We start from the raw sequence: 53,287 nt of genomic DNA on the forward strand, positions 1-53,287 counted from the left end.
ACCGACAAACAAACATACGTGAGATGGATAAGAAATACGATGCTTCTTTCCTCCATCCGGGAACCCGATGAGAAAGCCCACCCGGCTCCTTCCCCGCCGCAACAGAAGAACAGGACTCTTCCCCCCCTACCATTATATATATCCATCTCACTCCCTTCTTCCACTCAAATTCAAATTCTTCTCCTTCCCATCTTTGAATTTCTCTCTCATCACTCTCCCCATCGATGGCATCTCGAGAGGAATCTTCAACCTTAGATCTCATCAGGCAACATCTCCTTAACGACTTTACCTCCATGGAGAGCTTCGTCTCCAGTCTCAATCTCTGTTCCTCTGACAACTCCCAAAACCAATCCACAGGAATTTCGGACCTCAAAAATGGTGGAATCTTTGATTACTTGCTACCCAAAGAAGAACCCATCACCTGTTCTTCCAACTCTTCCAATTCTTCCGATTCTACCAACCAAACCAAGCCTAAACCTTCCAACTTAAGCCACCGCCGGCCATCCATAAACGTTGCAATACCTCCGACAAGAACAACCTTCGGCGAAAATTCACAGCCGGCGCCCATATTGGCGGCGACTAAAAGTAGCCTGAATAACGTTTCGGATGATTCTGCCGAGAGTAAGCATTACAGGGGCGTCCGGCGCCGGCCCTGGGGGAAGTTCGCTGCTGAGATACGCGACCCCAACAGAAAAGGCTCGCGGGTGTGGCTCGGGACCTTCGATACCGCCATAGAAGCGGCGAGAGCTTACGACCGAGCTGCGTTCAAGCTGCGTGGCAGCAAAGCCATTCTGAATTTTCCTCTGGAGGTTGCTGGGAATTCCCTGGAGTATGATACTCCTGCACTGAGTCATCTCGGTAGGAAAAGAAGCAGAGAGATCGAGAGTGAGAAGGAAGAGAGGAAAATTCAAGCTGTGGAGAGTAAGGTGTTGAAGGTGGAGTCTGCGGAAGCAGTTCAGATTCAGAAGGTAAAGTCGTCGGAGATTGCTTTACCGGCGGCTGGTCCTTTGACGCCGTCAAGTTGGACAGGGGTATGGGATTGTGATGTTAAGGGAATTTTCAGCGTGCCTCCATTGTCGCCGTTATCTCCATATCCTTCAATGGGGTATTCTCCGCTTATGGTTATATGAGACTACAGCATACTCAATTGGAGGTGGTTGACGGAGTTCACTAAATTCGGAAACTTTGCCGGAAATCATTGGAAAATATATATATATATGGTGTGTACTAAATGTAAATACTAGAGAGTAAAGAGGTTGTTTTGGATATTGTGATGTTGAATTTGTTTATTCATTCATCTCTTTAATTTATAAATTAGTGAAGTACTAAGAAGCTAAATAAATATACTTAAAAAATTTATAAACTGAAGTGACTGACTCGTGAACGTTAACTTGAAAAAGTTTTTAGGTTCATTTGTTTGGCGCTCTATCATTCCTCTATAAATTAAGCGAAATGTTTTTTTCTCACCGGCTTGTATTCTGTTGTTTGATTTCTTTTTCTCATTTTAGTTCAAAATATATTGCTGATTTCTTGAATTCGGTTTTTGAAATTCAAAAGATTTCATTTTGTCTCGATCTTTTCCATAAAAGCAATATAAACCTTTGAATTATCATTTTTTTCTTTCTTTCTTTTCTTCTCAGTTCTCACTGATAACATGAGGAGGAACACGTGGTGCCACTAAGTAATAAACAATATTATCGTGCCAATAATTTTATTATAAATATTTTAGTTTAGTTTGTTGACGTAGTGGCAAGAATCAAAGGTTGAATTCTTTCTTGAAACAGGAGTTGATCCAATGGATCAGGACTGCCACGTCAATAAAATATGATTAGAGTATAGTATATAACATTTTTCTTTTATTTTAGTACATATAACAACTCAATTAGAGTCACTTAAGAAAAAATAAACTCAACCATAATCAATAAATCCTCAAATTCTCAAAGAATTGAACTTAAAATCCAGTCAAATTCGTCCGAAATCAAAGGCCAAAACAAAAGCATTAGGTTTTATTTGGTAGCAGGGAGCTTGATTTGGAGAAAATCAAGCGGTGCCGAACTTGATATCGGACAAGTTTGAGGCTTAAATCGAAAGGACAAGGCCGAATCGATAGGAAAAAGCAAGTTTATAGAAAACATGTTTAATATAAGCGACAATAATTGGGAAACTAGGATGCAGATTTTTTATTTTTTTGTTAATTGAATGAGGATTAATAGATATTATGTAAGTTTAACATTTAGGATATGCGGAACTCAAAACTCTTGAAAATTTTAAATCAACTGTGGTACTCGAAACTTCGAATGACTCGACCCGCATAATTAGGACAAGGCTTGGTAGGGTTTAAAGTGAAAGATAAACCAATCTGTTCCAAATTAGAAATTGGGTTCAAGTAAAAGCCCTTGTATGAGAAAAGTCCACCTTGTTGTGCACATGTGATATGATATGATAAACTTTGAGATGGCCCCATCATTTGCTTACATTATTCAAACAGTAGAGATGACAATCGATCATTTGGCTTACATTTTCTTGCACGCAAGAAGATTGAGTTTGTTATGATCGCCTATACGTTAAGGAATTGTTGGTTTTGTCCATATATTAAACTTCCCTATGAGATGAAATCAGAAAAGAGAAAAAAAAATTAAAATAAATATAGCCGTTACGTGTGGAGACCATATTGCATATCAACAAGCTTTCAAAGTCCGATCGTTAAAAAAGTTCAAGACCATGGCAGGATCAAGCTCAATGGCTAAACCTACACAAGGTCCAAGACTAACAGCAAGATGTACCTTTATCTCCATGGAATGCACCATAAGTTATCTCCTCTTTAGCCTAGGATTTCAAGCACTCTCCTGTATATACTCTCACACTTTTACCTTGTATCGATTTAATTTTACTAGCTTTCCTCTCCCTTTTGATTGATTTGGACGTCAAAGTGTCTCTGCCTCTGGTTTCTTGGTTGTCGGCCTTCTGATGACTCATCCCTTATTTTGCAGACAGAGCTTCTCCATAAAAACGGCTTGAAATCACCATGGATCTTCCTTTTTTTTTTTTTTTTTTCCAATCAAATAAGGAAAACAGGTTACAAAGGATCATACTAAGAAAAAAGGGTGGCCAACCCAACAACTAAGCCCAAATAAAAAATGCAGTACAAATACAGTAACAATAACAGACAGTACACTATGGATATTCCTTGCATCAACATCGTGCATTCAAGGGGTAGTGGGGTAGTAGAGTATGTAATGTAAATAGTGTTGTAAAATTAAATGGATGGTGCAAAAATTCTTATTGATGCTAAATAATATTAATCCAAACAATTAACAATAAGATAAATATAATACAATAAATAAAAAATAGAGCAAGGAAAAATCTCACAAAGCTATAGAATCACGCAAGAGCGTTGTCCTTAAAGGTTGATTTCGTGCCTCCCGGAGTGTATAACTCGGTGCGATCGGATTTCTTGACACGCAACCTCCCAGGATTAGACTATAGCGTCTACCTTCGTTAAGAACGCACTTTCAAGTAACGAAGATCAAATGAACAACCCTTTCTCAAGTTGAAGAGGATGAAAAATTGAGTAGCATGTAAAACATAAAATAGACATAACATACTATAACTTCAAGATCTTAACTATCATGAATTTCACAATAAATTGATAAAAGAAAACATACCAGAATCCATTACTTCTTTAATTCTTCTTTAAAAGCCTAAACACCAGAAATCGGTTTCTCTCACTTGACCCACTTAAGGTACACGAAGATGATGAAAATTGCGTACATTTATAGGGCAGAGAGAGGACCGGTTTCCTTTATTCCTTTATAACTCAACTTCCCATCAAAGTAATAGTTAATTTAATAGGAAACCACTTCTCTTAATTAATTAACCAACAGTTTATTAAGGATTAGGATTAAATAATCTCATAACTTAAGAAGCCTAATAAATACTCATATGTGCCATGTCATGTGGGACATTAAATTCTTACATTCTCCCACTTGGCCCATATGACTAATATTGTTTTAGACTCAATGAGGTTAACGTTAGGTGCGCAAAAATCTAATCCATCCTTACTTTAATTTGGTCATCATAAATACCACAATCAAATAACCTACTAGTGTGAGTCATGGCGGTTGTACATCAAAAGGCGACATAGTCCCTTCCATGTACCACAACACTAGCAACCTGTTCAATCATGGTTCATAAATGAGAAGTGTCTAAAAATGGTCCACAAAAATGTCTTTTTTCAAAGACTATCCCTGTTGTCATTCATCCAATCTTATATGTACGTACAAAATGGAAAACAGGAAAATCAGAAACATATTTAATGAGATCTCAAAAATGTCTAATAACATAAACAAACATTATGCAATCCATAAACATTATGGGCACAACGGGTTACAATTAAGACCCATTCTGTTAACGTGTTCCTTAAATGTCTTTGGTGGTAACCCTTTTGTTAATGGATCTGCAATCATGAGCTCTGTATTAATATGTTCTATAGACACTCTTTGTTTCTGAACTTCCTCCTTAACGACAAAATATTTAATCTCCATATGTTTAGCACCATTAGAATATCTGTCGTTCCTGGAGAAAAACACAGCTGCAGAATTATCACAATAAATTTTCAGCGGCTTGGCAATAGTGTCGACAATTCCAAGTCCTGAAATAAAGTTCCGCAACCATAAGCCATGAATAGTGGCCTCAAAGCATGCCACAAATTCAGCTTCCATTGTGGATGAAGCAATGATGGTCTGTTTTGCACTTTTCCATGAGATTGCTCCTCCAGCTAACAAAAATAGATAACCAAAAGTTGATTTTCTACTATCAACACATCCGGCAAAGTCTGAATCGGAGTAGCCAATCACCTCTAAGTGATTAGATCTCTTAAAAGTGAGCATGTAATCTTTTGTTCCTCGTAAGTACCTCATCACTTTCTTTGCAGCTTTCCAATGATCCATTCCAGGATTGCTTTGGTATCTGCCCAGCATACCAACTGCAAAACTGATGTCTGGCCTAGTGCATGTCTGTGCATACATCAAGCTTCCTACCGCTGAAGCATAAGGAATTCTTTCCATTTGTTTACGTTCCCATTCATTCTGTGGACATTGCATGAGACTAAACTTATCCCCTTTTTGAATTGGAGCAACACTAGCTGAACAGTTCTCCATGCCAAATCTCTCTAAAACTCTTTCAATATATTGTTTTTGAGACAACCCTAACAATCCACGTGATCGATCTCGGAATATTTCTATTCCTATCACATAGGTTGCCTCACCCATATCTTTCATTTCAAAGTTCTTAGAGAGAAATTCCTTGGTTTCGTGCAATAAACCAAGATCACTACTAGCAAGCAATATGTCGTCAACATATAGAATTAGGAACATAAACTTGCTCCCACTAACCTTCAAGTATATACACCGATCAACAGTGTTTTCCTTAAAACCGAAGGAAGTAATGGTATCATTGAACTTAAGATACCATTGTCTGGAAGCTTGTTTAAGTCCATATATTGACTTATTTAATTTGCAAACCATGTGCTCTTTTTCCTTTATTAAGAAACCTTCAGGTTGGTCCATATAGACTTCCTCCTCTAAACTCCCATTCAAAAATGCAGTTTTCACGTCCATTTGATGCAACTCTAAATCATAATGAGCTACCAAAGCCATAATGATTCTAAGTGAGTCCTTCTTAGACACAGGAGAGAATGTCTCCTTATAATCAATGCCTCCTTTCTGAGTAAAACCTTTGGCCACAAGCCTGGCTTTATATCGTTCAATATTGCCATGTGAGTCGCACTTGGTCTTGAAGACCCATTTACACCCGACTGTCTTAAATCCTTCAGGCAATTCAACGAGATCCCAGACTTTATTTTGGTCCATTGATTTCAACTCATCATTCATGGCATCAATCCATTTAACAGAATCATTACTTTCAATGGCTTGTGAAAATGAAACCGGATCCTTACTTGTCCCTATATCAAAATCAGATTCTTGTAAATAAACAACATAATCACCTGAAATAGCGGATCTTCGTTCTCTTTGAGACCTTCTTAATGCTATTCCTTGTGATTCTTCTATAATTGGTTCATTGGTGATAATCTCATCATGGAGTGATTGATCAATAACTTGTTGTTCAACATTGTCAAATGATTGTACAACTATAGGAACAACAGCTTCTTTAGAAGTTATGGGTAGTGGGACTTTTACCCTAACTTCTTGAATAACCACATTTTGTGATTTATCACTCCCACTGATTTCACCATTCTCAAGGAATCTGGCATTACCGGTTTCAACAATTTTTGTACTATGTGTAGGACAGTAAAACCTATACCCTTTGGATTTTTCTGGATAACCAATAAAGTAACCACTAATGGTTTTCAAATCCAATTTCTTTTCATGTGGATTGTAAATTCTAGCCTCCGCAGGACAACCCCAAACATGCAGGTGTCTTAAACTTGGTTTCCTTCCAGTCCACAGTTCAAAAGGAGTATTTGGAACTGCTTTAGAAGGGACTCTATTCAATAAATATACAGCGGTCTTAAGGGCTTCCATCCACAATGAAATGGGTAAAGAGGAATTACTTAACATACTCCTAACCATATCCATTAGAGTACGATTACGCCTTTCAGCTACTCCATTCTGCTGAGGCATACCTGGCATAGTGTATTGTGCACAAATGCCATGCTTTTCAAGGAGTTTAGCAAATGGGCCAGGGCATTGACCCAATCCATCATACCTTCCATAATACTCGCCACCTCTGTCTGATCTGACAACTTTCACTTTTCTATCTAATTGTCTTTCAACCTCAGTAATGTATACCTCCAAAGCATTTACTGCTTGAGATTTTTCATGCAACAAATAGATATAACAATAACGTGAAAAATCATCAATAAAGGTGATAAAATATTTTTCTCTACTAAAAGATGGTGAGTCAAAAGGTCCACAAATGTCTGTATGGACAATTTCAAGAAGTCCTCCACTTCTTGTAGCACCTTTCTTTGTGTGTTTGGTTTGTTTTCCCTTAATACAATCCACACACACACCAAAATCAGAAAAATCTAGATTCGAAGAATCTCATCTTTTACTAATCTTTCTAATCTTTCTCTGGATATATGACCCAGTCTTTTGTGCCACAAGATGGAAGAATTTTCATTAATCAGGCTACGTTTAGTTCCAACATTATGATGCAGAGTTAGAAGGCTTTCAGCAAAATGGCTATTAAGATTCAATTTATAAAGACCATCACATAGATTCCCTGAACCAACAAAAGAGGTGTTTTTAAATAAATTGAATCTTTTATTGCGGAATGTAAAGGAATAACCATCAAGATCAAGTTTAGATAAAGAAACCAAATTTCGAGAAATAAAAGGAACATAAAGAGTCTGAAACAAATCTAGATAACAACCAGTATCTAGAAACAAACGAAAGGTTCCGATGGCAACAACTTGAACTTTAACCCCATTTCCCATGACTATGAAATTTTCATTTGGGTTTAAATTCTGGATTGTAAGGAAGCCCTGCATCGAATTAGAAACATGAACAGTAGAACCTGAGTCAATCCACCAAGTATTGGAAGGAACAACAGTAAGATTTGATTCGAAACATACGCAAGCTAAAGGCTTACCTTTCTTTTCGAACCATGCCTTACGTTTGAGGCAATCTTTCTGAACATGCCCAAACTTTCTGCAGAAATGGCACTTAACACTGTTTAGTCCCTTTTGATGAACCTCAATTACTTGAGGAGGTCCATTAACTTTAGGTGACTCTATCTTTTTGCCCTTCTTAGGCTTCTTCCACTTCTTTTTGGCTCCATGACTTACAAGATGAACAGAATGATATCCTTGTTGCTTAAGCCTTGCCTCTTCTTGAACAAGCATACTGGCCAATTCATTTACATTCCACTTATCTTTAATAGTGTTGTAATGAATTTGAAATGGCCCATATTGAGAAGGCAAGGAATTCAAGATAAATTGCACAAGAAAAAATTCATCCACATTCATCCCAAGAGCCTTTAATTTAGCAGCTCGATTTGTCATTTCAAGGATATGCTCATGCATCCCACGTGTACCATCAAATTTCATGGTGGTAAGTTCAGCCATCAATGTCCCAGCAAGAGACTTGTCAGCTGAACGAAAACGTTCTTCCACAGTTGTAAAGAATTCTTTAGCACTATCACATTTAGGAAGTGTTGACTTAATATTATTCGCTATGCTCATTCGCATAAACATAATGCTCAATCTGTTCGATCTTTCCCAAGACATGTATAATGCCTCTTCTTCCGCACTGCTTGAATCAGTAATAGCAGGCGGTTTCTCAGTCCGGAGTGCCAAATCAAGATCCAGAACACCAAGGTGAAACTGAACTTGTTCAGACCAGTCGGAGAAATTTGTTCCATTAAGAATCGGAACAGATGAAGCATGCGAATGTAGCGAAATAGGAACTGACACTGCAATAAAATAAATGTTCACTATATTAATGCTATGAGTTATAAAAAATAAAATAATATTTTAAGTAGTACTACCGCAATTCACCTTTGGGTGGAAATTACGATATACTAAAAATATATATATGATCATTATGGTGATTCCCTTTCACCTATAGGAATAATTAATAATGCATCCGTAATTCGATAGGTCCGTTACCTTTGGGTATCCGGTTCCAACTCTCAATTAAGGATGCACATTAATTATCCTATCTTAGTTTATCAATCACTTGAAAGGTGGTGCACCTTTGGGCCTATCCAAAATATTCATGTGATTAGAAAAACCGTCAAAAATTTGCAATGCCATTATCTTAATACCTTGGATATGGGTATTAAGTTTCTAACATACGACTTGAAATCTATGTATCCTTTTAGTTGGGTCACTTTGGTGATCACCAAACTATTTCATAATATAGATCTCAATTCGAAATAATGACAATGCAAACCGAATAGTCATAATATGCCTTTTTAACATTGATTCACATAAATATTCATGTTTATAGATAACAAAAGTAATACATGAAATAAAATAATCAATCTCTTAAAGACAACATTTACTGTCATAACATTAATTCAATTCTTTAAAGCAACAGTAAATTTGGAGCAATGAATTTTGCGAATAGCAAATATATTTACATAAAACTTTTGCATTTGTCAATATTTATAATTTGCATTAAATGATATTTCTAAACTGTGCACTAAGAGTTTTGCATAATAAAAGAAAGAACTCGATTAATCATATAGAAATAAAGACATACATGTGTACACAATAAACATTGAGAAGGTTTATCGTTCATACGTACACAATAAAGACTGAACTAGCCTTTATTGCACATAACATCCACGAGTTCATGCTTTTAATGGTGCATATGTTTTGTAATTATGCACTTTATGCCAAACTCAGAATCATATATGCCAAACACGTACCAAAATGGCTTCTGAATATATTAGCAAAATGACATAAACCGTAACAGCAAAATATTTATTTTATACCATAATAATACAAACAATTAATAGCAAGTGCAATTCGTGTAGTAAGGTCCCAATTCTTTATTGTCCACGCAATAACTCTTTTAGAAATCATAACCTAAAAGAGATCACCAATATACCTATATGTTGGGACGTTTCATGAAGAGTATCATTAATCAGTCACATGTCATAAATCATAATTACGAAATAGGTGTACATGACATGCATAAATAAAGATAGATTCCAAATTCAATGTACTATAATTATAGAAACCTCAATTTAGCATCTAGTCGTTTTAGTTTTGCATACACAAGTGACAAATACAAAAACATCACATTGGCATATGCAAAAATAAATTACGATAGATACGGATTTAATTAAGAGGTTAACTATTAATATTTAACATATTTCTTAATGGAAAATCATGAAAGTTACAACTAAGGCTCTGATACCACATGTAAAACATAAAATAGACATAACATACTATAACTTCAAGATCTTAACTATCATGAATTTCACAATAAATTGATAAAAGAAAACATACCAGAATCCATTGCTTCTTTAATTCTTCTTTAAAAGCCTAAACACCAGAAATCGGTTTCTCTCACTTGACCCACTTAAGGTACACGAAGATGATGGAAATTGCGTACATTTATAGGGTAGAGAGAGGACCGGTTTCCTTTATTCCTTTATAACTCAACTTCCCATCAAAGTAAGAGTTAATTCAATAGGAAACCACTTCTCTTAATTAATTAACCAACAGTTTATTAAGGATTAGGATTAAATAATCTCATAACTTAAGGAGTCTAATAAATACTCATATGTGCCATGTCATGTGGGACATTAAATTCTTACAGCAAATAACTCTAATTTTTCTCTTTGGTAACAAAGAAAAAATTCTGGAGCATGAAAATGAAATCTCACTAAAAGTAATATTTTTTGATGATATATTTTTTGTCAAATGAAGACTTGCTTATATAGACATGGGGAAACTTTTTTCTTTTAAAACACATTATTATGCAATCTATGTATTAAAGAACAAACGGTCATGAGATTAATGTATAAAACCAACGGTCAACATATTTAAGATAAACGGTCAACAAATCATCAAACGGTCAAAAAGGCTTGAAGACAAATGGGTTATAATCTAAGAAAACCAATGGTAAAGAATTAAAGCCAACAGCTAAAAGAATTGTAAATATTGAAGACAAATGCTTTTAACAAAAGAAAACCAACGGGTAAAGGGATTAAAACCAACAGTTAAAAACTTGTAAAAGGTTTTATTACCCAACGGTCAAAACTCATGAATATATTTTATGTTGAATGGTCAAAAATTAATAGGTAAATAAAATCAATATTTGTAACATTACAACAATCCCCCACATGTTACAAATATTAGAATAGAAGGAGATTAAAAGCATGCATCGATGTGGTACCTGAAAGTTTTAACCACAACTAGGATAAATAAGTAGGAACTTAATGAACTGTGGTAGAGTTAGACTCTTTTAACCAAATTCATAAAGTAAGCAAACTTATCACCCACATAACTTTCTCCAAAAGAAAATTAATAAATAAATAAGAATTAACAAAAAATAAAAAATTGGGTTGTTCAGCGGGTTGGCGCCTTATACAGGCCATGCGCCCCTGGGTTTCATGAGTGCTCTAGAGACCTACCCAAGTCTCATAGGAAGCGGCACCACCTCCACACTCACATAGATGGTATCCATCAAGAGTGTGTGCAGGTACACCCCATCCCAACAGGTAGGGACTATGGAACCATTAAGAGTTTTAAACTCATCCTTAATCACCCTGCATCTTTGTACTGTCTTACACCATAGGGATGGACTCATCAACAATCTTATCAACAAGATAGTGAAATAACATAGAATGACAGTACCACACCATGATCACTTGTGACTTCGTTTCCCATTAAACCTCATTCATGGGATCTCCAATCACAGAGGTTGGGTATCCATCACAGTGTCATCATTTTGGTATCAGTCCTATCCCCCTCGATGTTTCACTCACCAGCCTTCTTGCTAGTGGCTTGGTCAAAGGATCTGCCAAATTCCTTTCTGACCTCACAAAATCCATGGATATTACACCGGTCTCAATAAGCTGCCTCACAATATTGTGCCTTAATCGGATATGTCGACTTTTCCCATTATAGATCTTGCTCTTGGCTCGAGCTATGGCAGCCTGGCAATCACAATGAATACAAACAGGTGGAACTGGGTTAGCATATAAAGGCAAATCAATCAAAAGGCTCCTTAGCCATTCAGCTTCAGTTCCAGCCTTCTCCAAGGCAACTAACTCTGCCTCCATTGTGGATCTTGCTATGCAAGTTTGTTTGGAGGACTTCCAAGATATAGCTCCTCCTGCTAATGTGAACACATAGCCACTGGTAGGCTTTAGTTCATCTAAATCAGAAATCCAGTTAGCATCACAATATCCTTCTAATATAGCAGGAAAACCATAATATGACAAACCATAATTAATTGTGCCCTTTAAATATCTCAACAATCTAGAGATTGCATCCCAATGCTCAATACTAGGATTATGAGTATATCTACTCAATCTACTGACAACATATGCAATATCAGGGCGTGTACAGTTTGTCAAGAACATTAAACTACCAATGATTTGTGCATATTTCTCTTGTGAAACACTATCACCATGATTCTTAACCAAATGTATTTTAGAATCATATGGTGTAGACATAGGTGAATAATCAAAGTGCTCAAATCTTTTTAGCATCTTTTCAACATAATGTGACTGAGATAAAGTAATACAATTATTATCTCTAAGAACTTTAATGCCCAATATAACATTAGCTTCACCCATGTCTTTCATATCAAAATTAGATGAAAGAAATCTTTTAGCTTCATGCACAACATTCATGTTGGTTCCAAAAATAAGCAAATCATCAACATATAAACAAATAATGACACCTTCATTATTACTAAACTTGCTATAAATGCATTTATCTTCACCATTAATAGAATAAGCATTAGACAACATCACTTTGTCAAATTTTTCATGCCATTGTTTAGGAGCTTGTTTTAATCCATACAAAGATTTCACCAATTTACAAACTTTGTGTTCTTGACCGGGGATTACAAGTCCCTCGGGTTGCTCCATATAAATTTCTTCTTCTAAATCACCATTTAAAAAGGCAGTCTTGACATCCATTTGATGTACCACAAGTTTATAAATAGAAGCAATAGCAAACAATATTCTAATAGATGCAATTCTAGTAACCGGAGAATAAGTGTCAAAATAATCAATATTTTGCTTTTGCTTGTAGCCTTTAGCCACCAAGCGTGCCTTGTATTTATCTATTGTACCATCTGGTTTGAGTTTCTTCTTGAACACCTACTTACAACCAATTGGTTTGGTCTTAGGAGGTAACTCAACAAGTTCCCATGTATGGTTAGACATAATTGAATCTAATTCATTATTAATAGCTTCTAACCAAAAAGGTGCATCAATAGATTTGATTGCTTCATTATAACATATCGGATCATCATCAACAATATAAGTAATAAAATCATTTCCGAAATTTCTTTCCGTTCTAGCTCGCTTGCTCCTCCTCAATTCTTGCACATCATCAACAATTTCATTAGAAGTAAAAGAAGGTTCATGCAATAATTTTTCCTTATTTTTCAAAGGAAACACATTCTCAAAGAAAATAGCATTTTCAGATTCAATAATAGTATTGTAATCTAAAACATCACTCTTAATAACAAGAAATCTATAACATGAACTATTGCAAGCATAACCAATAAAAACACAATCACAAGTTCTAGAGCCAAGTTTCCTCTTTTTAGGCTCGGGTAGCATAACCTTTGCCAAACACCCCCACACTTTGAGGTATTTCAAACTAGGCTTACGACCTTCCCAAAGTTCGTAAGGAGTTTTACCGGTTTTCTTATGAGGCACTTTATTTTGAATGTGACAAGCCGAAAGAATGGCTTCCCCCCACATGTTAGTGGGTAGCCCAGAACTAACAAGCATAGCATTCATCATTTCTTTCAAAGTTCTATTCTTTCTTTCGGCTACTCCATTAGATTCCGGTGAATAAGGAGGTGTAACTTCATGTATTATGCCATTTTGTTCACAAAATTCCTTAAAAGGATTAGACTCATATTCACCACCCCTATCGGTCCTTAGTCTTTTAATCCTTTTATTCTTTTGATTTTCAATTTCAATTTCAATTTTGTATTTTATGAACATTTCTAAGGCTTCATCTTTGGATCTTAATAAATAAAGTTTAGTAAATCTAGAGTAATCATCAACAAATATCACATAATATTTTTTACCACCTCTAGTCATTGTGTGCTTTAAATCACCCAAATCACTATGTATTAACCCAAGAAGTTCAGTTTCTCTTGTAATAGATTTACAAGGTTTTTTAGTGATTTTAGTCTCAGCACATACTTCACATTTATCCATATTGGTTTTACTTAGTGAATTAATAATTCCAGTTTCTTTCATTTTCTTGATGTACCCAAGATTTACATGTCCAAGTCTACCATGCCAAATATAAATAGAATCAACCAAGTAAGCACAAGAAGATGAATTTTCATTAATAATATTAGCAACATTTAATACAAAAAGACCTTGATCTTCATAGCCTTTACCAACAAATGCATCATGCTTAGTTAAGGTAACAATGCCACCATCAAATAAAACCTTAAGTCCTGCCTTACCAAGCAAGTGTACCGAAACAAGATTGTGTCGGAAATGAGGAACATGTAGAACATCGGAGAGTGAAAGGGTTTTACCCGAAGTCAGCTTTAAGAGAGCTTTCCCTTTGCCTACCACAGGCACAGATCTATTGTCTCCAACAATTACCCGCTCAGTATTTTCCTTTATTGGTGTGTAGGAGGATAAGTCTTCTTTATTTCCACAAATGTGCCTAGTAGATGCGGAATCAATCACCCATCCTTTTACTTCCGTGGTCATGTTAGCTTCAGATACGACAGCTGCAATGATCTCTTTCACTTCCGTCACATTTGCCTTGTTTTTTGATATTGATCCTTTGTAGTTGTTGGTGGTCCTCTGCTTACATGCCGCTGCATAATGACCTGATTTGCCACAAGCAAAACAAATGACCTTTTTCTTTTGTATTAGAGAATGAGATGTGTTGAATCTTTTCTTATCATTCCAAAGTTTTCTTTTGGGCTTATGGTCAAATTTCTTGTAGTGTTGTGGAGGCCTAATAGATCTCTCTTCTACTAAATTAGCTTTGGAAATAATTTCCTTAGCTTTGTTAACCTTTTCCAAAGACCTATTCCTTTCTTCTATTTTAATATGCACTATGGTTTGTTGAAGACTCATGAAAGTCTTCTTTTGTTTGAAATGGAGTTTATACTCCTTCCAAGAGTCGGGTAATTTTTCAACAAGACACTGGGTCATAAAACTTTCGGGTAGACCATTACCCTCTTTGGTTAATTCAGCAACTATGTTATGAAACTCATGAATTTGAGAAGTAATACTCTTTTCATCAGTCATTTGAAAATGTAAGAAATTGCTTGCAGCAAATTTCTTAGTACCCTCATCCTCAATCACATATCTACCAACTAATTCATCCCATAAATCTCTAGCAATAGTAAAATGGCAATAAACATCAAACAATTCATTAGATAAAGAATTTAATATAGTATTCACACATAATGTATTAGCCATTTCCCAATCTCTTAATTCTTTGGATTGTTCTTCAGATTCCTCATCCGGTCTAGGCTCAGTTAGAACACTAGAAATTTTTGTAAAATCTAAAACTGCAAGAACCTTTTGTTGCCAACGTTTAAAATTATTTCCATCAAAAGATTCAATTTTTGTAGCATCTGGAAGAACTTTAGCAGCAGCAAGAATTTGTGCATCCATAATCAACCTTTAAGATTGTTGTAAAATTAAATGGATGGTGCAAAAATTCTTATTGATGCTAAATAATATTAATCCAAACAATTAACAATAAGATAAATATAATACAATAAATAAAAAAATAGAGCAAGGAAAAATCTCACAAAGCTATAGAATCACACAAGAGCGTTGTCCTTAAAGGTTGATTTCGTGCCTCCCGGAGTGTATAACTCGGTGCGATCGGATCTCTTGACACGCAACCTCCCAGGATTAGACTATAGCGTCTACCTTCGTTAAGAACGCACTTTCAAGTAACGAAGATCAAATGAACAACCCTTTCTCAAATTGAAGAGGATGAAAAATTGAGTAGCAAATAACTCTAATTTTTCTCTTTGGTAACAAAGAAAAAATTCTGGAGCATGAAAATGAAATCTCACTAAAAAGTAATATTTTTTGATGATATATTTTTTGTCAAAGTTGAAGACTTGCTTATATAGACATGGGGAAACTTTTTTCTTTTAAAACACATTATTATGCAATCTATGTATTAAAGAACAAATGGTCATGAGATCAATGTATAAAACCAACGGTCAACATATTTAAGATAAACGGTCAACAAATCATCAAACGGTCAAAAAGGCTTGAAGACAAATGGGTTATAATCTAAGAAAACCAATGGTAAAGAATTAAAGCCAACAGCTAAAAGAATTGTAAATATTGAAGACAAATGCTTTTAACAAAAGAAAACCAACGGGTAAAGGAATTAAAACCAACAGTTAAAAACTTGTAAAAGGTTTTATTACCCAACGGTCAAAACTCATGAATATATTTTATGTTGAATGGTCAAAAATTAATAGGTAAATAAAATCAATATTTGTAACATTACAAATATTGATTTTTGTAATGTTAGAGGGGCCTATATTTTATCTATTTCTCTAATCGCTAACCGGCGGTTAGCGGTTGCGGTTAGTGAAATCTACTAACCGCCACTAACTGTAATGATGGGTATTTTTTTTTTCCTATTCAATCTCGACTGTTGGTTGTTTTAAAAGCTTAGATGATCTTATTATGTTTTTTTAATGATTTTCTTTTTATGACCTTCCTTTTGTATTAATACTGGTTGGACTAGAAATATTAACTGAAGAAGCAAATTCTAATACTATTTGTAATGGGAAAATTAATTTTGAGTTATTCATTCTATATTTTTTTTGGTAGGGTCATTATGAGATTATAAATCTACTCTCAAACCCTTTCACAATAATAATAATAATAATAATAATAAATCTACCGTTAAACAAAAAATTATTAAAAAAGTTTGGGCTATCCCCGCCACTAACTGTAATGATTTTGGGGTGGCCCACTCAAAGATGAAAATCACACAATTATAAAAGAGAAGTGATTTTTGTAAGAGGAAAATGCCCTTGTTTGTATAGGCCCCTCTAACTTTTAGGCCGTTTTGTTTTCCTTCTTGTTCTTGGTATATATATAAATTGGCACTTATGGAAGAAAAAAAAAGGTCAAACAAGCAACAAATTACCGATAAACAAATCAAGTTTTTACTTTTGCTTTCGCAGATGTAAAACCAGAATTTTATTTAATTAATACTTTAACAATTTTTCTTACATATGTGCTCAAACACTCTTCCTTAATAACTGAGATCCTATGTATCTTGTAACATCAAGATTCTTATTTTTTGCTCCATCCAATGGACTATCTATTTGGTTCCATCAAGATCAATTCTTTTTCTTTAAAAAATTCTTTAATGGTTATAGAAGAACTTCATTTACCACCTTTAACCTTTCATCTATTTTATAATCATACTCTTAAACTTTTAAAAATGCAAATTTAAGGTAACCACCATCTTTTAAAAGTTTGCAATATCAACAATTCCGTCCAAATTCAGTGTTAAATCAAACCATTGATGAATCTGGACGGAAATATTTTGAAATTTTCACTTCGGTCTATATTTTGTTAAAGCTAAATTTGGTCCAACTGGTCTAAACTAGTCAAATTATAGTAACATGAAATAGGAAGCGATGAAGGAGAACAATTTGTGATGAACCAACATTCAAAATTTGGTGAAATATTTACAAGAAAAGTAGGCAGGGGATCAATTAGGGCCCCAACAGCTCAAGTACATGACTTTTCTTAAAGATTCTTCAGACTGCTTCAGCTTCTCATGATCTTTCACTTTACTGGATATAGCAGAAGAAGACTGAGCGGCGAGCTTCTTGGCCTGACAGTAGGATCTGATGTTGTTCTTCGCATGCTGCTGAAGTGATCTCAAAGGATGGTTCCACCGACAAATCCCTTGGTCTTTCAAGGCCTCCACTGCCCCAATACTTGCTGCCACCATCCATGCTCTGCTTGTTGAACTCATACTTCTCTTTTTCACTTTGAATTGGAATTGGGAAGTTTAGTAGATATATTTGGAGTTTCTCGTTTTGATGGTGTTGGATTTGATGAAGGGTCTTCCTTATATATATACATAACAAGTGCGCGTGTGAAGAAAAGATGGTGGTTTTGGCAGCAGTTTGGGAGAGAGGCCATGGTATTCGGTTTCCAAATACCACCTGCGTAGATCATATACTGCGGCTATGAACCAGGACGCCTCGAGAGAGACAGGATTGGTAAATACATAAAGAATGGCGTGTGGGGTTGGGTTTGATCGTGATTTCTTTGTTGTTTGATGGAGGGGTAGTCTTGAGATTATGGTTGCTCTGCTTTTGAATTTAGGAGCATTTTTTACGTTTCCAATGTACCAAATTTGTCACAATCGTAGTTAGTCTTTATTTTGTTTTTTCAAGAATGATGTGGTTTTTAATATTATCATTTGATTAAAATTTAATAATGTTTAATCACAAGCTTAATAGTGATTTTAAGAGTTATGTTATTTTTAAAAGAATATAAGAGAAATTTGTAATATTACTCAACAATTGTCGCCAGTTTATGAGCATTTTTCACTTGTTAATTGTTAAATTAGTGCCTCCGGTTGGATATTGTGATAAATAAATTTTGGGCACAAATTTCTTATAAATTTTGGAGATAAATGCAAAATTAGTCTATATAGTTGGCCTAAATTACAAATTATTCCATGTGGTATAAAAAATAATTTATAAGTCCATGTAATTGGCCTAAATTACAAATCACTCTTTGTAGTATAAAAAATAATTTATAGGTCTTTAGGGTATGCCAAAATAACAGTTTATTTCTAAAATCAATTTTCATTAAGTAACTTAATAAAATCTGTTACTTTGTCACTTTATACCCAATTAAAAACGCGACACGTATTATTATTAATTTCTTACTTTCGAAAAATGACGACTAGGATTTTTCACATAATACTATGATGCCAACTAAGATTATATATTAATCATCACTCCACGTCATAGTGTTATAGTGTTATAGTAAATTAACATAATTTCCTCAGTCACTTCATAGAATGCGATCGTCAAATTCTCGCAAAATACTCTCAAATCGTGGCGAGGAAGATGAAAATGAAGGAGGGTTACGAACGGAGTAAAATTTTGGGGATAAAATATAATATGTTAATTTACTGAAGCAGTATGACATGGAGTGAGGGCTGGTGTGTAATCTTAGTTGGTGTCCTAAAATGATGTTAAAAATCTTAGTTGTCATTTTTTGAAGTTAGAAATTCATAATAACACGTGTCACATTTTTATTGGGTATGACATAACAAAGTAATGAATTCTGTTAAGTTACTTAACGAAAATTGATTTTAGGTAGTAAAAACTGTTATTTTGGCCTATCCTAAAGATTTATAAATTATTTTTTATATCACAGGTATTGATTTGTAATTTAGGCGAACTACAAAGACCTATAAATTATTTGTTAAACCACAATGAATGATTTGTAATTTAGATCAACCACATTGACCAATTTTACATTTATCCCTAAATTTTGGACATAAATTTCTTGCAAACTAGCATCTATAAGCTTCATGTGTAATGTCTCAATAACATGTTGGAATTACATTTTTTTTAATGAGAACTGCTAGGGAGCCAAACAAATGAACAAAAAAAAAAAATTCAAACTAACGTGGCAGACCGTGAGTGGCAGACAAGGAAGAGAGAATTGCATTTTTTTTAATTAAAAAACCCTTTTCACGTCAGTTTAAATTTTTTTCTAAATTCATTTGTTTGACTTCCTATCACTTCGCTTTTTTAATTGTGTGATTTTCATGTTTGAGTGGGCCACCCCAAAATCATTACAGTTAGTGGCGGGGATAGCCCAAACTTTTTTAATAATTTTTTGTTTAATGGTAGATTTATTATTGTTTTTTTTTTTTTTTGAAAGGGTTTGAGAGTAGATTTATAATCTCATAATGACCCTACCAAAAAATGGCGGTTAGTAGATTTCACTAACCGCAACCGCTAATCGCTGGTTAGCGGTTAGTGAAATAGATAACCGTCCGCTAACTGTTTTTTCAAAATTGAGCTTCTTTTTGGGCGTTTTTGGTCTTTCTTTAGGATTTTTTGGGCCTTTTTGGGCTTCTTTTTTTTGGCATTTTTGGGCTTTTATTTTACCCTTCTTCTTTTCTTTTTTTTTTTGTATTTTTAGTGTCTCCTTGGGCCCAATTGCTATAAAAAGATCCCATATTGAAAAATTAAAAATATTTGACCCAAAATTTACATTTACTTGTACTTTAAAAAAATGTCCTTAAATATTAAATCATAACCGGTTAACTTTTTTTTTAAAAAAAAAACCAACATATAAAAAAAAAAAAAAAAATTCAACACAATATAAAAAAAAAATTCAAAATTCAGACAATTGTCACAACATATAATGATAATACATTAATACTTAAATTGTGTTTATAATTAACACATTAGTCATTGTTTAATCCAATGTCAATTACATAATTTGATATTATACGAATCATATTATCATTGTACATTAATAATATGATTCACTTGAAGTCTTGAATAAAGTATTTGAATTGTCATTGAATCATATGATTAAGTATTGATATTATACATTTATATTTTTCATATGCATATGTAGACTTATATAGACTTATAAGTTTATAACATACATTGGAAATAAGTCTTTAGATATTTAATTGTTGTATTAGTATGAATTGGTATACTTATGAGTTATGTCATATTATATATGTATAATTTATTATTATATAATCAAATGATTTAATGATCAATAGATCATGTGATATAATCATATAAATTATAGTGATAATATATTAATACTCAAATTGTGATTTAATTATTTTTAAAAAAAATTGTGATTTAATGATCAAGTGATTATGTTATATGTATAAATATTTTTATAATTATAATTATAAAAATATATTATATGAAAAGGCGGTTAACGGTTAGCAATTACGGTTAGTAAACCCAATAACCGCTAGGCGGTTATAGCAGTTAGCCGGTTATCAGTTAATATAGTTAAGCGGTTAGCAGTTATAGCGGTTAGCGGGCAGTTAAAAAACTGTCCGCATACACCCCTAGAAATTTCTACAACATATCATATGAAATTATTTGTTCATTTTGTTTAGAACCAATTTAACAATTTTTCCTCAAGTATTATAACATTTTCGATGTTGGTACCTTTACAAGTACAATATTGTCCTCTAAGTTTTAACACTATGATCTTCGGATGACAGATTTGGACCTAAATCTTATTTGAATTTGTAATTGAGAAATTTTTAATAATTTTTCGATCATACAATTCCCAAATTCAAATTCTATGGTAAATATGTTATTTATAAATTTTACCAGTATTACTATTCATATACTATCATTATTACTCTTCATATATACTCCCTCGCCTGCCATAAAGTCATGTAGGGACACTTTGGGAAGAATTAATGTATACGCATTCAAAAAAGTTGGCAATATATTTAAAAGCAATGTGGGAGATCAATTAGGACCCCAACAGCTCAACTACATGACTTTTCTCAAAGAAAACTAGAGGCAGCTTAGCCAGCAGTTTGGTAGAGAAGCCTGGTATTTGGGTTTCCCAAACCATTTGCTTAGCTCATACGCTGAGCCCTTGAACCTGGGCGCGACTAAAGAAAGACAGAATTGCTCAGAAAGAAACATATATAAATGTGGGGTAGCTCTTGTCTGTTTTAGTCTTTTCTCAAGGGCACCCTTTGAAGAGAAATAAAAATTGTTTGAAAATGCCAAAAACAGAGTAAGAAGGCACTAATTGAAGTGATCAGAATTTCTCTTGTCCTCACTAATTTATTCCCTAAAAAAAACCCAAAATTTCAGATCCAACCCCTACTACTGTGGAGTAGATTTCAAAGCCAAATAATGGAGGCTCCTTCATGTTCTTCTTTCTCCATCTTGACCTTCTCTTATGCCCCCAGAACATCCCTTCTTTTCCCTTCTTTTCTAAGAGGCACCCATAAACTGCATGTGGCTTTTCTTTCTTTTCTTTTTTTTTTTTATGTTGAATTGCATCTTTTTTCTGTGGTTGAAACTCTTTGATATGAGCATAAAAGATATAAAAAGGGGAATTATATATATATATATATATAGCACAAAAATGTGGAGGGAGGCTCAATAATAGAAATTTAAGGCTCAATATGCGACATTCTGTAATGAAATAAGGAACAATTTTCATATCATATCACCATATATTACACTAAAATCTAGTTGTATTGGGACCCCAGCAGCTCAAGTCCATGACTTTTCTGACAGACGACTCCTTGGACCGCTTAATCTGATTAGAAATAGCAGCAGAAGATTGAGCAGAGAGCTTGTTGGCCTGATAATATGATCTGATATTGTTCTTGGCGTGTTGTTGCATTGACCTTATAACAAAATTCCACCTGCATACCCCTTGGTCCTTCAGGGTCTCCACGGCTGCTATGCTTGCTGCCACAATCCAGGCTCTGCTAGCTGAGCTCATATTTGTATGATCTTTCTGAATCTGGGTTTTGGAGATTCTTCTGTGTGAATTTGATGGTGTGGGGGAGGATGCCGATGGGAGTGTTTCTTATATAGGTGGGTTAATAATTTTGAAGCGGTAAACTTCGAGAGTAACGAGATGGAAAACCACAGGCAGTTGCACCAATTGTTTAGGGAAAGTTGCCCTGGTTTTTGGAACCAAAACCATGTGCTTAGCTGGAGAATCCGGGTTTTTGGACACTTTTTATTATTATTATTATTATTATTATTATTATTCAAAGAGGGGCGGGTTTTTGGACACTTGAGACTGTTTCTTTCCGCCTTTTTTTCTTTTTCTTTTTCCGTGTTCAACTGTTCATCCTTGGTATTGCTGATTTTTAATATAGCACTTAGTCAAAGATTCACTATAGTTTCAACCCGGTGGTACAATATAGTTGTAAATTGAATGAATTTTAATATTTTATGTAGTTTTTTTTTTTTTTTTTTATTGCAATTTTATATAGTTTCTTTTTAATTGAAAGAGGGAAAATGTTATAAGGGAGATTTTTTTCACTCTTGATCCTAATAGAAGAGAGAATGTATGATTTAATGGGAATGCTTCAAAATACGAGGTGAGAAGCGGCCTATTTAACTAAAGAATATACTCTAAAGTTAGCACTCCTAGAAACTTTTTAAGTTTTTCAATTAAAAAAGAGAGCAACTACGGGAAAATGTCATAAACAACATTAGAAAAATTCCAACCCGCAAACAGCTGAGGTTGTCGAATAGCAAGGACAATATTGAAGGCACTCTTTTTAAGGATGAGAGAATAAGCACCACACGAAGTTGAGGGCATTCCTTTGAACCGCCAAAAGGGCCGCATGAGCTTCACCTAAGGTGACATCCTTAGTACGAATCTTCTTAGTAACAGCTCGAATGATGTTACCATTTGAATAACTACCATGGCAGCTACTGCAAAATCAAAAAAGAAAGGCCACATCAAAATTAGCCTTAATAAACCTGGCAGAGGAGGAGATCAAATGGAAGACACTGTGTTTATACAGTGTTTTGTTTTTGCTATCAGGCGGTGGAATTTTATGTAGGCTCAACATGGTGGTACTGTGCAGTTTCAAGTTTTGAACCAGTTTGCTTTTGCTATAAAATTCTGAAGTTTTTTTTAAATTTTTTTTTTTGTTTTTTATAGTTACCTTATAACACATAAATTTTGTGGCTTCAAAATGAATTTATAAATTTATGTGTATGCCTTTGTAACAAAATGATCTTTCGGTATAAATTTTAATAGCTTTTATGAAAATTTACCCTCAAATAAAAACTTTCTTTAAAAAAAAAAAAATTAATTAATTAATTTGGAGAGGAGGTGGTCGGACACCCCTACTAGCCTGTTCTAGGAGTGGTCAACCACTCCCTAGGGCTTTTGGGATAGTTGAATGATCCCAAACGATTCATACTAGAAGCGACTAACCACTATCATAACCACCTCATAGCTTAAGGTGATTCAGTTACCCCATTGATAAGTTTTGGAGGTGGTCAAACCACCTTAAAAGGTCTTTGGAGGTAATTCAGTCACTATTTTTTATTCAACGTAAAGATAGTTTAACCACTCTTCCCGTCGGTTTGAAAGGTATCGAATCATGCCAAAAGTCTATCTCTAAAGCTAATTTAGCCACACCCAGACATTCTTGGGGATAACCGAACTATCCCAAAAGGAGCCAAAATCAGTGATTAGCCTCGAGGGCCTATGAGGATAATTCAGTCACTAGCAAACCATTTTTTTTTTCTTGGACTTTTGACTTTTTGTATACTAAAAGGCCTTTGAAGTGGTTAACCATCCCAAAACGAGCCAAAATGAGTGATTAGCCTCAAGGGCCTATGAGGATAATTCAGTCACTAGCAAACCGTTTTTTTTTTTTTTTTTTTTTTTTTTTTTTTTATCTTGGACTTTTTACTTTTTGTATATGTAATTTTTGTTTAAGGATAAATTTGTAATTTTATAAGTACTCAGTCAAAAAAAAATGGGAGGTATTTTTACGGAATGATCATTTTGTTACATAGACATGCCACAAGGAATTTATAAGAAACCACATGAATTTATTTGTTACAAGGTCATCAAACTGTACGAATCTATTTAGCAATTTTTTATTTTTTCCCTGCGGACTTCTGTAAGTGCCCTCTTTTATCTCCAGAGACTCTTTCTATCGATATTTAACGAGCATTTTATGGAGCTTAGCACCAAAGGGCTAAATTTCCCAATAAAATGTACATGATATATGTTTCCAATTTCCAAGCAAAGACTAAAATCTAGTCCAACAGCCTGAAGCGAACATTAATTACACCATTTCCCACCATGATCTAAAGCAAAGAAAGGGGAAAAAGCGAAGCTCCTACCCTAATGAAAGTAAAAAAGATTTCAAATTTCTATTGGAGAAAAATTGTTTACAAGAATCTACACTGCCAATAGCATACAGCATATCACTACGTGGCTGCAGTAGACATAATTGGGCCACGGCTACTGCAATTCCTTCACAGACATTATAAAAATTTAACGGCTAATGGACTGAGACAAAGCATGATTTACATGCAAAGGTACTTAACTGAGATGAGATATATCGAACTCATCCGGAAATTTAAAAGTAGCAGCTGCACCAAACTTCCTGCGCTCTCCCCAATCTTCCATGGAATCTTCAGTGCTATTCTCCTCGTCTTCATCACGGTGACTAACAGGTGAAGTGGGGTCGTATATACTTTTAGATTGGCAATGTGCGGTAGCAAGCATGTTCACTTGGCCGAAGTGAGAAATTTCTACCACAACGGTATCATCATCAACTGGGAGGGGTTGTTTCCATGGCTCCCCATCAATTCTCATGAATGTATGGTCAGCTGAACCCTTCCGAAACTCAAAACGGATTCCCTTTGCCTACATACGAAGAAAACAATGACGCTCGAAACTTGGGAGTAATTTAACAGGAATTTGATATGCATTTAAACAAAATAGCAGAAGAAGAAAAAAAATGGAACCAAAATTCACTTGACACTCAAATCCATCTCCTACCTGTGCAAGACGAGTCCCATGTCCATTTGGAGCAAGCAAAACAAGCCCATGCCAAGCATTTCTGAAACCGACAATCTCAAGTAGGCCGTCATCAATGAATGGAGAAGTGAGGTCCCTCTGCAAATTTATCCAGAAATTGCAGTTCAAATGAGTTAGTGAGAGATATATCTGCAAATTTAACTGCAATTTTGGGACAGCCTCTGTTCAGTAAATATCTCAAAAACAGAGAAAGATGTAGATAAATCAGAACTAACATCATCTGATTTCTTCCTTTTCGGTGTTCCCCAAGGATTAAGTCCACCAGAAAAACTGGGCAAGTTGAGGCAAACAATAGACCTGATGCTGCATATCATAGAGAGGGCACTAAACATGAGAAGTCAAATAACGCAGGTGTTGAATGGAATCATGGAAAGGATGTAAGTATTAAGAATCCATTTTGGACTAATTAAACTTTTTGAATGAGGCAATTCATAAAGAAAATGAATAAAACAACTGACAAATGACCAAGGTTGCGTTGAAAGCAGTTCGTTGGATAATAAAGAGTGAAACAGAAAATTAATAAATCACCTGCGAGGTATGTGAAGATCCTCCCACTGACCTTGTCTGTTCAGGATCTTAACCTGTGTCAGCTGTGCTATGTTCCTGTAAGAAAATTAAGACATTTACACAAGCAAACACAATTAGACAGAAGGCTAGTAACTTGAAGACCAACTAATCATGTCTCAAAACCTTTAGCCAATCAATTTAAAATATATATACATACAAACTAAAATCCAATCCAGTAAGACTCTAGAATAAAAAACTAAACTTTGCAATACATATACCAAAACCATTGTCAAACTGTATCCAGTGTACCCAATACTTAACTAAGAATCTACCACACATACCAATTCAATTCCCATATTTCTGGAAGTTAAGATAATGAAAACAATGTGATTTTTGCCAATGGCTCATGGTGGATAAGATAATCACAATGAGGTAGCAGCAATGCAGCAATGGCTGTCATCTGACTAAAACTGAGTGACAGCTCACGGGGGAAAATTGAGAAAGGAAGAATGAAGCTTCATATATTCTTGTTATATTACTGTTTCCATGAACGATTTGAAAAAAAAAAAAAAAGCAGCACCATTCAGCCGAAAATATAAACAAAAAAAATTCAAATCACTATAAAACCTATTTGAACCATCAAAAGAGAAATTCCAAACTTGAGGAGATCTAGACCAGAAAAGCCTATACATAATTCCAACAATAAACAGCAATAGGTTAAAAGACAAGACTTAACTCCCAAAACTCAAATTACCCAAGCATGAGCAGGTTATTAGTTTTCTTCAGAGTAAATTGCAAACACAGTGGAAGAATACTAGATAAATTTTCAAACATAGAAATTATGGAATAAATTGTATTAAAAATTACAGAATAGATTGTCTTAAAAAGGAGATACTAAGCGTCCGGCATCTTAATCTAACATAAAAAGACTACTGAAAAGACATTCCAATCATAATACAGTGAAAGAACAACCTAGCATGATAATTATTAACAAAATGCCAAGGAAACACTAGCTAGAATCTGATACCTGCAAGCTTTAAAATTACTTATGTTCATTGAATGTGTTAATTTCACTTTATTCACAGGGAACCTCCAATCACCTAACAGAATACTCACCTTGAAGAAGGATGAAGTAGAGAAGCACAAAACCATCCTTGAGTGCATCCAAGCTTCAAATAAGTACTCTGTCCCATCAAGAAAAAGAAAAGGAAGGGCAATAATAAGTGGCCTTTTTCATTTTGCCATGATAAATAATCTATTCTAAAATCTCAAAAAGGATGTAAAGTACACCTAGAAATAATTTTGAGTATCATATATTCAATAAGGGTGGTCCAAAACCAAACTTAAGTCATAAACAACCATTCTTTTTGTCTAGCATTAAATTTTCGAAACAGAAGAAAGTTGAATGCTTTTCTCCGGCCACAGGGAATAGGATCCTCTCCATTTAGTATAAAATGAGGGGTAATATTGTAAATATCATCCTTCAATTTTAATGTTAAGACAATATTACCCTTCATTTTACTATACATGGATACTCTCCATTTCATGGAGAGGATCCTATTCCCAGTTTAAATGCTTCACAGTGCAAATATTAGGTTCAATTCTGATGTAGGACATTTCAGTGTGGATTCATGCAAAATTTGAAGGAAAATTTTGGTAGGAAAAAATTGGAATCTATTGGAGATTAAGGTACAATGAATCATGATTTGTTGAAATTTTTTAAATATAGTGTATCATAATATGAGGAGAAACTACTTGTAACACGACAAAATTGGTCAATGTATGAATTGTTGAAGTACCATCCTCTTGATGAGATGACTTCTTTCAGTTTAAACTTGAGGAAAAGTTTTCTTAAAGTGGATGGACCTGTAATCCTTCGGGATGGGTTTGCACAAAATTAAATGAAAAAATTTTGAAGGAAGAAAATTGGAAAACTGCGGCATTCAAATCGTGATAAATTGCTGAGTTCATCCAAGTAGCGTGGCAGAGAGCTTCATTGGAAGATCGTGCGAAGTATGTGAAATAGATCGGTCAAGTGAAGGGTCAAACGGATTATATCGTGCAAAGCATGTGGGATAGATAGTTTGAAGAGGTCAGAAAAAATGCATCTTGGAAAGCCGTGGGATAGATCAGTTGACCTATGTGCTTTGTGAGATACTTCGGTTGACCAAGCTTCAACCTTCGTGGTAGACAGAATTGCAATTCAGGGTTTTCCGTTTTGTCTTCTAATATATTTTATTTCTTTATTTTAAAGAATAATTTTATAATTTTCCTTATGTGAGGAAATAAAATTACAGTTAGTTGTTTCCTTATTTTTAGAGACAATAGTAACCTTCTTTCATTTGGAGTCAACTAGGATTTCTTGTAGCCTATAAATAGGAATGTATTGGGGCATCAAAGTAGCGTCATTATTATGAAATTTCAATAAATTTTATTCAAAAAAAAAGTTTCTCCTTTCCTGGTGGATTCTAAATCAACTTGGATTAACATGTTTACCCTTGTATTCACTTTTCAATTGCGTCAAATTACTAACATAATAAGAAATGGTAATACCTGATTAACAAATTGACTTTTAAATTTTTCTGGGTGTAACTTTCTCTCAGAGTGAAATGCATATGATACTTGAGCATCCATTCCTGAACAAAGAAAACCATATTAGTAAGGAGCTCAGCAACCACATAAAAAATTTGAAGGTATGGAAATGTTGCTCAGACGGAGGAAAAAAGAAAAAGACAAAAGTATGGAAATGTTAGAAGTTCGTGGAGATTTATTCTTACTAGTTATTTACATCCCAAGAACCATAGCCGTATAAACCTTTATAGAATAAAGTAAAATGATAAATAGTAGGTGTATTGTCTCCCTTGGTTGTGTTGATACACACTAACCAGATAATCATACTCTCCATTTCTTGTTGTTCTAAGCAGTAGCTATATATATATATATATATATATACACACACACACGCACGCTCTGAGGCTTGTCTTTGGGTTGGACACTGAAGAAACACCAAATCACAGCCATAGATGCTCAAAACAAGAGACTCCAGCCCTCAAAGTTGTACAGTGACAAGACATATCACACCTTGAGGCCCATCATATCAATAAGATTCCCATCATTGAAGCAAACAGTTGATCTATCTTAGTTTTGTACATAAAGTCCAACCCAAATAATTCAAAAGTGAGAACTTAACCGTAATGCATTTATTTTAGAGACCTTATGTCTGCCCTGTACATAGTCCTAATATCTAAAATAATATCATATGAGGAAGCAATTTGCAATGGAAACAATAGCAATCAGAAAGCTACATTTTAAACTTGCATAGGTTTGTGGGAATTTTGCTTAATTTTTCATCTTTTTCTTTTTATTTGTGTTCTTCAATTTTCCAGGATTGTGATGATGTTAAGGGTTTATAAATTGTTCTTTGCTGCTACAAGCCTCCGAAATATTATTAGAAATCTAGTCCCACATTCAAATTTCTTACCCATGCTGAAGTAGTTCCAAAATCCCCCACGAAAGGTGTGGTAACCCTCCTGTGAACAGTAAGCAGATGATTTGCCATTAAGCATGAAATTCAACACCCAACCAAATAATGGAAAAAAGGGGAGAGCATAGATGGACAATACGAGTTTCCAGATTGAAAATGATAGATTGAAATCTACATGTTACCTAACACAGATAACCCAAGTTGGAACATACACTATGGTATCTAGACTAGAATGGCCTATTACTAGCTTGTACATGAGAGTGCAAGGATTTTATTTAAAGTGTTAATTAGAACTTCAATGAAGGCTTTAGATTGAAACCTAAAGGAGCTCCGAATGACTTCACTTTTCCCAAGGAGAGGCCAGTGTCAGTTTCAGAAACTTCAAGATGAGAGTCTACATAATAACCTAAGAATCAATAATACCCCATGAAGGCAGGAACTAATGTAACCTTTATGGAAATGGAAAATGAACACAGCGGTGACCTCCCTTACTAAGAGAGACTAACTAAGCTATAGACTTCTATAAGCCAGCTTCTATCCCCTTTAAGCTCCTTTCTGTATCATAATTGTTGTATTTGACAATACTAGCGTTGCTCACTTTCGTGCATGAAGGGCAGTTGTCCTTCCCCTACATTTTTTTCTTCTTTTTTTACTTATCATTTACCAATAACATAAAGGAGGTCTAGAACAACTTGCGGACAGAGATTCTAAACAATACCAGATAGTATAAATAGCACTGTGCATATAACTGCATAGCTTCTTCATTTACACAGCGTATGTGGAATTAATTATTTAAAAAACAAAGAAAAAATTGTGTGCATAGCATAAATGGGAGAATAGTAATAAGAAGACTCACCATATTCAGCTTATCTGTTAGGGAGACACGATGAAATGCGTGCAAAGAATGGGGTAGTTCAAGCGGTGCAATAGGGTCACAAGATCCATCTTTTGGAGCCCTCATCCTCATGATAATATGCCAGCTGAAAAGAAAGAGTAGAATCAGCAACCTAACAAAGGTTAAAAATAAACAGACAAGAGATGAAGTTGCCTACTTCACTGATTAGTGGGCAAAACAAGTGGAGAGAAAGAATTATACAAATGTTGGAAAAAGGTAAAACCATACATTGAATCTATTAGTGAGGAGCAAGATTGAGAGAAAGTATATTACAACATTCTTCCATGATAAAATTGACCTGATATGGATGAAATGGCAACATAATGTTCACTTAGCCAACCAAGAATAATATTTACATAGGATATGTAAATGTACCCAACTTCTATAAGTAGGCATTACAGATCATGAGAACTCTTTAATCACAAGTTTATGACACGTCTGAATTTTCAAATCCAAGTCTTACAATATTTTTCTACATTGAGGCAACTTGCCAAATCTAAATATGCCTTGCATCCAGGAAGATAGTTGGCTCACCAAGAAATGATACTAGAGACATTTATACTTTTCTGGTCTGTGTGTGTCCATATGCTTGTCTTATTAAGTCAAAGATATATTACCTATCAATTTTCATTTCCTTTGCAGTCTTTACTTGGTTCAAAAATGATTCCACTGATTGACGATCTGTGCCTGGATTTTTCTTTCCCTGTAAATTAAAAATGCCCATGTTATGCAAAGCTTCAAATGCTGGCCACATTTATGAAACGTTATTCTCAAGATGCAGAACACCAATAGACATCTATATTAGATCTTGAAGAAACAAAAAGAAAAAACTTAGCATCTCCATGATTTGACATGGCATGCATGATGAAGATGTAGTTTAGCATCGTTACCAGCTACAAGTAAATAACCACTAGGTGGCTTGCACACTAAGGGCCTGTTTGGGATTGCGTTTGAATGACTTAAAAGTGTGTTTAACACTTAAAAAGTCTGTTTGAAGAAAAAAGTATTAGTTTGATAAAAAAAATTAAAAGCACTTTTAAGGATCCAAAAAGGCTAAAAATAGTCAAAAACGCACTTTTGGCAAAAACTTAAAAATGAAGCTTTTGCCAAAAAACACTTTTTGACTTAAAAGCTCTATTTCTCAAATGCAATCCCAAACAGGCTCTAAAACTTTCACTTAAAAAGCATCATAAAAAAGGCAGTGTTATCTTCTATGAAATATACAATTGTAGCTACAATTCCAGGGACTAGTTATAGGCGAGAAATATTCATATCATTAGTAGTATGTCTTATCTATACAGCAATCACTAAATCACGGCAAACAAGAATAACAATGAGGAAATTAAACACAAAAACCATCACTATATTGACATTCAACAATTTCATCTATACAAGAACAGTTAACATCACATCTTACCCAGCCAAAAGAAAATGGTATGTTGTTTCCAGTTCCCAACGGTACTGTTGCAATCGGAGGTGGCTGCGGTAGCTTGAGATCACTTACTACTCCAAGGAGCCAGCTCGCTGTCCCATCCCCACCAGCAACCTAACGATAAATGTGTACAAAAGAAATAAAAGAAAAACAAATCGAGGTCAAGCTGCGATTATTTTTTGAACTTGCGTGTTTATGTCTGGGAATACAGAGGACATAACATGAGTCATACTTAAATTAAACTCACAATTATTCTCAATTTTTTTTGAATTTCAGCTGCCAAAACGTCTTCACTGTACTTCAGAGTTTCTAAAGTAACATAGAGCTGGTGTAGCACCTTATCAGGAGCCATTTCTCCCAAATCAAAAACCTGAAAATCGGTCACCACAATGTCAATCCCATTATTACCAAGAAATCTTATAACCACAACTGCATATCCTATTCTTAAGACATCTTTCACCAAGAATCTAACTTTTAGGCAAGAACTGGAGTTACCTGGTTTTCATTTAGAAGAGCACGATATGTAACAAGAAGCTCTGTTCCCAGCTGGCCCCCGCTTTTAGAATTAATGAAGACTATAACAGGACAAGCAGGTATATGTGAAGCATTTTTGACCTCTGAACCAGGTACAAGTATGTAATTTGGAATGTAGAATTCCTTCATAGTTTTATCAGATATGATATCACCCATTATCACTTCCCAACTGCAGATTAAGCAGGACTGTCAAATTCAGCAATCAAGTAATCACCGACCGATATGTAAGTTCACTAAAACTATGTTGAAGCAATTTAGAAAAGTATTCTTTGATAACAAATACTTGTCACATGTAGGTTTCTGCTAACACAAATTTGATCAGTTCAGGGTAAGACAATTTATGACACTAACAACTAACATTAAACACAAACTTGTATAGTTGAATTTGTGAAGCAGACTCAAATATGAAACAATACATGGATAAACCAATTGATGCACAATAATAGTCTAAGAAGCCTTGTTTGACAAGCTAACAAGCAAAGCACTATCATATACACGAATCACGATTAATAAGCAGAACAATACGATATTTCCATATTCACTACCCCATTCATATCACATACGTACATGTTATGTATATTTATATATCATATTGATCAAAAGTATAATATAGCTCCATAACCCCACACCTCCCAGCAAGAAAACCATGAATAGAAGCCCTAACATCCCTAGCTACAATTTGAGAATCCAATGACAATTCACGCAAGCGATTCCCCAAACGGAACGAAATCCTGTTCATCAACTCCATTTCCCTTCTACGCTCCGTTTGGTGGAGGAGAAAATCAACGCACACAAAAAAATACAACCAAACAAATTTTATTTTATTGTTAACCCAAAAAACAAAACAAAAAAACAGGATTTCTCAGAGTCTCTTTGCTTTCGATTTGCTTGGATTTGCCGGCAACCAAACAGGTCGCTTATTAGTTATCGACAGAGGCAGAAAACGTCGTCATAAAGGGACAATAAATCGAAAGAATTAGATCCTTTACCTGTAGAGATATACTCGAAAGGAAGACAGACAGCGAGAGATTCAAAGCGTTGAGTACAGTGTTTGGGATCGCAAGCGATTCTTCGATTCTTACTCTGAATTATAGTTTTAAGAATGAACTTTTTCTTCGTTATTACACGCTTTTGCTTAGAAAAATAGGTAAAAATGAGAGAAAGGAGCGCGAAGGTGCTGATTGCTTAGCAGTTTAGGTTTATATATATGAAAAGAAAGGAAATTTGGTTTTGGTTTTCGGTCGGGCCTTTCCGCGGGATTTGGTAGCTGAGAAAGCTTTTATTTCGAAAGTTGCCGAGAGAGCTTTTTGATTTCTGTTGATTTGCGCCTAAAATATTAATCAGGAACGGGGCAGAGGGGTCTACGGGCCCAACAAGATCTTCTGCAGTTTAACTTGTATTTTTATATTAAAGATTTTAAAAACGTGGTACACCGTTATCAAAAACAAATCTGCATTAATTAAACTTTTTAAATAGACGTGTCAATATTAATTTTATATATATTATTTGATGCAATAACTTTAAATTTTAATAATTAAATAAATATTATTATAATTGTTTGTAATAAAGAGAATCATATATATATATATATTATTTGATGCACTAACTTTAAATTTTAATAATTAAATAGATATTATTATAATTATGTGTAATGAAGAGAATCATATTTTTCACGAAACATAATCTTCTTCAATCAATTTTGAACTGGAGAATATCCAGTGATCAAATCTCTCTAAAAAGGTCCTAATGCTACAAATGAGACACCTGTTTATTGGCAAAAAATAAAATAAAATAAAATATATATTTTTAAAAATAATTATTTAAAATATACCACGTGAATTGGTGTATAGTATCATTACTCTTTATTTACATTAGATTGAAGAAAATTCTTTCAATTTAATTTGTAAAATTATCATGTATTTTTTTTATTATATTAAAATGGTTAAGACTTAGACGATATATATTGAAATAAATGTACTTTTCTCGATGCTAGTAGACACTTACTTGAAAGAAATTTCTTTGACGAAAAGGAATGTTCACAAATAACATGCATTTGACTAAAACAATTAAAAACAAAATCTGTGTAGGTGACTAGGTGGGCTAGAAAATTGAGCTCATTTTAAAAAATAAATAAATAAAAATGAGGAATTAAATAGATGTCGACAAATATAACAAACGCGTCTTAAATTGTGGCACCATAGAGGTAACCTTTTGAAAAAGTGATTTCATTACTTTCCTCAAGACGTGTGATAACAAGAGTAGCCAAACTACTCTACAACAGAAAGAGAAACAAGCCAGAGAGGTATCCTTTTATAGCTACTACTATCATCAATTCTTTCTCATATCACCATTTTTGGAGACGTTGATGCACATTCCACGTCATCATAATTAATATATGGTAAAGTTTTTTTTTTTTTTTTTTGACATGGTAAAGTTTATTTATTGGTTCATTTCATATGACAATATTTTACTTGAACTTCATCATGAAATGTTAGGTGTATATTTTTTTAGTGTTCTTCTGGTATCCTCTCAACTGTAATGTAACTTTTAAAATCACTTATAGATTAAAGTCAATAATGATAATCTCAAATTCAATGACAATTTTAAAAGTCACGTCACAGTTTAGAGGATACAAAGAAAACACTAGAAGAACACCTAACATTTCCTAATTTCATCTATGTCGGACAATAACACAATTTATACAAAGTTTTTCACAAAACCAATTTTTAAAGTTTGAATGCTTTGAAGGTATATCGTAGTGCCAACTTTCGGGTACATGCTCTAGCTAAATGGACCGCTTTCCATCTTGATTTTGAAAGCATTCTCATATAATCGCCTATTTTCTCTTCCATTCGGATCAAAAATGAGAAAGATCTTTCTTTATAGTCATTTTTTCTCATTCAATTATAATAATAATAATAATAATAAATTCAATCTTCAACGGTCCCTCAATCAATTCATGAAAATCGATGAAAATATTATCATTGCTGCGATGGTGTGGTCGCTTTTGTACTGGATCCCTTGTCTAAACCAACGGAAACGTTTGATGTATGAAATAACGCGGCAACTTCGACATTTTAACTTATTGAAGGACTATGGCTTCTCCGGGAACGGGACAAGCAATTATTCGCCATTATGAAAACTATGAGTCGTCCCGAAGGTGATAGGAAATGGTGGAGGTCTTGTTGGGCAAGCCTTTGTTATTGCGGTAGAAAATTACTGGTGTGATATAACGTTTTGAATTTTCTGTATGAAAAAATGAAAATGTTTTGTTTTATAATGTTATTTTTTATTTAAATAGTGTTGGAAAAATAAACTTCTCATTTTGGACTCCTAGTAAGCCGAGGCTCACAATATGGGGACGAAGCCATGGGCTAGGCCCTCTTGAGTTTGTTCCGTGTTTAATGAAGGTCCGGCCTACTAGAATTAGCAGTGAGAAGGAGAAACAATTTTTGAGGACTAGTCGCCCAAGGCTACAAAACAAGTAATGCTACAAGTCCCTCTTGTATTCTTATTGAATCCCTTGAAGAATGATATGACTATTAAAATCACCATTGGGCTTGTGATTGATCATTATTGAATTTTGATCAAATGATGATTTTAATAGCCACATCATTTTTAAAAAGATATAAAAGAGACATCTATAATTACTCCTATAAAACCCCTTGAGCGCCCAGGAGTGACCCTAGCTCCATATTCAATCCAATTGCGGAGCTAACTCATAGTTTGCAGTAGTTGATTCCTGTTTGGCTAAGGATTCATTTCATGATTATCCAATGTAATAGGGATATCATCAAAGCCCGTATACAATCACTACTCCCAATTTAAATCAAGCTCTGAGACTTGGATAAGATAGAAGATCGAGTCCTAGTAGGAGTGAAGTTATTAGCCTATACATAGGTCGAACGCCAGGTATAACACTACACTGAAATATTTAGAGAATACATATACTTTTTTCAAGAGAACTAACTTGAGCGACATCGGGCGCTTTCTCTTCATGTTTGCTTTGTTTGTTATTTTAGGTTTGATATCGAAGGGCATGGTCATACCGTTCCGGAAACTGTTCTTACAAATAGTAATAAAAAGTTAATTATGTGATATAAAAAGTGAAAAAAAAAAAAAAAAAAAAAATTATAATGTTTTGATGTTAATTTTTTTGAAGAAATTGTGCATGAATAGTAACAAAGGGTTGAAAATGGTTGTCAAGGACATAAATTTCCTCCAATGTCCTATAACATGTGAGAAGTACATGTTTTCTTTAACATTTTTAATTGTTATTTATTAACCTTTTACTAACCTAAAAATTCAAACATTGATTTTTGACATGTTAAATTCTTTCACAAAGTCATATTTATTATTTAGATTACTAACAATTCAACAGCAAATTACAGACAATTCGGATTCCGTAAGAAATTGGAAAGAGTCTTCCTCTGTGTGGATCTGCACAAAAATACTCAAGGAAACATAAATAGAGCTGGAATAGTTTGGATTCGTGGTCCAAAACTCTATGTGGCCCGTTTGGGAACTTGTGTTTCGGGAGGAGGCCTCCAATTCCAAATTGTTCGTTTGGGCCCATAAATGGAGACAGGATTTGGAGTTGGCAAAGCGAGCCTACGTGAGTTGTGAATTGGTTTTTCTTGTAACTTGTTATCTGCCCAAAAATAAGTTGCTCCTCAATGTTTGTTGTGATTACTGGCAAATGAAATTGGCAGGAAAAAAACAAAAAAAAAAAAGGGAAGGTAGAAATGGGCAAATAAGGTCCTAGGGGTGTAGTGTAGCCTCATTGTACATAGTATGGGGTATTAATTTAATAGTCTTGTGATTTAGTAATATGTTTCCTTTACCTTCAAAGACCCATTTTAAGCATGTAACTTTGTAAAGATTGAGATCATATGCAATCCCTAATAATTAGAGGCGCTTGCAATTTGTATTGAAATGCTCGGAGTTAAGGCTAAAGGGTAGTCAGCCACCATTGACCACCCCAAAACTTTGTTTTTGGACATGGTCCAACCACTCCAAAGCAAGCTAAGTTAGGACAAATTAAAGTATTTTTCAAATGAGAAAAAGACCACATGTCAAAAATGGCAGGTGCACTGGGTGTTTTGGCCATCCTTTTTCTCATTTGAGTAAGTCTTTATGATCTTTTCAACTCTATTTACAATTTCATCCATTTAAAAATTATGATGTTATTGGCTGTGCAGTTCACAATGGTTCATTAACTCACTCAATTTTGTACACTCTCTCGAAGAGCTTGTTTTCTTTATTTTGAATCGTGGGGACAATCACCCACAATTACAATGGTGAAACCAAGACTCCAATTACAGTTCAAAAATATGATTGTTCCAACTTCTCACAGTTCGAAATAAAGAAAACAAAAATCACAATTTGAAAATACAATGGCAAAGGCTGTGGTTGTTTGAGGAATGAAGGATCCAAGGGTTCAAAAAAAAAGTTGGGCTTATTTTGTGGGGCTTGTGTGGAGCATAAGGTTTGGAGAATTGATTTGACGGTATTTGATAATCTTACAATAATTGTATACAGATATTACATGTGACGCAATGTGATTGGACTGACTGGCTTTTTTAACATAAGACAAACGACCCACGAAAGTAGATTGAATGATTGATTTTATGCGGTTAGAAAGCTCAATGATTAATTTTATCACTTTTGAATAACTAATAACTCATTTGATATACACAAGAAGCATAGTGACTAATTTTGTATTTAACCCTCAGTTTTATTGGTTAATTAGCACCTTACAGTCACGTGCTGATCTTAACTTTCATGAATGCATTTGAGAATAAGCTCAATTTTCATAGAAAGCAATCACACTCCCATTCTTGGATAGGTGAAATATATTATTTGAGAGTGATCTTATAATCATAACATTGCTAGGATTAAGAAATTATGAAAATTCCACCTCTCAAAATTTACAACACAATTATTCTTTGCTACCACATGCGAAGCACTTCCTCGCTAGAAATAAAAAAAACAAGTTTCCCAAAAATAATAATTATAAAAATTAATAAGCCTAATTTGTGGGTGTTCATTTGAATTTAATTTAATTCTTAGATTTTTTAATTTAAACAATTAACTCTTTAAGTAATTTGTATTTTTCAAATCAATCATTAGTTGATTTCTTTCGAAAAAGTTCTCTTAGGTGACTACGTGATGTGGCTATATGTGAACCTTTGGATGCGGATGCTTAATTGCTGATGTGGCTTATGTACAAAGAATAAGAGGAACGATACGCAGGATACTAACCGGAGGTGAGATGCGCCTTTCCGAATTCTCTTTAAATTTGGCGCCTTTTCTGCCATTTTCACGCTTTCCAAACCCTCGCACTCACACGGTAATAGTGACGGAGTAGAAACAAACCCAGAAGTAGAAGAATCATAGACGACCACAGAACCTCCGTCGTCGCCAATCAAAGATGGTGCTTCTCCACCACAAAGTCCCTTCCCGTAAAAGACCCTCCTCCTCCGTTCCCCCCTTCCTTCCCCCCAAAATTACCAAATCCACCCAACCCCCCCAGCAAAACAGCGTCGCGGAAGCCCCGGCAATAGACAAGATGGTGTCGGTTCTAGCAGAGGCCGGGTGCACCCTCATCAACCCGGCAGGGCCGCCATGCCTCCCCGCCGACCCCAACAAGTTCCGCCGCCACCTTCACCGTCTCTTCTCTTCTTCCGAAAATGCCCCTGCTCTCCGCTCCGATTTCCTTTCCGGCTTATCTTCCTACATTCGTACCCCCCATAATCTTCGCAGGTCAGTTCTTTTTCACATTCTAATTCTTTCTTTGGTTTCGAGCCCATTTCCTTAGGAACCATAAGGATAATTAGATCCTAAAACGAAACGTATTTTTAAAATCGTTGGAAAAGAGGGGGAAGCCTTGGATTATTTTAACATGTTGGGCTTATATGTGACTTTCCAGTGCTTTAATTTTGCTATTTTCCTGTATTTTCTCGGCAATCAAACAAAGCGTATTTTTAAATTTACCAAAACAACCTGGCCTCACTTCTACTCATAAGTTTTAATGTGTTATCTTTCAAAGCTTTCTGACATTTACATGTCTTCAGGGTTCTCACCCCTACGAATAAAGATGGTTTTGGTTCCACCAGAAGCGAGAGCTTTGTCAGACATCTCTTGCTGGTACCATCTATCCAACTAGACATTCAGAGCATGCTTCTCGAGAAAATTCCTGAATATTTCGATGTAATTCCAGAACATTTGGGAACATCTTTGTCGTTGGAAGATGATGTCGCTAGGCTTATCATTAATCAGTTCCGATGGCTTGATTTTATGGTCGATCCCAATGTCTTCACTGATAAATTGATGCAAGTCCTATCGATTTCCCCTTTACACTTAAAGAAAGAGATAATTGGATCATTGCCGGAGATTATTGGTGATCAAAACAATAGGACTGTGGTTGATGGCCTTGAACAAATGCTTCAAGAGGATTCCTCTATCATTGTACCGGTGCTTGACTCCCTTTCGAACCTTAATTTGGACGATCAGTTGCAAGAGCAGGTTTTCCATGATCTTTTCAATTAGTCTCTGTTGCTGAGAAAATGTCCAGGAAACAAAATTTTTAAGCATTTTGACTCGTACTTTAATTTGGTTTATAAGAAATGCAAAACTTTGCCATATAGTTGAATTGAGATAACAAACTGATGGTTTCTGCTTTCTCAGGTTCCCTGCAATAATACGTATGAGATTCAAGAACTTGATTGATGTTCTTTGCTTAAAATTTACACCAACCAAATAGTGCATTAGGCTTTTTTTGGTTGCTAACAAATATGGTGTCTCTAAAATTTTTTTGTTTAGGACTTGGGAAAAGAAGGCAATTGAGTTAGTTGAGTTGGACATGACTGCTTTTCTTTTGGTTGATTATTTTGATTCTTGGTAAACCAGACCTACCGTTATAGTGAGATTCTTATTGACTGTCGTTTACTATATTTTCTCTGCTATCAATCAGGGTTCAATTGCTATGTCTAAGGTTTTTTTATTTTATTTTTATTTTTAAATTTTTTAAATTTTAATTTTTAATTTGAAGGTTACCACCATTGCATTATCATGCATCCGAACAATTGATGCGGAGCACATGCCATATCTACTTAGGTTTCTGCTGCTTTCAGCGACGCCGGTAAATGTTCGGAGAATAATCTCACAGATTCGTGAGCAGTTAAAATTTGTTGGACTGTCAAATTCTCGTGCATCACAGCACAATAAACTCAAAGGGAAGTCACTAGTAAACAACACGGAGGCTTCTATTCTTGATGCATTAAGATCAAGTCTACGATTCAAGAATGTATGCTCTTTGCTCTATTGTGTCTTGAGATTCTCTATATGTGTTTAACATAGCTTTTTGCATTTGCTGCTATCCACAGTTGCTATGTCAGGAGATTTTGAAAGAATTGAATTGCCTTGAGAAACCTCGGGATCACAAAGTAATTGACATATGGCTACTTATGCTCATATATAGCAACAGTGAGTCCCTGCAGAAGAGCATTGAAAAGATGTTCAAGAAGAAAATTATTGAAGATTGCATCGAGGAAGTAATGCTTGATCAGTGCATTTGTGGAAACAAGGAATTGGTACAGGTATCGATGACAATTATTTGGTTTAAGTAATATTTCACTTCGATTTTATATGTTCTGAAACTCTATCTGGGTCTCATTAAATTTCATTAGGACTATTTTCCTCTGTTTCTTTCGTTGTCTGAGTACTTGTTGGCTTGCAAAGAACAAAAAGCAAGGGAGTTTGGCATTCACATGTATACTCGTCTGTTTGAAGAGTTCATTGACACTTATTCAAGACAGGAAGTAAGCAGCCTAAATGTTAATGTGTTTATATATTAATGAATGAGAAGGTGTATTCTGGGAACTCTTAGTTGTGATTTCTTTGCAGGTTCTTGGTGCACTGGTTACTCATGTTGGATCCGGTGTTAGTTTTGAAGTGCAGTCTGCTTTGGACACTATGGCTCTGCTGGCCTCCAAATATGCACAAGATTTGATTCCTCTTTCTTCTCATATGAATGGTATCTTCTTTGTTCTGTTTAGATTCCAATGCATCTTTTTAGGCGACCCGTTGCCAAGATGTACTGATGTATTATTTGTTCTTAAATCCAGGTATTTTGGATTACTTGGAGGGATTTACTGTTGAACATCTGCACAAGGTATTGGATAGTATCATAGGCAGTATCGATTTTAGTGTTCTACCTTCCATTGTTTCACTGACTTTCTGATTGTGCAGGTTTATGAGGTTTTTGGCCATTTGGCACTCTCAGCTCGATCAATTGCAGATTCATATGGATCTTCGATTGCAAATGAAGTATTGATGATAATAAGGAAGCAGGTACCATAAAAGGCCTTTTCATATGGAATGTACACATTAAATCTTTGATCAACTTTGTTGAATATCTCTATTTTAGATGTATTCATTGTCTTTTTAGAGTCTCCAATAACTGTGAAGTGATTTCTGCTGCCCCTCCCTTAGGTAAGCAATCCAGATCTGAAGTACAAGAAGATGGGCTTAATTGGAACTCTAAAGATAGTTTCCTGTCTTGGAGGTGCAAATAGTGTTTCCTATGCATCTGCATCTCAGGTAGGACCTGGTAATACTGAACATAGATATCTTCCACAGGTGAAGTTTGTTGCTGACTTCAAGTTTTATGATATTTATTTTAATTATCAGAAATACAGAGGACGGCATATAAACACATGCCAAATATATATGGATGCATATGTGCATACATAAATACATATGTATATATCTTTTCTGTGGTGAATGTGTTGTATACTTTCTTACATGCATATATCCCCATAATTACCATATGTCAATCTTAACATTTATATTAGAATTTAACAACTGAGACACTGTTTGCTTTTTGTATGGAGGCAATGTGTGGGATTGATAAGAATTTCTCAACAAAAGTAGTCTCAGGATGAAAAATGTAATATACTCTAGCTTAGTGCACATACAGTTCCATTGGCCTGTGACATTGCAATTTTGACATCTGTATTAAAGAAAAAAGTTCAATTTATCTCGGAAATAATTGCTGTATGTTGTTTTTGGTGCTAAAATCATTTAAAGAACTTATGATCTTTTAATACTCTTGTATGCTAATGATTTCTTTGAAATGCAACTGGCATTAGTTTGTTAGGTTTTGCCATATTTTCTCTCTTACTAATATATATTGCACAATGTGGATTTTCCATTCCTGAACATTACTGGTACAGAAACCAAATTGGGAAGAGGCTTTGGAACTCTTGAAAACATCTCTGTACTCTTGCAAACAGTTGTCATTACCTTTGATACTATTTTATGATGAACTGACTGCAATGTTGTACCACAAAACTCTTCATCCATCAATTATGGAATGGTAAGCGAAGTTTAACAACCCAATGCTGGTACTCTATGGCTTCTTAACAATATGGAAAAATAATCTTGTGATTATGTTTATTTCTAAAACTTGCATGTTTATTGTAGGATAGGGAAACATGTAGGAGAGTTCGAATCTGTTTTTCTGTCTGATATTGAAGGTGGGAAATTGTCTTCTGAGGAATCATATTGTGGTTTAGAAGGTGAGTTTTGTGGTGCAGTCTATGTTCCTGTCTAGACTAATAAAAAAGATGACAAAAATTTCCTACAAACTAGTTTGTAAGAAATTTCTTACAAACCAACTTCTAAAATTGACATGTGTCCCTTGCATGCGAGAAACACATGTTTTTTTTTAACCGCACGTGCTTTTCACATGCTTTTTTAATAGCATAGAGGACACATATTGCTTTTAGAAGCTAGTTTGTAGGAGTTTCCTAGAAACTGGTTTGTAGGAAATTTATGCCGAAAAAAGATTATGCTGGCTTATAGATTAGTATCTTTTCTTGTTCTTTTTGCAGGCGAATTGTGGATGAACTTGGATGGTGACATATCTCCTGTTTGTTTGAACATTTTGCCATTGACTTCCTCTTCCCTGCAGTATTGTTTTGGCCATGCTCTCCCATGTATCATACCCTCAAGAACTTGTCTAAATGTTTATGAATGCTGAAGTTGAAATTTTATTGTATGCAGGTCAGCTTCTTTACAAATTCTTCCGGCTAACTTCCTTTTACTATCAGCTGTAAGTGCATTGGACCTTTTGGAAGTGAGAAGAGAGATTAGTAATGGGATAAATAATTGGGATTTTCTGTCAATTTTCAGACCGAGAGGTTGACAAATCAAGGATCTCTTGGAGGAATTGACGCATTACTTGGCTGCCCATTGCACCTTCCTTCCTCTAAGGTCAGAGTGACGCAAATTCTTTTCTTAACATATTGAATTGTTTCTATACCTTAATTTATCACTCTACTTGTGTTTTAAAGCTTAAGAGATTCAATTGCGTTTGTCTTTATCAGTTTTACTTCTCATCAATAGCATCAATTTGTTAAAGGAAGACTTTGAGTAAATTGAAACTTTAGTTTTACATAAAGTCATCTATACAAGAAGTAGAGAGTATGATAAATATAGCCAGGGGAGAATGTTTGAGCCAATAGACAATAGTGTCGATAGCTTGCATGCTGGCTAGGGTGATGGACCTTAACAAACCTAGTTGATACATAAAGCAGAGTTTTTGTTTTTGTTTTTATTTTTTTAATTTATTATTATTTATTTTATTTATTTAATTTTTTTAAAGAATTACTCTTTAAAAGATAAATCTAAGACTTAATGTAGCTGTAGATATGTTTCAGAAACAAGAACTTTATAGGAATTTTTTGTGGTCGGAGAAGTTAATATTGCCAGTGAAGACTATGTAAATCCAATTGCCAATTTCTGGAACTCATTTTTCTGCTTTTAGTTCCCTATCTGTCTTTGCCAACTAATCATCTATATGAAGTTTAATTCCTATTTTCTTCCTACTCTGCTCTCCACCAATATTTTATATATTCATTTATGTATCTATTAAATAGTGGGAGTCAAATAAGCATACTCTTGAAAAGTTCATTCTTTTCTAATAAGTAATAAGAGAAACTCGGTACATACAATGTATAAAAGAGAATCAGCTAAAGAATTACTATTTACGATACTATTCAGTAATTTATCTCAAAAAACCAAGTGCTTGTTTGGAAAACTTAGAAGAAAGTGTTTCTCTTTTCAACACTGAAAAACACTTTTCAGACAGTAATTACCAAACAGATTTTCAAATGAGCTCCCACCGTTAACACACTTTTCAAAACAACTTAGAAAACATTTTTCAAAAAACAAAACACAAAACACTTTTTAGAAAACTTCCCACACCTTCATATGGGAATGTTTTGAAAATATATACTCATTTTTTCAGGTATGGAAGCTGGCCTTGTTAGTTATTAAAAAAAAAAAAAAAAGGTGGAGGATGGCCAACATAGGTCAAGGCCGCCAGATCTGCGTGGCTGCTGCTGGATCTGTTTGGCCTCCACTCTGGATTTGTGTGGTGGCCCCGCAATGGCTGTTGGATTTGTTCACGAGGGGTGGCGGCCGCCACCTATGGAGGCTAATCTCTATTAGGCTCATTTTTTTTTTGGGTTTTTTTTGTTTATTTATTTTTCTGTAAACACTTCTCAGTTTTTTGCTTTTAGAAACATTTCTCAATTTACCAAACAAATTTTATTTTGTGAACCCCACAACAACACTTCCAAATGTGGCACCCACCAGAAACACTTTTCAATACCCCAAGACACTTTTCGAAAATTTACCAAACTTCAGAAAACTGTAAACGAATAGAAATGGTGATTAGTGTCAATAATATAGTTATATAGGTATTGTTTGAGTTGAACGGTACTTCAAAATAATTTCGGTAGACAATAGGCAACTTCCTCATTAGTTATCTTTTGAAGAGGTTCAGCCTTTTGCTTCTTTTTTTTTTTTGTACTGTGTTTGGATTAGTCCTCTAGATTACTATCTTAAGTTCCTCGCTGTCATTTCTCCATAGTTAAAGAGAATTGATCCATTATTTAAACACCGTATACATCCTTCAAATAACTTAATCTAAAATTTTAACATTTTGACGAAAACAAAAAATTGATCCCTAATATCTCCATAGATACATGCTAGTAGAGCTTCGAGTTCCAACTCAGTTTCTTCTAGTTAATGTCCTGAATCTGCATATGAAATTATTAAGTGAAATTTATTTAATTTGCTTTTAATTTTATAGTTTTGTCTTGATTGATAACATCTTTTTGTTACTGCACTGTGATCTGGCTTGGCTTTCTATATTGAGCCTGTCAATACTGCTGGCTGTGCCTAGTGTACTGACTTTTTTTTTTGGCTTGTGCAATACCAGTACCTTTCCGGAGCTGGCTGGAAGTCTTTGACCGGGAAGCAGAAACAGATTGTGTCCCTCTCTCTCTATTATGCAGCAAATTGGATACGGGAACTGGTAAAGTCATGAAGTTTGCAAATGTTCCCTTCATCTTTAGATGGGCCTATTATTTACATTTTGGTTTGTTACACTCCTGCTGCCACATGTAGCTTAATGCCTTCTGTACACAAGTAGAAGGAAGAATTGCATGTACAAGTCAAGCTACAAATGAGGATACTGTTTGCAAGCTATTGAAGCGTTTGAGGAACCTTGTGTATGTTCTCGTACTCTCAATTCCTTGACAGTGTTTGCTCGAATAGTTAGTTAGTTAGTTAGTTATTATTATTATTATTATATAGTTAAAACTCTGTGGATTAATTTCAGGGTGGTGCTTTGCTGAAATTTGTAATTTGAGTATTATTTTCCTTGATTGTTTTCTTGTTTCCAACTTTTGCTGCTTTAGTTCAATATGACTTTCATCTCTATTTTCCAATTAGTCTTGTCCAATCCAATTTCTCTCTCTTTCTGTAGTCATAATCTCTGTCTTTAATAATTGTTTTGCATCTATGCACTCAGTTTTGTCAATCTTATTGCATTTCATACACACACATAAATAATAAATTTGAGGAAATTCATATAAAGAGAAAATGTTTGGTAAAAGCTTCTGAAATGAAGTTTTCTGAAGAAAAATAATCAATAGTATATTCAGCTATTGTCTTACTTCTGATGATAAAGAATAACGGAAATGTAAACCCTGAAACATAGATGTTGATGGAAGTCTTGCAAACAAAGAAAGTCACTACTTACACTTGATAAGTATTACATATAGGCGAAAAAAAAAAAAAAAAACTTACACTACACTATAGATATTGGGTTCTTAAGTCTTATTATTTTTCTATTTATAGTAAAGTTTAAAAATTAAAGCAATTGATTAGTCAATTAACTAGAGATATTAAACACTGCCATGGATGTGGGCTCTATCTTGTTTTAAGAGAAATACTTGTCTAAGATGGATTAGGTACTGCCTCTTGTGTCCTTGAAAGGAAGTTGAAAGATGTGAGGGAGCCCCACTGGTTAATTCAGTTGAAGTGCTGCAGTTTTGTATTTAAATAAACAAGAGCATGCTTTTTCACTAATGTGAACATTCTAGAGACCTGAGCATACTACCTGATTAGGAAATTGTATTTCAGACAAGAGACTGTAGTATGAGACTGACTTTTCTAGGTTAGATAGTGTATCCAATGTAAAAATAGAATAGGCTTATAACATTTGTTGCAAATGAGGGCAAATGTAAATGTGTTGCATTAATTGGGTACTCAAACTAAAGTTTGATATTCACACACGCACACACATGCATATATATGTACATATGCTTTTTTACTTTTTTGAGGATGGCAGCATGTGCACACATTTTTCAAGAGGTACAAAGAACTGAAATTCCTTAGGACGAACAAGTTGATTACTATACTAAAGATGGTGAAACTTAGATGTTATTTGTGACAAGTGACAAGATGTTTCAAAGTATTTACTTGTAGGTTCTTGTTATAACTCTTTTTTAGTTCCATCTGTCAAGGCATGCGCTTTTCCTTCAAGTGTCATTTGTATCATGACTTTCGGATTTGTCCGTCTTGATAATGCAGATTTTTGGATATCTTGTTGAACAATTCCATTGAGCGGTGCTCTATATCTCTACCTGAGCTTCATTTTTATGTTGATCATTTTGGAACTCCACTCCTAAACCAAACCAACCATATGGGGCATGTGGAAAAGAATGAGCATAAGAGAACACAAGACAGCATGTCACCAAAAAAAAATAGGAGACGTAAAAAGATATCAAGAGCCTCAAGTTCAGATACTAATGGGAAACTCAAACAGCCCACAATATTGGATGTGTTGAAGAAAGCGGGAGCTTTGACTAGTCAAGAGGTGCCAAATGAGGAGTCTGTTGATCTAACTTCACATGGAAGGACATCTAATTCAGCAGATCCAAATCTCTGTGACTCTGATGAGCCTGTAATTATAGAAGTTTCTGCAGTTACCAAGGCTTTGGAAGCGCAGAGATTCAAGTTCAGGCCTCTTCTGGTGCAATGCTTTTCAATTTTGACATTTTCAGAGGTGTGTAGGCTTACATTATATTTGGAATGAGTAATACCCATTGCATTTGGAAAGTACCACCTGCAGGTTCTTGTGAATTAGTGCAACTTAAGTTTTTGAAGCCATTTTTTTCCATTTTTTCTTCAACGAAGAACAGAAAAAAAATCTATGACCAAGAATTTAATGTATGATATATAAATTAGAATACATTTGTTTCTCTAACAATTCAGACAAAATCATTCACTGTAGGACTTTAATTTTATTTACAATTGATCAATTGTTTATGAGGAGTTGAATAACCTTCTATTCTTCACCTGAAAGCTCAGCTACTCCAATTATGTTATTATTATTATTATTATTTTAACAATGTGATGTATATCTAACACACTGGATTGTGAGAGTGCTTAAGAACATGAATAGGAAGAGTGTTACAGTTGTCTTGTTTTAGCATACATGGATGAAGTTATTCTGACAAGTATTATGAAATACGTACTTCCTTTGAAACTATTTTCCAAAGACTAATCAAATTATAAGGGTTTCAAGAAACTAGTGAGAGCAAGAAGACTGAGAATATATATTTGTGAATGATGACAATAAAATCTAATTTGTGAATGTTTTAAAGTAGTTTTGCTAAGAAAAGCTCTATGTTTGTAATAAAAACACTTAAAATGCTAATAAGTTACTTTTTTAGTTTTAGTTATTCATGCTACAAATATATGTTGTCTGTCTATCTCTGTTTTCTCTTTTCTCTCTCTCTCTCTCCATCAATGTTATTTTCATTGGTACGTATTTGTGTTGGAATTTCCGCTGCTATAAATGATTGCTCAGTTGAAAAATGCAGCATTTGTGACTTGGTCAGTATTAGAGGGTGAAATTGATTTTCAAAACCCAGTACACAAAAGGTTATCATGCTCAAATGGCAATGTTGAAATTGGTGCTTGTTTGATTTTATTGAATCTGATTGCTGTTAGCCCAAGCACCTAACACTGTTTTATCTTAATGAGATTTTGGCAAATCACTTTTTTCTTGCTGCTTTGGAGAGTGAAAGCTACTTCTGTGTGCTGGGTTTAGAGGTATGATCATCTTGTCATAGGCTTAGCAGTTGGAACTTGCAATCTCTAAGAGATTACCTAATATGCAAGTACAAGTCCTCTCAAATTTTGTGTTCAATTTTCAAAATACAGAATCTTTAACTGAGCAAGATGTGTAGATTGTCAAACTGCATTAAATTGGAAGTTCCAGAAAACTACGCACTAGAATAACTTTCATTTCCCTAATTTAATTGCATGCTTCTAATAGTCATATCAGTCTAATTGCACATTGCTGCAAATGAAATCTGGTCAGATGACCTGCGACAACATTACACAGAGTTCTTGCTTGGAAATGTGCAGTATATATGAATAGAAGAATGATGAGAGTTTTTTTACTGTCCTTTAAAATGCAGAATCAAGGTTCCTGTTGCTCTGATCCAGCTGCAGAGGTACCATTTTAGTTTTACACTGATTCTGGTTGACGAGTTTTTTTTCTTAAAAGTAAAGGAATTCATAATACTTGAAAAGCTGGTTATTGTATTTGCTAGTTACCTCTATATCTATACCTTCTGCGGGATCTTCACTACAAGCTGGATTATTTCACTCCTGCTAAACAATTCTTGTCGAGAAGCTCCAGTCCTCCAGCTGGTTTCACCAGGATGACAGTGGATGATTTCTTGAACAAAATTAGATCACTCTTTCCCAGTCTTAAGAAGCATCTTGACAATGCAGTTTGTATCCTAAAAGAAAGTAAGATAATAGCATTCAACTTGGTTGGGTGAATACTATAACAGAGCTTCAATATTCTTATAATCTTGGTTCAAACTCTTTGTAGGTGATGAAACTTGTCAAGAACATTGGAAAGTTCAGTCTGCTTTTGCCGAGAACCCCAATGTACCCAATCTTGGACTTTCAAGATCTGCAGTTTCTACATTTGTTTTCAAAGAAACAGTTCATTGTTTCAGTAAGGTGAACTTTTTACTTGTCTATTCTCTCTGTTTGTGTGCGTGTGTGCATGTGGCTCTACCTGACCGATATCTCATCATGCTGATTAATTGCAGAAATTTTATTACATCCAAAACTTCTTGGAGGGTTTCCTGTCATCAAAAAAATTTATTACATCCAAAACTACTAAACTTTTATTCTAACCTTTGAGTGCAGATGCTAAATCTTTCTTCTATTCAGAGAGACAAAGCAGTTCTCTCAGATCTGCTTGAAGCCTTCCAGCCCATCAAGATACCGGATAGTGTTTTATCAGACATTCCGCCCAACATTTTGCCTGGGACTGTCGAATATTTATATTTAGGTGCTTATTCATATATAGAAGGTGTTTTGAACATAGGTATATAATCCTGTTCTGTTTCCTAGTGTTGTTTATGATGCTCTTTATGATTATTATTATTATTAACTAAATTTGTGTTGGCATCCGGTTCCTGCAGTATGCTCCTTTTGCTTTACACTGGCATCAGAATCTCTTCTTACCCTAGAATCAATTATAAACTCCTTCCAGAAATTTCTTGATAAGTTGGAGGAAAATGGTAAAAACATACATTCAGAATTTATCCTCAGGGCCCTTCCTACCTTGCGAGGCAGACTTGGAGCTTCTGCTCAGAAGCTTTTAAGGCATAACTGGGATAACAGCCAACTTCAGAGTAGTTGGAAGAGCAAAGTAAGACCATCTATGTTATGTTTTCTAGCACTTATTCTCCTTATAATTTTAGCAATGATTAGGAATGATCTTGCCACTTTTGCAGTATGTTTGTTTGCATGTATAGAAGTGTTAAACCTTCTGATTGCAGGGAGAAATGGTACAGAAGGTATTGCACATTTACTTGGAAAGTAGCGAGTCACCTTCTGATGTGCTGGATGAGCTGGCCTGCTCTATCTTACCTCAGGTGCTTGAATTTGTCCAGTACTTTTTAAATTGGGTTGGTTGTGTTGACATCCAGACTATGGTGACTTAATTGTACTTATGCTGCATCTCAATCTTAAGGAGCTGTTTTGGAACTGGAAATCATGCCAACTCTGCCTATTTCTAGATTATCAAAATTGTGTCCTTTATTAAGGGGGGCAGAGTGGAGGTATGACAGAAATTAATGAAAACATGGATTTAAGAAAACGAAAACACCAACACTGACTTGATTGAAGCTTGGATATAACTTCCTAAATAATTTGAACCTGCAAATCCATTCTGCATTTTTCTTGGATTGGCCTTCATAAATGCATAAAGAGTCCCTTTCTTTAACAGGTTTCTTCATCAAAGGAAGAAGATGCTCATCATGGTTTCCTAGCTCTATGTTCTGCAACATTTGTTGTGTGGTACAAAGTACTGGTAAGGAATCTCTGGTTTCCTATTATGATATTTTATACCGTGTCTTGATGGACTTTTTACAGAAGGTTTAATGTGCAGCATGAAGTGAATCTTTCTGTTCTTAACAAATTGGTAAGCTGTAGACTCTTATCTTTTTATTCAAGAAATCATAGATGAGCTAGTGAGAATTCACTGTATCAAAGAATTAGAGTTTTTACTTGTTTCTCTCTCATTATTAGGTTAAGGAAGTTGTTCTCTTAGAGAAGAAACCCATAGCTGGTGTCCAACTTCAAATTGTTGAAAAACTTCTGATCGAACTACAACATTGTGTGAACGTGGTGGTATCATTGGTTAACATGTGCAAAACTCAGAGCAAGGTAAAGAAACAGAACTTCTCAAGTTTGTGTGTCAAAATTCGTTTTATGTTACAGATTTAGTTTTATGGTCACCTTCTGAAGTTCTGATGTAGCAGGATGTGAACTTATTAAAATGATGTACAGGTATCTGTGCATGCCATGGCTGTCAAGTATGGTGGGAAGTTTGTAGACTCCTTCCTGAAAGGTATAGAGGTCTGACACTTTTGACATGCAATGATCCGATGTCTAATCTTGGGGTACTGAAATTGGCATGTTCTCCAGTTTTTGACTTCTTACAGGCCCATTACAACACGTGCAATGAGATTATAATCCACTTGGTAAGATAAGGTGCACCAAATTTTTTCTGGCATGATTAATTGCAAGTAGAAATTCTAAAGATGCAAGTCTTTTTTTTTTTTTTTCAATTTTTCTGTTTTGTTCAGGTGAAAGAGCTGCAAAAAGCCACAAGAACGATACAGACCCTATGTTCTGAAGCAAAGGTTTAACTTGTATCTCAACTCTTTTCTTTTACAAAAAACTTGATCAGGAAAAGAATTAGGAGATAAAATAATCTGCATCTTCACTTAATTTGTTTTGTTCATTTTCGAAGGGCTTGAAACAGACAATTATCACCAGCAAAATCCCTGCTACAAAGAGATCTATGGAACGCTTTTTGTTCTGTGTCAAGGCTCTTCTCCATACGACATCAAGTGGATGCTCTTTCTGGATGGGTATGCAACAAATCAGCGGTTCCGTTGCAAGAAAAATTCCTTATTTTTTAGCCTTGTATTATGCTCACTCTTTTTGTTGTTTTCTAGTATAAATTTTGCCAAAATTTTGCTAAATTTGGCCAAGATTTTGATGGACGAATATAAATTTAGGTTGGAGAGAGAGAGAGAGGTGGTTAATAAGTCCAAGGTGTCCATATCATCTATATTTATGTTTCACTGTTAACCATTCGTCTCTTTTCTTGACAGGGAATCTAAAGCATAAAGACTTGACAGGGCAAGTGGTGAGCTCCCAGGTGTATGTGGATGATCAAAATAACAATGTTGAAGAAAATTCAGCTGAAGCTATTGATGATGATCAACCTGCCATTGTTTCCAGCGAAGAGGACAGAGAAGTAGAGTAAGAAGTGACTTGGTCTCTTTAAAGCTTCAAACATCATCATTAACCCTGAAAGCATGGTGAGTTGAGTAGTCTTGACTCTGAATAGCAATCGTCACACTGCTGGGAGGGCCCATCTTTCTGTTCAAGCTTCTTGTCAAGTGGATAGCTCAAGTTGAAGAGTCATGCTGCCCTGGCAGGCCTTTGCTTTATGAATTGTAAATAGTTATAGCCCTTCAATGTTATCATCTTGGTGAATTCATTTTATTTTATTTCATTTTGTTTTGGTTCCTTTGTGAATATAAAAACTAGGAAAAAGTCAATGTACTACCCTCAAACTATCATCCGATTGCAGGGGTGGAATTAGCATTTGGAGTTTGAGGGGCAAAATTAAAAAATTTAAGAGGAAAATTCTAATTTTTAGAGACTTTTTTAAAATTTTTTGAGGAAAACATGGTTCCGCCCTGCCCAATTGTCAAATCACCTAAAGATTGCATCAATGTCCCATCCAAACTACTAGAAATTTGTCCCCTCAAGGCTTGTAAAAATGACAAAAAATGATCATTTTTTTTTAATAAGACAAATACTCTTATAAATTTGAAAAAAAAAAAAAGGAAAAAAAGGAAAAAAAAATGGGGTAGTTGTCAAATCACTCCCAAAACAATGGTTGAGGCACTGAGGGTAGTTCAGTCACTCCTAAATTAGACAGGGCTTTGATGCATTTCTTTTTTTTCCCGACTTTATTCCCAAAAAAAAGCTTGGGGTCGGTTGGCCACTCCCAAAACTCTTAGCGTATACAATGTATTTTTTCTCATAAATCCAATCAACGACTATAGGTTAATGTACTTTGTGACCAATGAGTACATCTAGAAAAATAATTGTGATAGTATACCGTATCAAGACTAGCATAGTATATCCTAAGAAACGTGTCTCA

At 34.6% G+C, this 53,287-nt stretch overlaps 4 protein-coding genes across 5 annotated transcripts; 2 read left to right on the forward strand and 2 right to left on the reverse strand.

Moving 5' to 3' along the window:
• Positions 1 to 72: 72 nt before the first annotated feature.
• Positions 73 to 1,293, forward strand: LOC132175070 (ethylene-responsive transcription factor 5-like). Its single transcript, XM_059586884.1, has one exon. It carries the CDS (start codon positions 225 to 227, stop codon positions 1,128 to 1,130), a length of 906 nt encoding a protein of 301 aa, XP_059442867.1. The 5' UTR covers positions 73 to 224; the 3' UTR covers positions 1,131 to 1,293.
• A 16,063-nt stretch (positions 1,294 to 17,356) lies between these two features.
• Positions 17,357 to 17,893, reverse strand: LOC132176591 (uncharacterized). Its single transcript, XM_059588843.1, has one exon. It carries the CDS (start codon positions 17,684 to 17,686, stop codon positions 17,417 to 17,419), a length of 270 nt encoding a protein of 89 aa, XP_059444826.1. The 5' UTR covers positions 17,687 to 17,893; the 3' UTR covers positions 17,357 to 17,416.
• A 6,708-nt stretch (positions 17,894 to 24,601) lies between these two features.
• On the reverse strand, positions 24,602 to 33,433 carry LOC132175364 (diacylglycerol kinase 1-like). The gene is made up of 13 exons (XM_059587295.1): positions 33,132 to 33,433; positions 32,104 to 32,311; positions 31,856 to 31,978; positions 31,594 to 31,722; positions 30,794 to 30,879; positions 30,138 to 30,261; positions 29,279 to 29,327; positions 28,351 to 28,433; positions 26,914 to 26,981; positions 25,819 to 25,893; positions 25,506 to 25,593; positions 25,252 to 25,368; positions 24,602 to 25,116 (listed from the first exon to the last, which is right to left on the reverse strand). The coding sequence occupies exons 2-13, from the start codon at positions 32,296 to 32,298 to the stop codon at positions 24,790 to 24,792; spliced, it is 1,464 nt and encodes a 487-aa protein (XP_059443278.1). The 5' UTR covers positions 32,299 to 32,311; positions 33,132 to 33,433; the 3' UTR covers positions 24,602 to 24,789.
• Positions 33,434 to 38,485: 5,052 nt separating this feature from the next.
• LOC132176485 (uncharacterized) lies at positions 38,486 to 52,733 on the forward strand. Of its 2 annotated transcripts, XM_059588709.1 has the most exons (31): positions 38,486 to 38,907; positions 39,219 to 39,669; positions 40,196 to 40,450; positions 40,530 to 40,742; positions 40,833 to 40,964; positions 41,050 to 41,179; positions 41,271 to 41,317; positions 41,395 to 41,496; positions 41,638 to 41,745; positions 42,381 to 42,523; positions 42,631 to 42,725; positions 43,041 to 43,119; positions 43,213 to 43,261; positions 43,342 to 43,422; positions 45,437 to 45,532; positions 45,625 to 45,728; positions 47,095 to 47,569; positions 48,993 to 49,028; positions 49,128 to 49,329; positions 49,415 to 49,548; positions 49,741 to 49,921; positions 50,019 to 50,248; positions 50,379 to 50,474; positions 50,828 to 50,911; positions 50,990 to 51,022; positions 51,130 to 51,267; positions 51,391 to 51,451; positions 51,529 to 51,584; positions 51,690 to 51,746; positions 51,857 to 51,977; positions 52,224 to 52,733. In XM_059588709.1, the coding sequence occupies exons 1-31, from the start codon at positions 38,576 to 38,578 to the stop codon at positions 52,376 to 52,378; spliced, it is 4,476 nt and encodes a 1,491-aa protein (XP_059444692.1). In that variant the 5' UTR covers positions 38,486 to 38,575; the 3' UTR covers positions 52,379 to 52,733. The 2 variants fall into 2 exon arrangements, with proteins under 2 accessions (XP_059444692.1, XP_059444693.1); XM_059588710.1 differs by lacking the exons at positions 51,529 to 51,584; positions 51,690 to 51,746; positions 51,857 to 51,977; positions 52,224 to 52,733 and having other exon boundaries at positions 51,363 to 51,441.
• Positions 52,734 to 53,287: the final 554 nt, after the last annotated feature.

The sequence above is a fragment of the Corylus avellana genome, chromosome ca3, assembly GCF_901000735.1.
Source record: "Corylus avellana chromosome ca3, CavTom2PMs-1.0".
In the NCBI taxonomy this organism is placed as follows: Eukaryota; Viridiplantae; Streptophyta; class Magnoliopsida; order Fagales; family Betulaceae; genus Corylus; species Corylus avellana.

Excerpts from the sequence above, each read along its gene's own strand:
- LOC132176485 (XM_059588709.1), top strand. The coding sequence starts at position 38,576 with ATGGTGCTTCTCCACCACAAAGTCCCTTCCCGTAAAAGACCCTCCTCC. Across the intron at positions 45,729-47,094 it reads AAGCGTTTGAGGAACCTTGT|ATTTTTGGATATCTTGTTGA; the intron begins GTATGTTCTCGT and ends TTGATAATGCAG. Across the intron at positions 50,249-50,378 it reads AGAGTAGTTGGAAGAGCAAA|GGAGAAATGGTACAGAAGGT; the intron begins GTAAGACCATCT and ends TTCTGATTGCAG.
- LOC132176591 (XM_059588843.1), bottom strand. The coding sequence starts at position 17,686 with ATGAGTTCAACAAGCAGAGCATGGATGGTGGCAGCAAGTATTGGGGCA.
- LOC132175364 (XM_059587295.1), bottom strand. The coding sequence starts at position 32,298 with ATGGGTGATATCATATCTGATAAAACTATGAAGGAATTCTACATTCCA. Across the intron at positions 25,594-25,818 it reads GATCTTCACATACCTCGCAG|CATCAGGTCTATTGTTTGCC; the intron begins GTGATTTATTAA and ends TATGATATGCAG. Across the intron at positions 25,117-25,251 it reads ATGGGACTCGTCTTGCACAG|GCAAAGGGAATCCGTTTTGA; the intron begins GTAGGAGATGGA and ends CTTCGTATGTAG.
- LOC132175070 (XM_059586884.1), top strand. The coding sequence starts at position 225 with ATGGCATCTCGAGAGGAATCTTCAACCTTAGATCTCATCAGGCAACAT.